At 40.1% G+C, this 55749-nt stretch overlaps 1 protein-coding gene across 2 annotated transcripts; it reads left to right on the top strand.

Annotated features, from left to right (window-relative positions):
- The first annotated feature begins 13180 nt into the window (after positions 1 to 13180).
- Positions 13181 to 45214, top strand: LOC116269434. 2 transcript variants are annotated; one of them, XM_031652190.1, is made up of 3 exons: positions 13181 to 14294; positions 38919 to 38975; positions 40949 to 45214. In XM_031652190.1, the coding sequence occupies exon 3, from the start codon at positions 41018 to 41020 to the stop codon at positions 41624 to 41626; it is 609 nt and encodes a 202-aa protein (XP_031508050.1). In that variant the 5' UTR covers positions 13181 to 14294; positions 38919 to 38975; positions 40949 to 41017; the 3' UTR covers positions 41627 to 45214. The 2 variants fall into 2 exon arrangements, with proteins under 2 accessions (XP_031508050.1, XP_031508051.1); XM_031652191.1 differs by lacking the exon at positions 13181 to 14294 and having other exon boundaries at positions 38804 to 38975.
- The last annotated feature ends 10535 nt before the right edge of the window (positions 45215 to 55749 follow it).

Raw genomic sequence — 55749 nt, 5'->3', positions numbered from 1 at the left:
TCAGCACTGTTTCAGAAAAATCTCTATTTCAGTCTATTCCTATATGTTAGTTATCGAAAAACAACAAACAATTGCAAAAACAAGCTGACCTTTTTGTGCTCCTTGAGCCAAGTCGCGAAGGGCCCTCGTGACTGGGCCTCATGCCAAACCACTCTTTACAAAAAGAGCTAGGGTCCCAGATCATGCTGAAGCTTCATGAGACCTCTACTTGTCTGTGCATGGATGAGTGGTTGACTCTGGAGCTCAAGCTGTTGCTTCCCGGTCTGGTGATGACTCCTCCATAGTCTGGTGAATGTGTATCTATATCTTTTCTCTTCTTCCCTTCCCATTGTAATTTGCTTATTATATCAATTTGCTTATTATATCTGCATTGCCATTTATGTGGGATAAAGTTTGTTTACCCTCAAAGGTATTGTGTGTGTGCCTTTTCTTCCCTCTTCACGCCTCTCACGCACAGAACAGCACATTACACTATATTTGTATATTTCACATTTGACTCTTTTTCTGAATGTGTGCACATTAAGGAGGGAGACCTTACTTTATGTCCAGCACTATGCTTGGCAAATGGAATTTGTAATGAATCCTATTACTGAATGGAATTGGAAGTGAAGAGATATTTTACTTGGAAAGAAAACTAGTTTGATGCCCACAACAAGAAAGCAATAGATGATTTAAAGTTTGATTGTCCGGTTGGCACCAAAAGTTAACAGCACAAATGTTACAACTTCCTTAAACAGATACATATTCTCATCAGCCCCAACAGGGCACATCTACCTGATCCACTAAATTGTGAACATGTGCAGAGTATTGTATTTAAGGTAACACTGATCAGTTATGCCTTCCAATTTGAAAAGGAAATCCCTCATTTTACCCTAACATGTGGTCAGGATTATTGTGGTAATGGCTGTTTGATCCTGAGTCAGTCCATGATAGCACACCTGAGAGTATGATTTATGGGCTGAGTTTTTGCAGTTCAAACTGAGAGTTGAGAAATAGTCTCTTGATAGCAATACACTGAAAGCATAGATGCTACAACTTCTAAGATGGAGTGTTTATGGACCCAGGTGTTTGGACAGTGGGATAAGTGCAGCTGTATTTGAGACATACCTATATGAAACATTTTTTGTTGTTTATCTGAAATTCAAATTTAATTGGACATCTGGTGTTTTATCTGGCAACTCTACATAGAATTGACTTGAGAAAACATATCCCAAATTAGGGGCTGCTTGATGTGCTAGGAATAAATACTGTTTTTTATACAGAAAAACTTTTTTAGTTACAGCAATGCATCTCTTAGCTATCGCTTTATGAACTGAGAGTTTCAGATTCAATCATTTTTAGATTTTGCTTAGCTTCACAAGCTTTGAGCAAATAAAATTTTACTAAAAAGACCAATATATAAAACAGATAAGAACTGAGTTACTTATTGAAGCTGAGTATAGGTCCTTCCCGACCCCAACATGGAATAATGGAGCACAACCTAAAAACTCCTAGATTTGATGATTTCTAAAATTCCTTCTACCTGCAACAGTCTGTGAGTCTAAATGCACTCATTTCATAGGGAGAAATAATCTAGTTTGTGGTTAGTCATAGCCTGTTCTTTCCTATTTATAGTAGAAAAGGCTGGAAAGATAAGGAAAGAAAAGTATTATCAATAAAAGTGGCATTTAGGAAGGATAAAATGGACTTATCATCTATCTTCATTTATTCCTCAACAGACATTTGTTGAGCAGTCTCTAAAGACAAGGTAATATACTATGTACTTTGAAGGGAGAATATCAATAGAAATTTTTAGAATGACCTCTTGATTTAGTCAGTGAGCTAAAATTTGTGCACAAGTAATTGTATCTGCTGTTTTGTGAGGTTTACTGTGTACTGGGTATTTTACTGCTTACAACTTTATAAAATATTTGCCTGAACATTGGTCCCACTCACAGTTCCTGTTCCTTTGCATTTGTTCTCATTGAAACCTTACTTCCTTTCAGATATTTTTCCTAAAACTTATAAGGAAACAATTCTTCTACTTCTTATTTTTATCTCTGAATCTGTCTTGGTGATATAGGACATTTCTCTTTATTAGAAGTCCTGTCTTTGTTCAATTTTAGGGTGATGAAGTCATAACAAGTTTTTCTCAAAAATGCATTACTGAGACTCAATCTCCTCCAACAGTGTGATGAGTCCTCAGGTCTGCAGTCCAAGAGGTAATTTTAAGCATCACCCTTATTTTCACCCATTCGCATGCTGAGGCTGTTTCCAGGCCTGCCATTTCTTGCTCTGCAGGAGTCCCCATATTTTCTCCTTTCTTCTTTTTCTACCATGCCTAATTTCTCATCTAAGTTCTGGTTGTTTAACACCTACCTTATTGCTATTTTCTTTTATCTTTCCTTTTAATATTTTACATGACTCAGCATAAGTTCTCTTTAGGAACCCCTAGGCTCACAGCAAAGCTGTTTGAAGCCACTGCTTTGTCTTTGTGTTCCTGCCACTGACAATTCTGAGGTGCACGTTTGAACACACCTCAACATTTTGACACAGCTTTAAAAGATCAGTTATTTTTCATTCTCTTTTGGTTTTTAAAAAACATTTTTCTGAAGATGTCAGACAGATGATGGCATAGGAAGCTGAGCTGCACATTCCTCCACAGAAACACTGATAAAAGAATGATGCTGATGCAAAAATACCTTGAAGAGAAATTCAGAGCCCAACTAAAAAGCAAAAGCACTCAACAGGAGCATAAACAGAGAACAGTAACATTTATCTGGGTAAGAAGAACAATTTCACTTTACCCACATCAGTTACTTCTGCAAACTGCCTCAGCTAAACACTGAGAAGATACCTCTGTCCAAGATTTCTCCTGTGGGGGCAAGAGATTTGTTTGGAGGGTGAGCTTGGCTGTTTGGCCTTCTGGCCTCTCAGAGCACCCTTTGAAAGGCCAGTTTTCATTTTGCATCAGAGTAAGCACTGGATGGTCTGTGGAGCCTGGTTCCCTGAGAGAGTGAGCCCTTTATACCTGCTACTGCTCTTTAAGATTAGGAATAGGCACAGAACTGGCATTTTTCTTCCACAAAGGAGGGAAGGAAGTGATGGGAGTCTATCTGCGGCATCTCAGGGTGCCCTCTGTGGAGTTGGTTTCCATCTCACCTCATAATAAGCCCTGAATCTGACAGATCTCAGCCTCCTGGGACAATTAGTAACTAAGAAAAGGGGCTGGCATCCCTTAAAGCCAGAGCTACTCTGTTTATTGGGAAAAGCCATAAACGAGGCTTTTTCTTTTAGTGGGAGAGAAGGGAGTAAAGAGACCCTTGCTTTAGTCTCACAATGCACTCCCTCAGTTGTCAGTCACTATGTTGCTTCAAATTAAGCACTGAACTGGTAAAGGTCTCTCCTGGTCAAAATTTGCCCATAAAGACTGAGAGAAGTATCTGCTTCTTCAAATACTTAGACAACAATGCAAACATATAAGAAATGTGAAAAATCAGCAAAATATGACACAATCAAAGGAACAAAGTGAATCTCTAGTAACCAACCCAAAAGAAATGGAGATCTGTGAATTACAAGATAAATAATTCAAAAATACTCATCTTACAGAAGGTCAGTGAATGACAAGAGAACACAGATAAACTACTAAATGAAGTCAGGAAAACAAGTAATGAACAAAAGAAGTTCAACAGAAAAGATAGAAACAATACAAAGAACCAAACAGAAATTCTGCAGCTGAAGAAAACAATGACTGAACTAAAAATTCACTAGTGAGGTGCAAAAGCAGACTTAATCAAGCAGAAGAAATAATCAGTGAACAAGACAGGTCATTTGAAATTACCCAGTCAGAGGAGCAAAAAGAAAAAAAGAGTGAAGAAAGTCAAAGAGACTTATGGGATACCATCAGGTGAACCAATATGAATATTAAGGGAGTCCTAGAAGGTGAAGAGGGAAAGGGGGAAAAAAAACCTGTCCAAAGTAATAATGGTTGAAAATCCTGAATTTTATTGTATATATGTGTATGCATACGTATATAAAAATACACACATACGGCCGGGCGCAGTGGCTCACCCCTGTAATCCCAGCACTTCGGGAGGCTGAGGCGGGCGGATCATGAGGTCAGGAGATCGAGACCATCCTGGCTAACATGGTGAAACCCCATCTCTACTAAAAATACAAAAAATTAGCCAGGCATGGTGGCGGGCACCTGTAGTCCCAGCTACTTGGGAGGCTGAGGCAGGAGAATGGCGTGAACCCGGGAGGCGGAGCTTGCAGTGAGCCGATTTTGCGCCACTGCACTCCAGCCTGGGTGACAGAGCGAGGCTCTGTCTAAAAAAAAAAAAAAAAAAAAAAAAAATACACATACACATAGGCATACGTTGGAGATATTGCAGGTTTGGTTCCAAACTATCATAAGAAGTGAATATTGTAATAAAAATAGTTATACAAATTTTTCATTTTCCCAGTGCATATAAAAGTTATGTTTATACTATACTGTAGTATGTTAAATATACAGCAGCATTATGTCAAAAAATATGTATACTGTAATTAAAAATAATTTATTGCTTAAAATTGCTAATGATTATCTGAGCCTTCAGTGAGTTGTCATTTCTTTGCTGGTGGAGGGTCTTGCCTGGATTTTGATGGTTGCTGATAGATCAGGGTGGTGATTGCTGAAGGTTGTGGTGACTGTGAAAATTTCTTAAAATAAGACATCGATGAATTCTACTGCATCGATTGACTCTTCCTTTCATGAAAGATTTCCCTGTAGCATGCAATACTGTTTAATAGCGTTTTACCTACAAAACTGCTTCCCAAATTGGAGTTAATCCTTTCCAAACCAGCTGCTTGCTTTATTGACTAAGTTTATGTAATATTCTAAATCCTGTGCTGTCACTTTAACAATGTTCCCAGCATCTTTACCAGGAGTAGATTTTGTCTTGATAAACCACTTTCTTTGCTTATTCATAAGAGGCAACTCTTTCTCTGTTTAAATTTTATCATGAGATTGTAGCAATTTAGTCACATCTTCAGGACCCACTTTTAATTCTAGTTCTCTTGCTATTTCTGCCACATCTGCAGTTACTTTCTCCACTGAAGTCTCGAACCTGTCAAGATGATCCATGAGGGTGGGAATTCACTTCTTTCAAACTCATTTATTTTGGTATTTTGACCTCCAATGAATCATGAAAATTATTATTATTATTATTTTGAGACAAGGTCTCACTCTGTTGCTGGTGCTGGAGTGCAGTGGCGTGATTTCAGCTCACTGCAACCTTGACCTCACAGGCTCAGGTGATCCTCCCATCTCAGCCTCCTGAGTAACTGTGACTACAAGCACACACGACCACACCCAGCTAATTTTTGTATCTTTTGTAGAGAAGGGGTTTCACCATGTTGCCCAGGCTGCTCTCAAACACCTAGGTGCAAGTGATCTGACCACCTCGGCCTTCCAAAGTGCTAGGATTGCAAATGTGAACTGCTGCACCCAGATGTGAATGTTCTTAATGTCATTTAGAATGGTGAATCCTTTCCAGAATGTTTTCAATTTACTTTGCCCAGACCCTTTAGAGGAATCACTATTTGGGGCAGCTGCAGTCTTACTAAATGTATTTCTTAAATAGTAAGACTTTAAAGTCAAAATTATTCCTTGATCCATGGGCTGCAGAATGGATGTTTCGCTAGCAGGCACAAAAACAACATTAGTCTTTTTGTACATCTCTGTCAGAACTCTTGGGTGACCACATGCATTGTCAATGAGCAGTAATATTTTGACATGAATCTTTTTTCTGAGAAGCAGGTCTCAATGGTTAGCTTAAAATATTCAGTAAGGCATGTGGTAAACAGGTTAGCCGTTATCCAGGCTTTGTTATCCCATCTATAGAGGCAGAGCAGGTTTACAACAATTTAGGTTTGAGGGCACTAGGATTTTCAGAATGATAAATGAGCTCTGGATTCAACTTAAAGTCACCAGCTGCATTAGCCTCTAGCAAGCGAGTCAGCCTTTCCTTTGAAGCTTTGAAGCCAGACTTCCCTCTCTAGCTATGAAAGTCCTAGATGGCATCTTCTTCCAATAGAAGGCTGTTTCATCTACATTGATAATATGTTGTTTAGTGTAGCCATCTTCAATTATCTTAACTAGATCTTCTGGATAACCTGCTGAGCTCCCATGTCAGGACTTGCTGCTTCACTTTTTATCTTTACGTTAGGGAGATAACTTTTTTCTTTAAGCCTCATGAACTAACTTCAGCTACCTTCAAACTTTTCTTCTGAAGCATCCTTACCTCTCTTGGCCTTCACAGAATTGAAGAGAGTTAAGTCCTTGCTCTGGATTAGGGTTTAGTTTAAGGGAATGTTGTGGATGGTTTGATCTTCTATCTAGAACACTAAAGCTTTCTTCATATGTGCAATAAGGCTGTTTCACTTTCTTATTTGTGTGTTCGTTAGAGTAGCACTTTTAATTTCCTTAAACTACTTTTCCTTTACATTCACAACTTAGCTAACTGTGTTGCCCAAGAGATCTATATTTTGACCTATATGGACTTTTGACATGCCTTCCTCACTAAGCTTAATCATTTCTACGTTTTGATTTAAAGTGAGAGATGTATGTCTCTCTCTTTCGCTTGAACACTTAGAGGCCATTGTAATTTTATTAACTGGACTAATTTCAATATTGATGTATCTCAGGGAATAGGGAGGTTTGAGGAGAGGGAGAGAGATGGAGTAATGGCCAGTTGGTGGAGCAGTCAGAATGCATACAACATTTATTGATTAACTTCACCGTCTTATGTGGATGTGGTTTGTGTCACCCCAAAAGAAAAGCAACAGTAACATCAAAGATCACTGATCATAGATTACCACAACAGATATTCTAATAATAATGAAAAAGTTTGAAATATCGTTAGAATTGCCAAAACATGACACAGAGACATGAAGTGGAGCATACGCTGCTTGGAAAATGTTGCCAATAAATTTTCTCAGCTCATGGTTGCCACAAATCTTCAATTTGTAAAAAATGCAGTATCTGTGAAGCACAATAAAGCAATGCACAATAAAAGATATACCTGTATATGTATACACACACACACAGACACTATTTATTAAGAACGTATTCATCCTTAATAAGGAAATCTTGTCATTTGTGATAGCATGGATGAACCTGAAGGACATTATACTAAGTGAAATAAGCCAGACATAAAAAGACAAATACCATATGATCTCACTTATAAGTGAAATATAAAAAAGTTGAACTCTCACAGTTACGGAGTAGAATGGTGGGTTACAAGGGCAGGGGATGGGGCAGAGGGGAATGGGGAAATGTTGGTCAAAGGATACAAAATTTCAGATATGCAGGATGAATAAGTTCTAAAGATCTATATACAGTGTGGTGACTATAGTTAATAATATTGTGTTGTGTCCTTGAAATTTCCTAAGAGAGTAGATAACTGTTTTCACTTAAAAAAAAGGAGAAAGGTAACTATGTGAGATGATGGATATGTTAATTAGCTTGGTTGTAGTAAACTTTTCACTATGTTTATGTGTATCAAAACATCATATTGCATACCTTAAATATGTACCATGTACAATTTTTATTTTCCAATTATACCTCAATAGAGCTGAAAAAAATGAAATTTTTAAATTTTTTCATGTATTAATATAATATGTTAATTATGGAAATTTAAATATATATCAATTTTTTAAAAAGTAAAAGAAAGTAATCTGTAATCCTACCTCACCGGGGGTGCAGAAGAGAAGTAAAACATTTAAGGTATATCCTCTTGAAAGTTTTCCCATATCTGAATATATATTTTTTCCTTCAACAAAAATAGAAGCAAATGTACGTACCAGTTTGCAGCTTATATTTTCATTTAACAATAAATAGTGACTATCTTTCCATTTTATTGAATGTATTCCCACATAGTCTTTAATGACTATGTACTCTGCCATCATAGAGATGTACTATAATTTATTTACCCTGCCACAGTTTTTGGCCATCTAGGTTTCCCAGGTTTACCCTATTAAAAACAACCCTCTACTGAACAGCATTGGAGCCACAGATTAAGACACATAAAGTACTGAGTTAATTCCCCTTAGATTAATTAATAGAGAAAATATTTACATTTATTTATAAACCCACTTTTATGGCCAGGCTTTACTCTGTGTTTTGTTCAATGTTTCTCACGCTAAAACTAATCAATTCCTTGTTCTCTCCCTGTTAACCATCTAAGACCTGCTTTATCTCCATGGCAGTCCCGCTTTTCTCACTTTTAAACCACAGCTGTGCAGCAGATTTTACTTGATGAATATGACTCATTTTTTAAATTCTATATGTTAAAGGAAAGAAGAGCTGTTCATTCCTTTCTCTTTCCTACGTTACTGTTACTTCAGTCTCTCTCTTAAGAGCATAGGAGGATGAAACTAACCTGAGCGCTTCATGGAGGTTGAAACCTCTGCAATTACTATGTAACTGATTACACACCCACAGAACCACACACACACCCACACACCCTACAGAGACTCACACAGAGTCACATACAGAATTAAAGGAAGGAGAAAAGACTGAGAAAATGTCTGTGTGATGATTGTTACTATTTACACAGCCTCAATCCCACTCACTCTCACACCTCAGCTCCACTCACACCCCAGCTCCATGTTGCCAATGATGCTCCCACATGGAGTTGAGTCTACCTCAAGCCCCACGAGGAGGCTACTTCCTGTCTCTGACTGTGAGAAGAAAGCTGGGCACTGAGCAGTGTCACTTCAGGAAGTCTCAAGGCTCATTTTATGTTATAATGTAAAAATTCTTTAGCAGAGGAAGAAGAAACTGTGGATTTTCAAAATGGACTGTACCTCTCTAGGGTTCTACCTCATTATCTCAGGGGTTATTCCTTGTGGAGAGCAGCAGGCAACGATGCCTGAGGGAAACTGAGCTGGATCATCTTTTCTGCTGGCTGGAAAAGTAGATATGAAGAGTGCCAGGAGGAAGCGAGGGGCCTTCTGAGTTGAGCACAGGACCCTAGTCTCTCTCTCCTTTTCCCTTTTCTGAGGGGGTCAGGGGACCTGGACCTGGGAGGCAGCCCACGGGAATCTGCCACGAGGTTGTGCACGAATTTGGAGGTTTGGGTTGATTCCGCCTGGCATCTGGAACCTCGTGAGTACTGAGCGTGGAGGACTGCAGAGGGGTGCACCTGAGAAGATGCAAGAGGGAGAAAGGGAGCAACTGCATCTCCACTGCAGCCCGTAGTGGAGACACATGAGCTTGCCTCAGTCCCTGAGGGAGCTGTAAAGTGAGTAGAGAGTGGGGACTGTCTTATCCCGTTACCACTGCCAGAGGCCTGTGCTGTCCGTGGGACAAGCTGGGCTACTTTGACTTTGATAGGGGAGGAACAGGACTGCCTCTGGAGGTCAGCTATGACAGCTCGTTGAGTGAGAGGCAATTAGCAGAGGAACAAACAAGAATCTGATGAATAATGCTCTATCACCTCCGTGCCTCCAGAGGTTTGGATTTTTCTCCACAACACTATAGACTTGTGGCACTGCAGTCAAGTATAAGGTTCCCTGGAAGTTTATAGACAAATGATTATGGCTCAGGTGGGTCAAGTGGGAAACTTAGGACTGCATGGTGACTCATAACAAGGATGACAATGCTGAAGAAAATGACATTTAAACCTGAAATGTTAGGAGAATTACTAGGCTAGGCAGTTTTCCACTTTGGCTTATATTTAGTTTTGTCATTGCTAAGAATGGATGAGTACTTGTAAAAGAGAAATCAAAATATTTATAAAAATAAAGTGAATGTTATGCTTGCATATAGACTATTTATGATTATCCAAGTCACATCTGCTATTCTATTTTTTGGATGATAAATGGTGCCCAAAAAAGGAGAGTGATTTCTTTTATAGAAGGTGGTTTATTCAAGGATTTAGTGTTACTGAGCAGCAGAGTTGTTTCTGGAACTTATTTACTCATTCACTCCATCAGTGGCCTCAGCGGGCAGCCACCAGGAACACACCTGCAGCCAAATGGAATTGGGTTTATTGACTTACAGTGAGGGAGAATGAACACCATGGAGAAACACGGCAGAGGAAAGATATGTTGTAGGGTGGACTTACAGGTATTGGGCTTGTGAGTGATTTGAGGCAGGTTCAAGGAAGTGGGGCTTGGCTCTTAATTGGATGCTATCTGAAATAAGACATTGCTGTCAAAGACAGCCGGTGATGTAGCTCAGGAAGCAACTTACAGGTCAAATATACTTTGGGGCATCTTCTGCTACCACAAGCAATCAGCTTGAGTAAAATACTCCCAAGTTAAAAAGAACAGCAGATAATTTACAGCAGACGTAATTTGATGCTGTGAGTTTTCCTCATTTTGGGAGGAGGAGGAGAAGCTGGGATGTATTTTAGAAATTTGAACAATGTTTAAGTCAAGAGTTAGATTAGGTTTGACATCTAGCCTCCAACCTTAATATGTCATCACAGAGAGTAAGCTATCCAAAACCAAGAGATCTAAATGACTTGTTTGTCCTCTATTTTGCTAATGGAGATGTTTTCTGCCTTTCTTCTCCATGGCTCTCAAAATGTAAAAATCTGAGAATCTCTGCTCCCTATCAGATTAGATTATAGAGTCCAGGACCTAGCCTGCACTGAAAAGCGACTGTTGAAATAAAGGGCTTGTACTTACATTTTATTTTTATTATAATTATGGTTATAATTAAGATCTAGGTTTTTTGGCCAGGCGCAGTGGCTGGTACCTGTAATCCCAGCACTTTGGGAGGTAGAGGTGGGTGTATCGCTTGAGCCCAGGAGTTTGAGTCCAGCCTGGGCAACATAGTCAGACCTTGTCTTGACCAAACATTTTAAAAGTTAGCCAGACTTGGTGTGTGCCTGTGGTTCCAGCTACTCAGGAGGCTGAGGTGGGAGTATCACCTGAACCTGAGGTGAAGGCTGCAGTGAGCCAGGATCACCTCACTGCACGCCAGCCTGGGTGACAGAGAGAGACACAATAAAAAAAAAAAAAAAAAAAGGTTTATGTTTACTGGGGATAGTAAGAGGGTACGCAGGGCTCCTCTTGGAAAGGTCATTTGCACTATACCTCAGCTCTTTGGGGAAGAGGAATATAAAACATCGCAAGTGGATATGGAGACTTTTTCCAGGTTCCCTAGTCGGTATTTGAGTTTGGCTGGAGGAGAATGGGCTCCTTAGAGGCAATGTGAGTAAACCCTAAGTTTCAGAGTTGGAGGACCAAAAGCCTGTCTTCCAGAAAAACTGGGGAAAGCTTGTGGATGTGGTGTTTTGTGGGTCGGTACAGGCTAATTCCTGGGTAAGCTCTAGGACCTCAGTGAACAATCTGTTCTCAAACAGTCTGCTTGAGAACCACAGGCAGACCAACCTACTTCTCCATACATCAGTCACTTTATAAAGAAGCACACTTTCTTTGTAAGCCTGATTTATCAAAAGCAGGGGAATAATGGGTAGGGGACTCTTTAAGGAAATAACCTCAAGTGCAGAGGAAATATTTCAGAACCCCCTGGAAATGCCCAGCAGCTGAAATAGCTAGGATGGCAGCTGGGACTGATGAGAGGAGCCTGGCATTGGCAAGAGGAAGATCACGCATGAGAAAGGCAATATTGAATCCCTACCAGAGTCAGAAACCAGCAGGATAAAAATGAGCTGCTTCTGGGAGACAAAGTGGAGAGAGTGCCTGCATGCTGTCCAGCTGTCTAAGAATCCAGATGCTGCTCAGAGGAAGTGAGAGATCCTGGGAGTTCCCCTGACTGAGACTGGGTTTTAAAAATATACCCCCTTTCCCGCTCCATGTTAATTAAACTGAACATGAGCAAGGTGCTGGAACCCTGTGGGGAGACCCAGAGCATGCCCAGTGAAGGAGAAGCTGTTGCTCAGACAGTGCAGACTGTTTCTGTAGGTTGGAACTCTGCTCCACATCTTCTAAGTGTGTAGCCTTGAATGCTCTGTGCATGGAGTTCCTCATTTGTAAAAGGAATTGTACATTCCTTCTTTCTAGGTTTGATTTGGGGGATGACAGGAGATTGGGTTTTTAAAATAGCTGTGACAGGTCCTAATACATAGATGGTTCTCAATGAATATTGGTTCCTTTCTTCTTGCCTGAGCAGAAAGTGACACTTTCTCACGAGGCAACCATCAAGAATGCAGAATTGGACTCAACTTGGAGGGAAAGGGATTTCACACATAACCTTTTAAAAAATACTTGCTGTAACACGGATTACAAGGAACAGAGCAGTTCTTTGCAGGAGACCCAACCATTTGGATCAGCTACAACCTTTCAACCCACAGGACTGAAGACACATTATTCTTAATTATCTAAAGCCAGAAAAAGAAAGATCTGATTGAGTTGATGGACAACACTTAGGAATGTGGACACTGGTTTATTAATTATTCTCTACCTCCAAACAGCATTAGGGTCATGTATATCTTAGCATTTCTAAGTCTCTGCAGGCAGTGAGTTAGATTGACAGGAGAGTTTCAAATTCTAGTTAATAACCTTGTTACTGCTCTTGTTTCCATAGGTCTGGGCGGAAGTTGGATGGATGAACACAAAGAAGGCTTAGAAATGATTGGGTAGAAGAAACCAGACCTCTAGGAAGGATTAACGATTTTTGTTTTTGGCCCTGATCCACCATTCTAACACTTCAAATACATAGTTGTTTATTGAAAGCCACGCGTCTTGCTAGGATGACGAGCTCATTCTGTTCCACCTGGAGTTTTCCTGGAGTTGGCATTGAAAGTCCCAAGTTGCAGTAAATCTCTGTTTCAGACCCACTGGGGTAGTTGGCTGCCCTACTGGAAAGGGCCAAGACAAATTATAGAGGAAGATACAACTTTGATGACCTCTGGAACTACAAACCAGGGACAAGGCCGAGGGAAGCCCAGGTAAGGGTTTAGATAGCAGAAGTGGATCCCTAGAGTCACAAAGTAGAAATCTTCACCGGGCACGGTGGCTCACGCCTGTAATCCCAGCACTTTGGGAGGCCAAGGTGGGCAGATCACGAGGTCAGGACATCGAGACCATCCTGGCTAACATGGTGAAACCCTGTCTCTACTAAAAATACAAAAAATTAGCTGAGCATGGTGGCAGGTGACTGTAGTCCCAGCTACTTGGGAGGCTGAGGCAGGAGAATGGCGTGAACCCGGAGGCGGAGCTTGCAGTGAGCCAAGATTGCACCACTGCTCTCCAGCCTGGGCAACAGAGCGAGACTCCATCTCAAACAAACAAACAAACAAACAAACCAAAGTAGAAATCTTCATTTATTGGAGAAATCCGGAAGATGGAGAGGTCACTTAGGCCACTTTCAATAACCAATAAGCAAAATATTCAAACGCCACAAAAACACATAAACAAACAAAATTCACTCCCTATCCTAAGTTTAAATGGGGACTAGGATCAAAGGCCTCCCTTGGGACTGGTGGCAGAGTAAATAAATTACCCTCTAAGGAACTGATCTGCAGAGCAGTACTCATCAAAATTACCTGAAGTGTTTATTAATTAATTTTCTGTAATTCACCCCAATCTACCAAACATGACTGCTAGAGGAGAGGACTGGGAATCTGTCCTTTTATAAAGCATCTTGGGTGACTCTAATGTGAAACATTTTTGCGCTAGGATGGTGATCCTCAAACGCTTTTGATTATTCACCTCTAGCAGTAAAAAATTTTAAAAAAAAGATCTTTAACATATGTATATGTACTTAATTATCTGTTATCTATCTATCTATCTATCCATCTATCTATCTATCTATCTATCTATCTATCTATCTATCTATCTATCTATCTACCTGTATTACTCTTGCTCATCCTTTAGGTTTTTCATTTAACACCTTTTAGGCATGGTAAAATCTGCTTGATTTATCTTATCATACTTTGAATCTTTCTTTTCAGAATACATTCCAATCTGCTAGACTGGAGTTTCCTGAGGACAAGAACTATGTCTGTTTCATTTACCCTTGTATTCATAACAGCAAAATGCTTGGCCCAATAAAATACTGGTTTGAATTGAATTTAGGATTCCTCTTTAAATGAGAGAGATAGCTTGTTGTCTGGGGCTGTCCTGGTTAGTTGCTGGCATTGTTTGTCCCAACTGTTTCACGTTTCCATGGAAACAGAACCAGCAGTTCATGCAGGCACCACTACCTGTCAGTGCCAGGTACCCAAAGAGAGTTTAAAATCCCATTTCTTCCAGTTGGTTTTCTCCTGCAGTGCCAGAACTTCTGCTGCAGGAGAAAGGACCCTCCATTGAAAGAGCAGCGGGAGCCGTCACTAAGAGGCTTTCAATCTAGACAAGTAAGGAGAAAAGGAGTGGAGCAGCTTCATGGATCAAACAATACCTCTCCTCAGGTGGCATGATCTTGGGGGAAGCCTCCTTGGACAGGGAGGGAGAGAACAAATCCACTTCATGCTCCCTGGGGCCTTTATTGTTGAGTTTCAATGATTGCTAACATCAATTATGCTGTAACTACTTCATAGCACCTTTGAAAACAGGGATTGCTGACTTTGGAAAAACCCTGGAGCTTTCTTTATCTCCTGTTGGTGGAAAAGATCAACACTAAAATGAAGATTGTAAGACCAGGAGCAGTTTCATGGTTATATAACTGCTTCCAGGCATGAGAGGTAGATGCAGTACACATTTTAGGTAAATTGAGAAACTGTGGAATGTTGTAGCTGAAGAGATCGTCAAGATTGTGACCTCCAATGTGCATCATGGAGGCAGGTGTTGTGAAATGGCCGAACTAATTTGCTCATGCACAACCATTGGGTCCTTTTTGGGAAATGTCTGTCGTCTCTAAGGATTAGAGGCTGATGGAGGTTATGGGCCTTCTGCTCACAACTTTCTACTAGATTATGATAGAAGTAAGTTTCAGGCCAAATTTTGCCATACATAGTGACATTTAGTAGCAAGCAGGTTACCAAATGATCAGATCAGATCTTTGAGGTTCTCTGACTATATTTGGTATGCAAGATACATGAGAGGAAAATGTGGCAATATGTAGCTAATGATATTTTTTTAAAAATTATTTTATTTTTTATTTGTAACTCACAGAATTATTTTTTGAAAAATAAAAATTGTATATATTTATTATGTGTAATATGATGTTTTGAAATATGAATATATAGTGGAATGGCTAAATCAGACTAATTAACATATGCATTACATCACAGACTTATTTTTTAACAGTAAGAGTACTGAAATCTACTCTCTTAGCAATTTTCAAGAATAGAATACATTAACTATAGTCACTATGTGTAAGATAGATCTCTTCAACTTATTCCTCCTAACTGAAATTTTGTACCTTTTGACCAACATATCCCCAATCAAACCCTCCCTTTCCTCAATAACCACCATTCTGTTCTCTGCTTCTTTTTTAGATTCCACTTGTGAGATAATGTATTTTTCTCTCTATTCCTAGCTTATTTCACTTAACATAATGTCCTCAGGTTCACCCATGTTGTTGCAAATGACTAGATTTCTTTCTTTTGAAAGGCTGAATAGTATTCCATTGTGTATATGTACCGCATATTCTTTATCCATTTATTCATTAAATGGGCATTTAGGTTGAATCCATATCTTGGCTATTATGAATAGTGCTGCAATGAACATGGGAGTACAGTTATCTCTCTGATATATTGATTTCATTTTCCACGGATATATACCCAGTAGTGGGATTGCTGGAGCATACTAGCAGTACTACTTTTAATTTTTTGAGGAACCTCCATACTAGTTTCCATAATTGCAGTATCAATTTACATTTCCACCAACAACACAAAGGGTTTCCTTTTCTCCACATCCTCACCAGCGCTTGTTATCTTTTGTCTTATTGGTATTAGCCATTCTAACAGGTGTGAGACCATATTTCATTGTGGTTTTTAACTTGTATTTTGCTGATGATTAGTGATGTTGAGCACTTTTTCATATACCATTGGCCACTGGACATTTGTATGTCTTTAAGAAATGTTTATTCAGTTCCTTTACCCACTTTTAGCCAGTTTGTTTCCTTGCTACTGAGTTGAGTTCCTTATATGTTTTGGATATTAACCCTTTATCAGACATATGGTTTGCAGTCTTTCCCCCCATAGGTTGTCTCTTCATGCTATTGATTGGCTGTGCAGAAGCATTTTACTTTGACGAAATTCCATTTGTCCATTTTCACTTTTGTGGGCTGTTTTTTGGGGGTCATATCCAAAAAAATCACTGCCAACACCAGTGCCTTGGAGGTTTGTGCCTGTGTTTTCTTCCAGTAGTTTTACAGTTTTAGGTCTTATGTTTGAGTCTGCAATCCATTTTGGGTTGATTTTTGTATATGGTGTGAAATAAGGGTCTAATTTTATTCTTCTGCATGTGGATATCCACTTGTCCCAACATCATTTATTGAAGAGATGGTCTTTTCCCCATTGTGTGTTCTTGGCACCTTTGTCAAAAATATATTGACTGTAAATGGGTGGATTCAGCTAACTCTATAGTTGGACAGAGACAGCAAGAATCCGCTGAATCAGTAGCTCTTCTGTCTGCAGTCAGGTGTGGGGCACATTCCAAAAGATACAGACTAGTGCTCGTGCTAGATTTTTGGTTTTATCCTACTTGTGCAAAGAACAGAAAGAGCCTTTAAATACCTTTAGCCAATGCACACATCTTGAAGACCATTGATTTCACTAGTGAAAAACCATTGCTGATGTAGGGTCTCAGAAAATGATACCCCAAAATGAAACCTCAGAAGCAGCTCTCTCTGACCTCCTGCCCACCTGTCTCTGGCCTCTCATTCTCCCTGGAGGCTAGCCATAGAAACTAGAATACCTCTTCCCTAAGGTGGGTCATAGAAACCAGAACCCTTTGCCCCCAAAGGCAGCCATAAAACGTAAAAATATTGCTCTAACTTCCTCCCTGTCTTTTTGTGTAAAAATTGGCATAGAGATATCACCTGACCTATCTTGTTTCCCTGTGGGTCATAAGACCCCCATTCCGGAAAGGGTCCTACCCCACACCTGGAAGGAAGGAACGCTGTACAGAGAGGCCACGGAGAATCTAAACAGACAGGTCTTGCTGGGTTTCCCCGCTCAGTTTTCTAGCATCAGATTATACTCTTTTTGTTCAATCATAATTTCTACATGCTGTATATACTTTATCGAACCTAAGCATAAAAATGGAAAGTTACTTCGTATCTTTGGGTTTTCTTCCTGAAGGCTATTGTGTCACATAAAATTATAATCAAATAATAGTGTGTCTTTTCTCCCATTAATCTCCATTTGTCAGTGATTTTCAGAGAAACTTCATAGGGCAAAGGGGAAGTTTTCTCTTGGCCCCTGCACTAACCTTCATGATGTTCTTTATCCCAGGCTATGGGAGAGTGAGGCAGGAGAGCGCGGCAAGCCAAAGCTGTCTGGTTATGCAGATAAAGATCTCTCTTGTAATCTTGGAGCTGCCCTCAGATGGAATAGACAGAGCCACTGTTTCTCTGTCAGACCTTTAAAAGTGCCAGACCTTCTGAGTTAATCTTCACTAGACCTAGATAAGGCAGATGAAAGGGGCCTAAGAGAAAGCCTGTTTGCATCTGCTGTTTGTTTCACTAATGTAGATTTTCTCTGCAGATCCTTTGAACAGGACAGCGATTCAAAAGCTATTCCTGTGGCCTGCAGCCTCTTTGACTAGCTATCTAAAAATATGCCAAAGAAGTATATTTTGAGGTGAAACAGTCTGATTGCCTTCACTGGGATACACTGGGAGAACCCCCTTATCAAAAATTTCGAGCCACGGACAAGCCATGGATGCTTGAAGTTCCACTGAAGGTAGCTCATTCTTGTGGTATAGCTTTCTCATCAAGTGCAGTCCACTTCAAAAACAAATCAGCGAATAAAACCGAGGCAAAGTGGGGAGAGAGCTCCACAAAGGTGGTCACCTCAAGGGAGGTGGAAGGGGAAATGTTTGAGGGGAGTAACAGATGATGGTTTTTAAACATTTTTGCAGTATTATCTTACTGAAAATTTAGCTTCAACCTAGAGAAATCTAAAACATCCCATTTTTGCTCACGCACTGGTGTATCCAGTCTACTTCTTTCCTCTCCTAGGAGTAACTCCCTTGTACTTACCTGTATACCTATAGGCCCGTGAATGATGCTCAGTACCTGGCGGTGGAAAGTCAGTGGCTTCTCCAAAGCTATTCTCAAGCTCCTTGAATCTGCTGATCAGGAGATTCAGCGTCTGGGTCACAGCACTTCTTGGGTAGGAGCCTATACCCGAGCTTTTCTGATATATGGAGGTAGTGAGCACTCCTCTGCAGGGCTGCTATGCTGCTCAACCCGAGAGGCCACGACCCCTGCAGTTCTCAAGGGCTCAAGGGGATGCTGTGCACTTAGAATACGCCTGGATGCTGCCCCTCCCTTCCCTGGGAGCTGTTCCTGGCCAGGTTGACACACTTCTCTTTCCTTTCAAAGGCTGCTTGAACTTTCCCCTCCTTTTTGGCCACTGGGTGTGTTTCCTGCATAGTCAGGAGTGTGTGGAGAGGCCTGTGCTGTCGTAGCTGTCTCTCTCTATCTATTTTTTTTCTCACCCAGGCTGGAGGGTAGTGGTGCAATCATAGTTCACTGTGCAGCCTTGAACTCAAGCGATCCTTCCACCTCAGCCTCAGGAGTAGCTAGTGCACCACCAGGCCTGGCTAATTTTTAATTTTTCTGTAGAGAAGGGGTCTCCCTATGTTGCCCAGGCTGGTCTCAAACTCCTGGCCTCAGGTGATCCTCCTGCCTTGGCCTCCTAAGAGTGCTAGGAGTATAGGCATGAGCCACTGTGCCCAGCCCTGTCCTAGCTCTCTTGATCCCTGAAGTGGGGGTTCTTTCTGAATCCCAGGGACAGCATCAGAAGCTGTTCGAGGGGCCAGACTGGGCAAGAATCAAAAAAGTAACATGCTTTATTCAGGAAAACCCTCTCTGGAGCATCTTGTTTTCCTCTACCCAGTAAACTTTTACTTATCCTTCATGACCCAGCTCAGATGTTACCTTCCTCATGACATTTTCGCCACTTCCACTGGCAGGGTTACAAGGCAAGGATCGGTCTCTTTTTTTTCCGGGCATCCTTAGTGCACTGCTCATTCTCTGTAGTAGGAATAGTCACACTTATTGGTCACATCCTGTGTCAGGCATCTTCCCGGTGCTTACATGCATAATCTCACTTCATCAACTCCAGAATGCTCTGAGGTGATGTGATTTTTCGGGTGAGGACACAGCCTCAGGAAGGTCAGTTTGTCTGAGGTTACCCAGCCAGTAGGCAGCAGATCTAGGATTCAAACCCAGGTTAATCTGTCTCCAGAAGACACAGATTTGTGTTTTTCTCTGTGCTGCATGGACTCACTGTGGCTTCTGCATCACTCTACATTGTAACCTAGTAGTTGCAGTTGACACGAGACCAGATCTCTGATGTTAGAAACCACGTTCACTATCTTTAAATCTCCAGAACTTAGCTTGCTGCTTGACTCACACAGAAGACACTGAGTAAATGCCCAAAGTGTCACTAATTAGGAATTCAACTGCATTAAGCAAATACCCAGGGAAGGATGTAGTCTGAGAGGGACTGTTAGTCTTCAGTGAGCGTGGGATGACTTCCATGTTGCTAAATCCAACGGCCAATGCTTCATCTCAACTTATTTGACCCATTTGCATTTGGAAACATTGATGGTTCCCTCCTCTTAATACTTTCTCTACTTGAAGCATCCATGCCTTTTTTTGCCTCCCTCATTGTCACTTCTTTGTCGACTTGCTGGCCCCATCTTCTCCCCTGTCTTATTGCTGGAGGGCCCTGGGCTTGGTTCTTGGTCCTCTCCTTGCTCGCTCACTCACTTGGGGATTTCAGTTTGCCTTATGCCTTGAATAAACACCATTTATCTGGCCAGGTGCGGTGGCTCACGCCTGTGATCCCAGCACTTTGGGAGGTCGAGGCAGGCGGATCACGAGGTCAGGAGATCGAGACCATCCTGGCTAACATGGTGAAACCCCGTCTCTACTAAAAATACAAAAAATTAGCCGGGTGTGGTGGCGGGTGCCTGTAGTCCCAGCTACTCAGGAGGCTGAGGCAGGAGAATGGCATGAACCCAGGAGGTGGAGCTTGCAGTGAGACGAGATTGTGCCACTGCACTCCAGCCTGGGTGACAGAGGGAGACTCCATGTTAAAAACTAACAAACAAAAAACAACAAAAACAAAACAAAACAAAACAAAAAACCCAACCATTTGTCTATAGAATTTATATTTCCAGCCCCAATGCCTTTCCTGAATCATGACACATATAACCAACTGCCTGGTACACATCTCCCCTCAGATGTCTAATAACTGTCTCAGTTACAATATGTTCAAAGCTGAATTTCTGATCCCATCTCCTGCTCCCCATCCCTAGCCCTGGATAAAGAAAAGCTGCTCCTTTGCTGACTCCCCAGTTCCCGCAGTCTTTCTCGACTCTACTCTTTCTTCCACACCTCTCATCTAATTCGCTAGGAAATGCTAAGGAATCTGATCACTTCCCATCATTTCTCCACTGCTAAGCTGCAATTATCTCTCACATGGGTTAGGAGACAATAGCTTTCTAAATGTTCTCCCCTTAGCTCACCAATCAAAACTCCATAACGTTTCTTGAACACAGTAGCAAGAGTGATCTTTTAAAATATAAATCATAGCATGTCGTTTCTCTGTTCAAAATCCGGTTACACTAAAAGTAAAAGCTAAAGGTCTTAAAATGGCCCACTGCCACCCATCCTCATTGTTCTTACCTCCCTGACCTCATCTTCTAGTGTCCCCATCTCTCTTCCAACTACACTGGCCTCTTGCTTCTTCCCCAGTGCCAGTAGTACCCTGGTCATGAGTCTTTACCCTCACCATATCCTTCGCATTTCTTTACACCCAACGTATATACTTAGCCCAATCTCCCACCTTCTTTATAACTTTTCTAGAATGTTACTTTCTCAATAAGGCTTACCGGGACCACCCACTTAATATTGCCAACTACCTTCACACCTGCATTCGTCCGTTTTCATGCTGCTGATAAAGACATACTCGAGATTGGGTAATATATAAAGAAAAAGAGGTTTGATGGACCCACAGTTTCACGTGGCTGGGGAGGCCTTACAATCATGGTAGAAGGTGAAAGGCACATCTTACATAGTGGCAGGGAAGAGAGAGAATATGTACAGGAGAACTCCCCTTTATAAAACCGTCAGATCTTGTAAGACTTATTTACTGTCACAAGAATAGCATGGGAAAGACTCACTCCTATGATTTAATTACCTCCCATAGGGTCCCTCACATGACACGTGGCAATTATCAGAGATACAATTCAAGATGAGATTTAGATGGGGACACAGCCAAACCATGTAATTCCTCCCTGGCCCCTCCCGAATCTCATGTCCTCACATTTCAAAACCAATTATGCCTTCCCAACAGTCCCCCAAAGTCTTAACACATTTCAGCATTAACTCAAAAGTTCACAGTTCAAAGTCTCATCTGAGACAAGGCAAGTCCCTTCCACCTATGAGCCTGCAGCATCAACAGCAAGTTAGTTACTTCCTAGATTCAAGGGGGTACAGGCATTGGGTAAATATAGCTGTTCCAAATGGGAGAAACTGGTGAAAACAAAGGGGCTACTGGACTCATGCACATTTGAAATACAGCAGGGCAGTCAAATCTTAAAGCTCCAAAATGATCTCCTTTGATTCCGTGTCTCACATCCAGGTCATGATGATGCAAGGGGTGGACTTCCATAGTTTTGGGCAGTTCTGCCCTTGTGGCTTTGCAGGGTATAGCCTCCCTCCTGGCTGCTTTCATGGGCTGGTGATGTCTGCAACTTTTCCTGGGGCACGGTGCAGGCTGCTGATGGATCTACCATTAATGGCTATGGAAGACCATGGACCTTTTCTCATAGCTCCACTAGGCAGTGCCCCGCTGGGGATTCTGTGTGGGCGCTCCAGCCCCACATTTCCTTTCTGTACTGCCCTAGCAAAGGTTCTCTGTGAGTGCCCCACCCTGCAGCAAATTTCTGCCCGGGCATCCAGGAATTTCCATACATCATCTGAAATCTAGGCAGAGGTTCCCAAACCTCAGTTCTTGACTTCCATGCACCCACAGGCTCAACACCACATGGAAGATGCCCAAGGCTTGGGGTTTTCACCCTCTGAAGGCCATGGTCCAAGCTGTATCTTGGCCCCTTTTGGCCATGGCAAGAGCAGCTTGGATGCAGGGCACCAAGTTCCCAGGCTGCACACAGCAGGGGGTTCCTGGGTCTGGCCCACGAAACCATTTTTTCCCCCTAGGCCTCTGGACCTGTGATGGAAGGGACTGCCACAAAAGTGTCTGACATGCTGTGGAGACATTTTCCCCATTGCCTTTGTCTCCTTGTTACTTATGCAACTTTCTGCAGCCAGCTTGAATTTCTCCTCAGAAAATTTTCTTTTCTATCACATCATCAGGCTGCAAATTTTCCAAACTTTTATGCTCTGTTTTTCTTTTAAAACTGAATGCTTTAAGTAGCACCCAAGTCACCTCTTGAATTCTTTGCTGCTTAGAAATTTCTTCCACCAGATACCCTAAATTATCTCTCTTAAGTTCAAAGTTCCACAGATCTCTAGGGCAGGGGCAAACTTTCACCAGTCTCTTTGCTAAAACATAGCAAGAGTACATTTACTCCAGTTCCCAACAAGTTCCTTACCTCCATCTGAGACCATCTCAGCCTGGATTTCATTGTCTATATCATTATTAGCATTTTGATCAAAGCCATTCAATAAATCTCTAGGAAGTTTCCAACTTTCCCACATTTTCCTGTCTTCTTCTGAGCCCTCCAAACTGTTCCAACCTCTGCCTGTTACCCAGTTCCAAAGTCACTTCCACATTTTGGGGTGTCTTTACAGCAATACCCCACTACCAGGTACCAATTTACTCTATTAGTTTGTTCTCATGCTGCTAATAAAGACATACCAGAGGCTGGGTAATTTATAAAGGGGAGAGGCTTAATTGGCTCACAGTTCCATGTGCCTGGGGAGGCCTCACAATCATGGCAGAAGGTGAAAGGCACATCTTACATGGTGGCAGGGAAGAGAGAGAATATGTGCAGGAGAACTCCTCTTTACAAAATCATCAGATCTCATGAGACTTATTCACTGTCATGAGAACAGCAAGGGAAAGACCTGACCCCATGATTCAGTTACCTCCTACTGGGTCCCTCCCACAACATGTGGACATTATGGAAGCTACAACTGAAGATGAGATTTGAGTGGGGACATAGCCAAGCCATATCAACACCCTACCTTCTATCTCCCTTACTTTTTGTTTTTCCTTTTTTCCAGAATACTTAAATCTTTTTAACATATGTCATTTCATGTCTCCTATTTCAAGTGGGGTGGTTACTGGTGATATTCATGCATTTATACATTCATTCATTCCCATATTTTTCAAATATGTGGTAGGTACCTACTAGTCAGGCTCTAGTGATATAGAGATGAATATATTGTGATTCCTATCATAAAAAAAGTTATATTCTGGTTGTTAAGAAGTATATAAACAGGTCATGGGTAGTGGCTCATTCCTGTAATCCTAGCACTTTGGGAGGCTGAGGCAGGAGGATAACTTGAGCCCAGGAGTTCGAGATCAGCCTTGGCAACATTGTGAGACTCCATCTCTACAAAAACTAGTGAAAGAATCAGCCAGGCATGGTGGCCTATGCCTATAATCCAGCTACTTGGTAGGCTGAGGTGGAAGGATCACTTGACCCTAGGAGGTCAAGGCTGCAATGAGCCGTGATCACACCACTGTACTCCAACCTGGCAGCCAGGTTGACAGATCTTGTCTCTAAAAAAAAAAAAAAAAAGAAAAAAAAAGAAAGAAAAGAAAGAAAGAAAGAAAGAAAAAGAGAAAGAAAACTGCGTGGTCTGGGTGCAGTGGCTCACGCCTGTAATCCCAGCACTTTGGGAGACTGAGGCAGGCGATGACATGAGGCCAGGAGTTCAAGACCAGCCTGGTCAACGTGGCAAAACCTCATCTCTAGTAAAAACAAAAAAATTAAGCCAGGTGTGGTGGTGCGTGCCTGTAGTCCCAGCTACTTGGGAAGATGAGGCAGGAGAATCACTTGAACCTGGGAGGCGGAGGTAGCAGTGAGCTGAGATCACATCGCTGTACATCAGCCTGGGCGACAGAGTGAGACCTTGTTTCAGGAAAAAAAAGAAAATGTCTGAACAGGTAATTACAGTCTGAGAAGTTTCCATTGTAGTGGAGGCAGCAGAAAAGGAACTGCACAAGAGTAACTCTTGCGTATTCGTTAGTGAATACTGAAGAATTAACAAATGCCAAACTTAGCACAGGAATAAACTGAGCCAAAGAGTGTTTGTTTCCATTCATGTCTATTAAAAGTCTTAAGTTCATGTAGAGCCCCTCAAAGTTTCTATAAAACAATGCTTGAAACCTCACTGCAGAAGAGGCAACATTCTTAAACAGACATATCTTCATGCTGAAATCTTCAGAATTCTGAAACCTCATCTACTAAACTAAAAGCTGACATTATTTGAAATAAATACTCTTGTTGAAACTTGGGTTTGAAATATTCTGTTGCATCCCAGATCTGTTGATCATCTGTTGTGACTGAATTTCTATGGGGACAATATTTAACCTTTGTGTTAAGTGGTTCTTAAATGGCACTGTGAGGAGGGTAGTGTCACATCAGCACACTACAAAGTGCCTCTGTCTCCCCAGTGACATTTTGTTCTTTGTGAGACCTCTGAAGTATTGCTTAATGGCAATTGTTGTCACCATAGGGCGGGTAAAGGTATTTTGTCACAGATTTAGAACTGGCTTAGAGACAGGAAACAAAGTGAATCAGTAGAAATGCACATTTGTTTGGAAGGAAAAGGGTAAACACAGTGGGGTTCCTCAGGGATTGGTCTGGCTCAGTCTTATTTAAAACATTTATAAATGATCCAGAGAAGGGGTCACACAGTGAAATCTCCAAAGTCTGCAGCTAATGCTGAACTACTCTGGATACAGAAAAGCTAAGTGGATGAGTACCAATGCAGGAAAAATTTAGGAGGCTGTTCTAATACGTAGGAAAGCAGTAGACATAGCCTTTTTTTCTTTTTCTTTTGTTTTTTTTTTTTGAGAGGAGTTTCACTCTGTCCCCCAGGCTGGAGTGCAATGGCACAGTCTTGACTCACTGCCACCTCTACCTCCCAGGTTCAAGTGATTCTCCTGCCTCAGCCTCCTGAGTAGCTGGAAATACAGGTGCATGCCACCACGCCTGGCTAATTTTTGTGTTTTTAGTAGAGACGGGGTTTTACCGTGTTGGCCAGGCTGATCTCAAACTCCCGACCTCAGGTGATCTGGCCGCCTGGGCATCCCAAAGTGCTGGAATTAAAGGCATGAGCCACTGTGCCTGGCCAACACGGACCTCTTAAGTGTGGACATGTGCAATGTAATGCATTTAGAACAGAAAAATTCAAAATATTTTAAAAGGATGATTCTAAAATATAACACAGGAAAAAGACTCCAGGGTGGAGCAAATCTGCAGTTATAGAGATTCACAAATATAATTATTTTCTCTGTGAAGACAGAAAACCATGATAATCAGTATGACATTAGATTTTCCAAAACTTCAGCTCTTGGCCACGCATTCATTAAATTCATATAAATTAAATTAAATTAAATTCATATAATTTATATGTTTATTAAATTAAACTCATGTAATTAAAATTTATATGACTAAATAAATATATAATATAAGTAAATTCATATAATTTATATGTTTGGAGAACACCCACTGTGCAGGACACCTTGGGCGCTGTGCTAGATACTGAAGAAGGCTCCGAGGGACATGACCTGAGAAGTAGGCAGTGAGAGTGATGGGAGGAGACAAGTGAGGGTCTTTGACATTTGGGAACCTAGCGGTCAGCCTGGAGTGAGAAGCGGGCAAGGATCTCAGACATTCCTGGGAGCAGCTGCTACCAGGAAACTTCTAGTCGTGTCCAGGGAAAGGTTGCCTTTTCTGTTTATTCTAAACCGTTTTTGCCAGTTAGAAGTGCCTCTCATGTTATTGTGTGCTCTTAGTCTCTGTGTTGTATGCTTTGCATATTTCATCTGGATAATGTTCAACTTTATCTGAGCCTTGTGTTTCTGGAAAGCAGCACCTGTTGAGAATTTTGCCCATTCTTTCGTATCCTGGGAAATGGTTAACTGCAGAAGAACACCTTGTCCTTACATCTTGCCAAGGTAGGAACTGTCTCCATCCCTTAAGCTGCAAAGGTAACTGCTCTCTCTTGTGTTCCAGGACTCGGTGAAACAGTCTCTATTGATAGCCAGATCAGAATATGAATGAATGACCTTTTAGAACAGCTAGGTGTTTATCTCCCAGTGCATCCTCCCCTCTTTTCAGGATCCCTCCCACGTCATTTTTTCCTGAAAAATTCCGCTTGGCCTTTGAGAAGTGACTCGCAACCATCTAAGGAAAAAGATACTCCAAAACAGAGCTCCAACTGGGTGGGCCTAGGGCATCTTAATGTCTCTGGTCCAGATCAACAGGGAACAGAAATACTGAGGGGTGGAAGAAATAATGAAGAAGCAGGGAGGAGGTTGGTAAGCAGTAGGCAGGTGAGGGAATCCACATCCACTGGATTGATAAGAAAGTTCGATTCCATAGCAAAGACAGCAGTCTAGAGTGTTCACGAAAACCCTTCAGACATTTTAGTTATGGGCATTGTCAAAGTTTGTTACAATCTTGCTTCAAGGACAAAGGCCTCTAGTAAGTCAATCGGAAATATTAAAACATTCTTCATAAGAACATTTGATACGAAATACAAAAAGAAAAGAATGTTTGTTAAAAGTCACTAGATTGTTGAATGTCAATCAGTGGGGTGGATAGGCGACTGGTTTCCTAGAACAAGACTTTGGTCCATTAATGTTTTCCAGAATGTTACTTAAGCATTTTGCCAGGAATGTTAATTTCTTCCCAGAATGAGGTTGCAAATTACATCACGTAAAAAGATTCCTTCCCATACCAGGTTTGGGGCAACTTCTCTTTTATAGTAGTCAATTTCAAGGTAATGACCAGAATTCATATGACAGTCAAGAATTGGAAACAGCATAGCAGAGTGTGAGTTTTGCAGTCGAAGGGACCTGAGTGGTGAACTTTAGTCTTAGCTGATTCATGTGTAAAATGAGGGTAAAATAATAACGACCTTGTTAGGGAGGAGATATTAATTAATACTATCTTCTTCTTGTTATTCATTTTCTCTGAATTTTTACAATTGATCACTTTTATATTAATCATTTTTATTCATCGTCTTAATAATGAACAATATTTGTTATTTTAAAGCATTATTATTTAAATATATTTATTATTTTTAAATGCTTATAGCAGCCAGGACCTGTATCTCCACTTATCATTGCCTATTTCAAGGTCCTGAGGTAAGTTTTTAAAATTTAGAAAACATTTGAACACCAGAATCTTAGGCAATGTTATTGAAACACTGAGTTCCCCACACTATGGAAGTCAGGCAAAGTCCTAGACCAAATACTATTCTGAGCAAAATTTTCACATACAAAATAATGTGTTAGTAGCACTAACTGTCTCTTCCCAATAGCCCATTGCCATGGTAATCCACCAGACAAAATAAGATCGAAGAAAATATTTCTAATGCTTTCTTGTTCTAAGGCCTTGGCTTGCCATTTTGTCTTCTCAATAGACCATTAGCAAGTTCTTAGTGCCCTGTGCCAAACATCAAAAATTCATATAAACTCAGGTTTATGTGTCAGTCATATTCTTCCCTTTTCCACCTTCAACCAGGGAATCCATGTGGCCATTTTCCAGCCATTCTGGGAGTCCTGTGAGCAGCCAGAACAGAAGCATGGCCCAGCCTCCCTACAGCTAAGTCAGGCCCTATATGATGAGTCTTATTGTTCCTCCATAAAAGCAATTTCTGTATTTCAAGATGTAAGTCAAAGAGGCATTTAATGGCAATGCAAACACTGCATTTTTCAATACTGGGTTAAATTCTTTTTTGTTTTACAATCGGAAATTCATTTACTTCACCTATATACCTATCATAACACTCAATCCACTGTCTCATAATTCCTTGTTTGATAATCTCATGCTACTACTAGCCTGTGAGCTGGGGGGCCAGGAGAGGGTCTGCCTTGCTCAGTGCTTTACATCTGCAGCCCAGCACAGTGCCTGATGGCAAAAGCACAAAGCATAAGTGATGAAGTAAATATTCTATTAAAATTGATTACTTGAAATTGTGAAAAACAAAATTCACCAGACAATTAAGGAGATGATTTTATTTAGGCTGTTGCAATGAGGAGAATGTTCATGTTGTGAAAGAAAGGGAAGGTGTTCTGGGCTTTTATAGAGTTGGGTAAACAAAGAAGCTATCCCCACCCTTGTGACCTCATTTAACCTTAATCACCTCATAACTATCCCATCTCCAAACACAGTGATATTGTGGGTGAGGGATTTAACGTATGAATTTTTGGAGGACACAATTCAGCCCATAGTAGCTTGTTATGTTGATAGAATGAATGTAGAATATAAGTATGGAGCTAACAGCATTCATCTCTTAATAACATAGGGATAGCCTAAGAATAAAGCAACTTAGAAGGAAATAGATCTGAGAGAAAAGCAATGTCTTAATGACACTGTCAAAGCTGAGAATTCAGCCGTGTCTTTAGCCAACTGTACCCCAAGACTTCCAGGCACATAAGCCTATTATACAATTTTTGAGCTGGATGTTTCCCACTTGAAACCAAAAATTCTTGACTAATAGTGGGTTATTGAGAAGATAAAATGAGATTACATATATAAAATGCTTAACACAGCACTTGGAGGAGAATAAGTGCCTGATAAATAATAGTAGCCATTGTTATTATTATCAGTGATTGCATCAAGGATACAGTCAAATGGTTTTGGATTTTCTGAGACATCTAATGGAAACACAGAACATCTTATCATCTGAAAACCATTGTGAGAGTAATTTAAAGAACTTGGAGTTTGTGGAAATTCAGTTTTGAAGGGTACAGGGTTGTTAGAGAGATTACTCTCAGCAAAAAAGAAACAACCATGACCACACATAATTCATAACTTTTAGACGATGTGATTCATATTTCCAATGAGTTGAAGGAAAAGCCAGTGGAGATATTTTAAAGGAGAGAGCTGAAGTTACAGAAGTTGATTGCTTTCATTCTACAAATCAATTCAACAAAGTATGATGAGTAGAAAAGAGAGGAAGAAAAATACATAATGTTGCACCAAACAATTTGGTTATTTGAACAAACAGAAAAAAACTAGTGGTCTGACATTTTGGTTTTGTACTTGGTAAATAGTATATTGGTAGAAAAACAACAACAACCCTGACATCAGTTCTGTCAAATTTATGATTAACTTTAATCAACATTAGTAGGTTTACTGGTTTAATGTCAGTAAATGAAAATTCTTACTGTTTTGCTTAAGGAAACATTTTTCATCCAGGTGTTTTTAAAAAGAACCTATGTGTAGTCCATTTTAAATTTAAGCTGATCTCTCTCTCTCTCTCTCTCTCTCTCTCTCTCTCAGTACAGGTGAGGTGAAAATTTTAGAAAAGATTGTCGAATTTTCATCTAGAATTTGGGTAACTCTAAAATGCTTCAGAGGTATTTACAATATTGCAATCTTCACCAAGTGAGAAAAACCTACAAAAAATGTGTGTTTAGGTGCAATGAGAAATTTTCAAGTCAATGTAAACGTGTTATGAGTATAAGAGTGGAGAACCTGGAATTTTTAGAAGTAACTCAGTCCTAATACTCTCTGTTAAAATATAGAAGGCCAACAGTTTTAGAAAATAAATACAAAACCTCAAACTTCTGTCACTTTGAAGGATAAGAAAATGTGAAACATAAAAATAAAATATCTGGAAAACACAGAGACATTTTGTTTTGCATCTTCATTTTTTTTATTATTGACAAATTAAAATTTCCTGTTTTGTATTAAGCACCATGTTTGCTGTCATGAAACTTTTAAGCAGTGCGATCTGGGTTTGTTTTTTGGAGTTGCCATCAGGGAGGACAGATTCTCTTTTTAAAAGTTACATTTCACTTTTTAAACCTTAAGCTAAAAAGCCTTTGGAGAATTGGGGGCACTGTCAGTGAGGTGCCTAACTCCTAGGGAATAGAAATAGAATGGCCTGGATGAAATATTTTTGTAACCTTCTCAAAATTCAAAAGTGTAACTATATGAATTTACTTTCTATTTAGTCCAGCAGAAAAAAAAGTGAAAGTTTGCCTTAAGTTTCAGAGTTTTGTGCTAAATTTGTTCCAAATTTGATGTGAAATAGTTACCAAATGGATACTTCCCCCACACTTATCTACTTATGGTATCCGGTATTAAAAATAAAACCAAAGGAAGAAAAAGGCTGCTAATAATGGCAATGAAAGTAGCTCATTCATTGGCTTTACTCCTTAGGCAAGGATTTCCAGAGTACCTTGATAGGTCTTAAGGATGTTAGATAGTGGGCATAGAGTGATGAGGAAGACAGGCACCATCCTTACCCTCATGGAGCGTCTAGTTTAGTAGGGGAGGCAGGCCAAAGGTTCAAAGGCCTGCAGGAGACAGGAAAGGGACCTAAATTTGTGAAATGTGTGAATTGATGGGAAGTGTGACAAACCAAAAAGAGAATGCACTGTTTAAAGTTTTTCAAAAGAAATACTGTGTGGACCATGGAATGCATCTGTAAGTAGATTAGTCCTACATACCATTTGAAACCTCTACATTAAAGGAATAATTGCACAAATAGCCATGCAGGAAATAAGGACTACAAGGCATAGTCTAAGATGTCATGAGAGAGTACAGTCATGGTTCCTGACTATAATTCCTGAGGAAGTTACATTTTACCAGAGACCCGAAAGATTTGATTAGTAGACTTAGGCAGTAGAGACTGGGGACAGAAGATTTAAGGTGAATCTAACAGTAGAGGGCACAGGATATCTGAAACTTCCATGTGATTGGAGCCCAGTGAGTGAGAGGGGAAAGTAGCAAGGGATGAGCTGAAGTTTCAGGAGCCAGACAATGTAAGATTGAATAGGCTATGTTGAGAATTTAAACTTACTCTAAAACTAATAGGAATTTCATAAAGGATTGTAAAAAAAGGAAGGATTTGGTCATATATATATATGACACACATACTTATATATATTATAAGCATGTTCTTATTGAGGTGTGGAGAATTCAACAGAGGGAGAGGTCAAAGTGGGAGGTGGAGAGAACAGTTAGGAAGCTGTTGCAGCAGTTCAGGTGAAATGGGCTGGACTTGGGTCAGGTGTTGGCCATTGAAATACAAAGACATTTTATCATTTGGGATTTGGAGTAGCTGTAACTGAAACTCCAAATTATAGCGGCTTGGACAGGTATTTATTCCTCTCTCGTATAATTGAAATCTGTACATAGTCTAGAATTTGATTGGTGGCTCCACCATTCTTCGGGACCAGATTCCTTCCATTTTGTCAATACGTGACTTCCACCTCCTCGTTGAACGTTGCTGTTTTAATTCCAGACATGTTGTTTTCATCTCAGACAACATGAATGAGAAGGGAGGAAAAAAGATACATCCCTTTCCTGTAAGATAATTTCTAGAAATTATACGTGACACTTGCAGTTACAGCTCATTGGAAAGCACTCAGTCTCATGGCCCCATGCGATTGCAATGGAAGATAGACAATAAAATGGTTACTCTGGGTTACTACAGGTCTAGTTGAAAATCAGGAATTCTATAACTAAGGTGGAAAGGAACAAAAAAGGTTGAGAAATAGCCAACATCTGTAATAAAAGTAGACAAATTTGAGACATGTTTTGGAAATAAAGTTAGCAGGATTTGATAATTGATTTAATGGGCGTTGGGTGAGGACAAGAGAAGGAACAAATCCCATTTCTACTTTTCTGAGACAATCAATGGTAGTACCTTTTTGGAAATGAAAAAAATGAAAGAAGGGGCAGGTTTAGGGCAAAGAACAAAAATTAATTAGCTGTTGGGAGCTTCCTCAAAATTATAGAGGAAGCAATTTATCAATTTTTTTTGTTGTACTATTCCAGAGATGTTCTATGCCCATATAGGAATGTGGGTGTGCATACCTGATATGTGTGTATACACATATATTTTATTTTTACAAAAATGGTAGGGTTTAATTATACTATTACATACCTAAAATCCTTTACTTACTATATATTGGGGATCTTTCCATATGATTGCATGAAGAAGTGCCTTACTATTTTTAATCATCACAGAGTATTTCATTGTATGGCTTTGCCACAATTTATTTAACCAGCTCTCATCTGTACATTTGTTTCTGTTTCATTTCAGATTATAAAGAATGCTGCAATGAATGTCTATACTTTTAAGTAAAATTGTTGGGTTTAGGGGCACATCATTAAAAATTTTGGTTTGTGTACTTTTTTCATAGAGGTGTCAGCAATTTATACTCCCACTGGTATTATATCAGGTGCCTGTTTCCCTTCAGTCTTGTCAATTCAACGTGTCAGGCTTTCTGATGGTTAAAATAATATTAGATTTTTGTTTTAATTTGCTTTCTCTTAGTATTAATGAAGTAAAACACTTCACATGTTTAAAATGTTTTATTTCTTTTCCCAAACATGTCCTCATTTTAGCTATTAGATTCTAAATTATTTTTCTATTTATTTGAAGGAATTGGTTATACATTAGATTATCTGTTTTGCAAATATTTTCCTGTTTATCCTTTTATTTTTTCCTTATAATAAATTTCTTTCTATAAATTCAACTTATTATTAATAGTTTCTTGTTTATTAAGTAGGTTTAATACAGTTACCATGTTGGTGTACATACTTTAAACTTTATTCTCCTCTGCAAAATTCATCATTTTACAGAAATGAGCTCATACTGAATGTATCTTTTAGGTTTCTGCTTTTATTCCCACTTAATAATAAAAATCTTTCTAAGTCATTCATTGTTTAAACAAATTATTTTTAATAGTTTCATGCATTTTTCTGTTATTTGGAGTTAACAATAATTTACTCAACCAACCCTCCCACTGTTGCATAATTAGGGTATTTTCATGAAAAACAAAAAACAAAAAAAGATATAAGCTGCACAGCCATGGTAATTTCACTGTGGTAAAGTCCTCAAAGTAAAATTTGGAGGTCATTGTGCAAAAGTCTCTCCTTGTGCTTCAATGCTTCCCGCAGCTAGACCAAGCTCCGCGGCCCAGAGCCCAGGTCACAAGCTGGGGTCACAAGGACCTTCCGGGCCCATGAGACGAGAGGAAAAGAGGGCGCCTCGGCAGCTCCGCGCTTGCGCGCCAATCACGGCAGTTAGGGATTTCCATACGTTACCAAACGGTCGCCTACCCAGGCAGAAACCCGTTTAAGTATTTCAGAAGGATTGATTTTTATTTTGGGTACCCGCCTTGCAGATATAATACTGATTCATTTTCTTTCTCTTCCTCCATCCATGCTGCTATTGAATATAAAATGTGTCAATAGTATTGTAGTTCACCATGTATCTCAGGATATTAAAAGGGCAGTGTGACTCAGCTAGAAAAAGGATGAACTTTCCCCAAAGATAAAGTGACCTATGCGGTAGGTCCTACAGGACTTCAGATCCTCATTGGAGAGAGGTTTAGGGTGTTTCTAGTTGTAGCAGGGTTAGTTGCACCTTAGGTTGAAGCAAGATTTTGCTGCTGGAAATTAAATATGGGTAAAAGAGGTGCTCTCGGCTGCCAATTTGACAAGGGATGGACCGTGCTGGTTTTGTGTCAACTGGCCTAAGCTAGAACTTCATTTCCATTATGGCTCCTTATTAGAGTTGGCCAAAAGATTTATCTATGCCAGGTTTGGCAAGCAGAAGTGAAAGAGTAACCCTTACTCTGTGTAGCTGGTGCAAAAGGAGAGAAGTGCAGATGTACTCATTGTGGACTCTAGCTTGTCCTTGCCTGCCTCTATCTTGACTCCAGCTGGTGTCCTTCTCCGCCTGCCCTGCGGACTAACAGCAGCCTCAAGCCCACAGTTAACGCAGAGGCAACAGCTTTCCATGCACTTCTTCACCAGCTCCTGTTGTGGTCTCACTCTTGCAACTGGATGTTCCCAGTTCTCTACATGTGAGCTGTGACTTTTCCTTCACTTGACTACTTCAGGAGAGGTGAGTAGAGACTTTCCTCTGATTCTCTACCTTCCAACCGGGGCCTTACTTCCCTGTATCCTCCTGCTATTGTGCAAGGTCTAATTTTTTAATCCTTAGACTATAAACTCTGTGGAGGTAGCCATCTGTTTAGTTTACAGCTATAGTCTCAGTGCCCGGCACCCAGAAGGCACTCATTAAATGTTTGAAGAATTATTAAAGCCCCCAATAATTGACAGCCCTTACTATTTATCCAGTACTTAGATTCTCAAGTATGAGGGTGTGGTTTGAGAAAGAGGGCACATGAATAACTTGGTTTCATTATCCGGCTTAAAAAGCTTATCAGGGAAAAAGTTTTTAAAAATATATTTTGGGCAGCATTTGAGTCATTTCCTGCACCCCCAAGCCTATGCCAATCCATAGGAAGTCTGAAATTGCCTTGAGTTCTGTAGGCAGGACACTTCAGTGGGCTGCAAAGTGTTGGGCTTATGCCTCACTGCTCACTGCTCATCATAGCTCTTCCCCGCTTTGCTTGGATTTTTTTTCTTAAATATGCCATGGTCAGCAAAATTTTATTTCCTTTCTTCTGTAAAGTGACTTCTTTAAAAACCCTAATTATCTTATACTACCTAAGTTTTAAATTGTCTGAGAGAAATACTTTCTTTTTGTTTTACCTAAGAATATCTTTTCCATTTTCGTTTATTCTCTTTTCAAAACCATATAGCTCAACTATCTACAGCTTAGTGTACAGCATTGTGGTATGAATATGTGGCTGGAAAGTCGTTAGGGTTTTAAAAGAACTATGAAATATATATTTTGTCTTTTTGGGATAATTTTCTGGGAACATATTTTTAAATACCTTAAGGCTTTTTTATATACTAATATCCTACCAAATATATGCCATTTTAGCAGCTCATAATAGTTATTAATAAAATATTATGGTTTTTATTCTGTTGTTTAACTCTTCCCTCATGTCTTCTCATGAAGAGCTCATGTATATAGCATATAGTATATTCTTCCATACTGACTATAACATATTGACTGTTCCTGACCCTTCTGTTTAACCAGTTTTAGCATTTTTCACTTTCCTCATTTTCTTTTTTTTTTTGAGACAGAGTCTCGCTCTGTCGCCCAGGCTGGAGTGCAGTGGCCAGATCTCAGCTCACTGCAAGCTCCGCCTCCCGGGTTCACGCCATTCTCCTGCCTCAGCCTCCCGAGTAGCTGGGACTACAGGCGCCCGCCACCTCGCCCGGCTAGGTTTTTTTTTGTATTTTTTTAGTAGAGACGGGGTTTCACCGTGTTAGCCAGGATGGTCTCGATCTCCTGACCTCGTGATCCACCCGTCTCGACCTCCCAAAGTGCTGGGATTACAGGCTTGAGCCACCGCGCCCGGCCTCACTTTCCTCATTTTCAGTCATTCTTCTCTTTTTGAAGTATTCCCTGTTCACTTCCATCAGGTTAGAGTTTCACTTTGGCTTCACAGTCTACTCAATCTCTTTAATGTCCCATGAGCACATCTTTCATGGTATCTAAGTAGGCTACCATGCAAGTCAATCATTTTTCACACTTACTAAATGTTAAAAAATTTAATACATAAACACTTACAAAAGTAGAAAATTCTTCATTTAATTATATTAACTCTCAACAATCCTTAAAGTTCTTTAATTGTAAATTTCATTAAGGTAACTTAGGTTCTTGTTCATGAAGTCAAAAAGTTATATGTCACATCATGCAAATTACACCATTACCCACTCTTCTCCATCCCTGATTCTCACTCTCCAAAGGCAACAACTTTCATCTCTTTTAACTGTTTTTCTTTCTGTTATTTACCTTCACAAACCTATAATATATCTCTCATACTATTTCTTGATTTTTCAGTTTGGTTCTTATCTATTGCCTTTCTTCTACAAAAGATGAGGAGTTGGCTGTCTTACAACTAGCCATGTAGCTTCTTTTATTTTCTTAATCTTGCAATATCATATTTTTAAAAACCTTATCAGTGTTTAGGATTTATTTTGACAATGTAAATATTATTAACAGATGAACTTGTAGTGTATTAAGTTTACTTCTTTTTCATAGACTTTTGCTTTTGTTTTTCCTTGACTATGCATTGCCTTGATTTTTCTTCAGTTTTCTGAGTAGTTATTATCAATTCATCCTTTTGATACATTCAGGTGAAACTATCCAGTTTATTTTCCTTTTTTTCCTGGAGGCCATGGTCCTAGGTACATTGCCTTCATGAGCTCCTTCCTCCATAAAAAATATAAATTATTTTACAGCCGCATTGGTATAAAGGTTAATATAATCAGGGTGGATTTATTATCACGTAGTCACTGTTATTATATTAATTTTATCTCCTAATTTTAAAGGAAATTAAAATGACAACATTTTTGTAAGTTCCTAAGAGTGTCATGGGCCCTCAGCACTATGTCTACTCAGCCTAATGGATGAGTCGGCCCTGCCGAAGGCATTCTTTGCTTCTGAACCCCTCTTTTCTCTTGTTCCAATCTGGACTACTTATTCTGTAGGCCCTGAGATGTTTTATTACTGTTATCTTGACAATTCAATTTTTTTCTCTTATATATTGGATCCCCTATTTCTGTGAATATGTGGTTGGTTGTCTTCTGGTTGTATTCCTTCATTTTGATAGAGTGCATCTTTCGGAAGGCTCTGATATAGGGTGTCTGGAGGTAAATATGAGGCCTTGCATGTGAGATAAATGTTTCAATCTCCTCTCATAATTTGTTGTATAGAGAAAGAGTAATCATTATTTTCTTCAACAGTAAGTTCTTAGTTGAAACAAACTGCTGTAATACAAGACAGATCAACAAGAGAAAAACAGTTTATTAACGTGTGTATTTCATACATACAAGGGAGACACCCAGGGAATGAGTAGTTCTCAGAATTGGTTTTGAATTCTGGCTGACACAGCATCTTCAGTAATGAAAGCAAATTTCTGGAGAGGTAAAGGAAAAGAACTTTAGGAGTGGCAACTTGTAGGAAGGCAAATGCATAGCAAATAAAGGCTAGCTAGTAATGTTTGTTAATGGAGACTTCCCTGGTATCATCTCCAGATGATAAAGGTTTAAAGTTTTCTTCTGTGGTTACCTTTTGGTCTCCCTGGTAGAAGGGACGCAGAATACTTTCAGTTTTTGTATGTCCTGCTTTTAGGCAAATAGAGGGATGGCAGAGAGCTTCTCCGCGTCTGCTTCTTCTTAATTACCTGCAGCTCAATAATCCTTTATATTTTGGAGTAGCACAACAGATAGTTTGGCTGGATATAGAATTATGGATTGAAAATTATTCACCTCCTGGATTTTTAATTGCGTGCATAATATATGTTCATTGTAAAGAATGAAAAACGTATAGAAAGAAGAAAGTAAACTAAGCCTGAATGCTGCACCCTAAATTAACCATCAATACTCTGGGATCCTAGTTGATAAAGGGGCCAAAGAGTCTCACTGTTTGGAATGTATCCTGTCACTTGTTCCCTGGTTTTCAGAACAGTCTTACTGCCTTTAGGGCGACTCTGGTCCTAAAGTCCAGAGCTTTGCTGAATTGACATCTCTGGAGAGCAAACCAGTTTACTGCCAGTGGGGAGTGGATATGCACTGCTAAGTATTGAGACTTCCAGTTACTTCCCCTATTTTTCATCCTATCTGCTCCACCATCGGGCACATGCCACCTCCAGTTCAGGGCTTTTGAGGGATTTGCAGCAAAAACTACTCTGTTTATACTTCTGCCACTGTTGACTTAGGTTCTGGCTTTCTCATGTTTGCTAAAAACTACTACTAAAACATCTGCATTGTTGCTTCCAAAATTGTATTGCTGTTATCTCTTTGCCACTTCTATTCATTCTGTGGTTTGACCTTTTAAATGAATATCTTTAGGATACTTATAGTGAGCTATAGGAGGGAATAAAGGTATATGTCCATGTTCGTTTTTTGATGATTAGTGGGAAGTGTCTCATAACATTCTTGTACACATTTATTTTTTATTTTTTTGAGATGGAGTCTGTCACCCAGGCTGGAGTACAGAGAATCTCTGCTCACTGCAACATCTGCCTCCCAGGTGCAGGCAATTCTCATCCCTCAGTCTCCTGAGTAGCTAGAATTACACAGACACCACCCTGCCCAGCTAATTTTTGTATCTTTAGTAGAGATGTGTTTCTCTGGGTTGGCCAGGCTGGTCTCAAACTCCTGACCTCAAGTGATCCATATGCCTTGGCCTCCCAAAGTGCTGGGATTACAGGCATGAGTCACCATGCCTGCCGATTCATGACTGTAATCCCAGCACTTAGGGAGGCCTAGGCGGGCAGATCACTTGAGGCCAGGAGTTCAAGATCCACCTGACCAGTATGATGAAACCCCATCTCCACCAAAAATACAAAAATTAGGTGGGTGTGGTGGCACATGCCTGTAATCCTAGCTACTTGGGAGGCTGCGGCATGAGAATCACTTGAATCTGGGAGGTGGAGGTTGCAGTGAGCCAAGATCATGCCATTGTACTCTAGCCTGGGTGATAGAGCAAGATTGTGTCTCAAAAACAAAAAAAAAACAAAAAAAACAAAAAAAACACACAAAAAACTGTATATATAGAATATTTACAATATAAAACTTTATCATAGCAGTAGACATAAAAGTTATAATAATAAATCTATAACCATTTCAGTTTTTATTAACTCATTTACTTCTGATACTAATTAAAAAACTCTCATATAAGTCCATTTATAAGTCCAAATAAACAAATGTTAAGTATTAATAATATTTAAACATATGTATTTTTATTCCAGACTCTGTTGGGTACAAGTGACAAGGGATGTCATCTCAAACTAGCTGAAGCACAAAAGGTAATTTATTTGTTTCAATATCTGGAAATTCCAAGAGTTTTTTTTTTTTTTTTTTTTTTAGCTCTAGTTACAGCTGGATCAAGATGAATGTCAAATGACATAATGATATTGTCAGTGTTTGAGTGTCTTATCTGTCATGTATCTATCCATACATATCGATACCTATATATACACAAATATCACACACGTTTTATAAAAATTTTATCATGTTGACAATAATATTTAAACAAATACCCAAATATTAATCATTGATTTTTTTCAGAAGGCTAAATCACTCACAAGCAAAATGGAACATTTTAATATTTTTGTCATTTCCTTTTGGTACTGTGGATCACAGCCCCAGAAAGAGATCAGTCTAATAATGTTATAGGACATTCACTGGTTCCAATCTGATTTACATTTTCTTATGAATATTTGTGAATTTTTAGGTCTGCTTAGCATCTGAAATCCAGTGTACGTTTGGAATCTTTTTCAACGTTATTAGCCATAGTGTGGAGGAGAGACTGCCTCACCCAATGGGAGATGAAAATGCCAAACTCTTGCTTGCCTAGACTCCCTTGGAGCTAGGACATGGCCAAGTGAGGTACATTCCACTAATCAGATTCAGTCATGGAAGCAGGAACCAGTGAGTCAAAGAAGCAGGGACTGGGAGCCTCCATTCAGACTGAATTTCTAGTGCAGCTGTGGCAGCAGAGCTAGGGGCAGTGTCAGAGTGCAGTAGTGGAGGGGTTGGTGGTGCAGGCTGTAGAGTCTTTTGCTTGTTAGTGTTGGTAGGGATGTCCACATTAGGTGAGTTGTGTCTTGTCTTGGTGAGTCTGTGTTTCATAGAACCTGGCTCTTCATACATGCTGGCCATGTAATCCACCCAATATCATTATCATAAACTCCTTTTCCATTGAAATTAACCTGAACTGGTTTCTGTTGCTTGCAGCTGAGATCCATGAATGGTTGGCCTTCTCTTCCACTGTGTCATCTCTTCTTTAGTTATGTATTAACTTAAATCTCATATTACTCTCTTTGGCCTCTGCTACCTGAATCTTCTGGTATCAGCTGAAGAGAGGGTCTGGGAGGCAGAGAACAGGAAGTAAGGCCATATGGGCCTGGGAGGCAGAGAGAGTCCTACTGGAGGGCCCTCAGAAACTGAATTCAGCAGGCACCAGCCTCCAGCCACAGGGTCCTATGCCCACACTTGCTTCCTCAAGCCTAGTCCAGGCCATCATGTCACCTGGACCATGGCCGTATTTCCTAGTGTCTGCCTACTCCTGTCCTTGTCCCTGTAAATACTTTATTAAACACAGGGATATTGTTAAAACATAATCAGATTGTGTCAATTCTCTGTGAAAATCTCATTCTCTCAGAGTAAAAGTCCTTACAGAAGCCTGAGGGCCATACGTGGTACCCGCTTCCTCCAAAAAAACCCCCCATTCTCTTTATTACGCCTTCGATCCCTAGGAGAACCTAAGTTCAAGAGGGGATGCTGGGCAGGGAGGGGCCACTTGCTAGGGCCCCTGTCCGCTTTAAGAGCCAAGCCATTTTCTCCTGGATCCCTCTGAGCTGAAGACAGGAGGAGCCGGGGGAGGGGGATCCCTTGGTCTGCACCTTAGTTTCTCAAGAACAGCCACAGAGAAATAAATTGAGAGATGCAGGGGCTACCACCATCCAGTGACCACCACCATCCAGTGACCACAACCATCCACTCCCATGCCGGCGTGGGGTTAGCAGACGGGCGCCACTTTGTTCTACTTTTCCTCCGCCCATGGAGGAGGACACCGCCAGGAAGGGAAGGCCAGGAAGACAGAGGGAAGAGACAGCGGGGTGGAGTGGGAGCAGTCGCTGCCGTGAACTCACTGGAGCCCAGACGCACGCAACTAAGGGGCTGCAGTGGGAAGAGAAACGGAGGGGTGGTGGGGAGCGGGCGCTCTGAACGCCTGTTCCTGCTCTTCAGACTAGTCTTTGTTTATTTTGCAACGCAGGAAGGCCGAAGCGAAGGCGGAGACCCGCAAGCGAGGGGAGAAGGCCCCGGGAAGACGCGTGGGGCCAGGATGCGGGGCCCCGGTGCGAACGGCGGACCCTCTCGGTCCCCAGGCGGTGGTGACCTGGGTGGCGACACTCGTGGAGACCAAGGAGCTTCTGGACCTGCTTCGGGGGACCAAGTGGAGAGGCTGCTGGAGTTGTCGCCGGAGTCCTCCCCTAGTTCTTCGCGCCGGCCTCGCCCGCGGCTCAGGGTCCCGGCCGCCACTGCAGTCCTCGCAGCACCGAGCGGGGCTCCACGGACTTGCGACCTCCAGCCTCCGCCTCAAGGGCAGGGAGCGCGGCTGGGTCTCTGGAAAGCCATTTTAAAATCACTGCCTCTGCTGCCCCCATGTGAGGTCGGAGTGTCCTCCCGGTCTTTGCTTTCAGGTTCTTTCAGGTTCCTTCGGGCAAACCTGCAGCTAAGAGTCCAGCCTGTGAACTTAAATCTAAACTTGCTGAAGAAGCTCCCGGCGGCCCCCTGCTGGCGGCGGCCTTTGTCTGAAGGAGAGGCTGGGGTCACTCGGTTGGGCCGCATTTCCGGGGCCGGCACCGGTCCAGCTGCCAGGCCGCGCGTACCTGGTCCCGTCGGGGGTTCTGCTCTGTCCCCTGCGCTGATGACGCGGGTGGAAGGGAGGTAGCAGGGACACTCTGGGGAGCTGTGCCGGGCAGCCACCCCCCAGCTGCTCACTGTGGGGTGCGGCACCGAGACCTGGTGGGGCTGCAAGGAGACCGACTGGGATTTCCGGGATGGTGGCCGGGAGGCGAAGGCGCGGGGCGGCGGGGTGAGAGGCAAGAGCCCAGGAAGCCGCAGGCCCAGCGCTCTGGGGCTGGCGTTGTCGTTCTGGATGGAGGTCTGGTCAAACTGGCTTTTGCCCCGAGTGAGGAATTCCTGCTCTTTTTTGGTGTAGGTGAAAGGTCGCTGTTCACAGAGGGGGTGGGGTTTGTCCCCTCCAGGCGACTACGGGGCTGGCGGGCTCAGTGCTGCCTTTCTGCTCCGTCTCCTGATCCTGCTCAGAATCTTTGTGGCTCCTCTGAGTCTTCTTAGGGAGGCGGTGAAAGATGGGAAAGGCAGGTTGTTGAAACGCTGCTGCTTGGGGCCGGCAGAGACCCTGAGCTATACCTCCTAGTATGGGGAAGGTGCACCACTGTGGGTCAGATCAGCTGACAGTACGGGTTTCAGGTGATTGGGGTAACCTTGCAGTTCGGATCTCTTAGAACCCAGGAGCAGGTAGGCGATCGCTGCTTCATCATACTTAGCAGGGAGTCCTGGATCTTCCTGTCTGTAACCCATGGACACCATGATTCAGTATGGCAGAGGTCCGGGGCTTAAGTTCCTGGTGTTCGTGCTTCCTAATCATTAATGGATCCATCACAATGTGCTCTGAAGGGCCTGTCTTGCTGGGTTTGAGAAGGATACATTTTTTGAGCAGGTTTTTATACTCAATGGACTTGTAGAAGGGAATATATTCTACTCAGTACCCCTCCTGCAGCTCCTTGAAATTCTGTCCATCAAAGGCAGGGATCTGCTGACCAGAGGTGACTGCCACAGAAGGTATCTAGTTTGTAAAAGCTGAATTTGTTGTTGAAGCCAGAATTTGCAATCTTGATGTTTGTGTTAACATCCAAGAGCGTGTTTTCTGCCTTTAAATCTCTGTGGACAATACGTTTCTGGTGACAGCTTGCACAGCAGACACTTTTGGTAGAATTTGCTTTACTCCTTTTTTTCTTTCCTGCTGCCATGAGCAGGTGTTCACAAACTTCTCCTCCTGGCTAGTGTGCTTCCTGACAAGGCAGAGAGATTCCTCAATATCGATCACAGCAAATATTTCACTATGTTGGGGTGATCCGAGCCTTCATGGTTCCTACTTTGTGGATGGTGTCTGGAGGAGATCTGCTTGAGTCTCATTAATGAATTTCACAGCTGCTGCTTTCCCAGTCAGGAGGTCCCAGGCCAACCTTACCTTAGCCAGGTTGTCCTTGAGGATGGATTCAAGGATCCCAGCTGCCAGTAAGGGTCCCTTCTCAGCAGAGTTGGCTGAGAGGCCCTGTGGCATGTGGGACTTACTGCTGGGCTTGGAGTCAAGGTGTCCCAGGTCGGCTTAATTTTGGGAAAAGCTGGTGAGAAGCTTGGTTCAAATCACTTGAAAAAAAATCACTTGCATAGTTCATCTGAAGAACTGATCTCCATAATGGAATTAAAGCACAATGCTGGACAAAAAGTAAGAAAAAGCAACAAACTGAAAAGGAAAAATTGAGTAAAAAGAATAAAGAAGAACTAGGACTGACAGCCTCAGCCAAGCCAGGGACTTACATACATCTTGGAATTCCAAAGCAATTGTTCCTTATGAGGTCATAGAAAGAAATAAATCTAATAACAAGGCTGGGATTAATTCACGTGGTTTTCTCACATTTTGATCTTAAGAACTTTTTACTCTAAAAAAATTATTGAGGACTCCAAAGAGCTTTTTATGTGGGTTATAATGATGAGTATTTACCTTATTAGAAATTAAAACCTGTAGGATGTTTCAGTGACCTTTTCTAGTTTGAAGGGTTTAATAATTTTTGGCTTTTAAAGAGCCCATAATATCTTCAATTAAAATATTTTATTTTCCTTTAAATTGTAAATGATTGGTCTCATAATGATGCTACAACTTAACTGGCATTACAATACTGTACAAATGTGTTCTATTGTATAAGTCACAATAAGGTACATTATTAACTCTATAGCATTGAGGGGAAGATTGCTTTTATCATATTTTTAAAGTTTTGCCTAGTTTCTTTGTAGTAGACTTATCTTTTCCACCAGCCAGAGAACCCGCTATGTCAGTTTCGGTATCTTTAAATGTACAGATTGCAGCTGTGAGTTGAGAAAGCACGTTTCACTTAGCACGGGATGGGGACTTCGAGGTACTGGATATGTCACTGGCACCTCAGGGGAGGAAACCAAGATGCTCCTATATGATTTTAAACACGCCTTATTGAAGTATAGATACAGAAAAGTGCACAAATTGTCAGCCTACAGCTTGGTGACTGTTCACAAATTGAACTAATCTAACTAGCCTCCAGAATAAGAAACAGGCCTTTACACACCCCCACAAGCCTCCCAATCCCCTTTTCAGTCAACTTCTCTGCACTGATAACCACTATTCTATATTCTGACAGCATAGTTTCACTTGTTTTTGAACTTCACATAAATGGAATCAGTATTGAATCCTTTGTGTCTGCTTCCTTCACTCAGTATTTTCCTGAGATTTTTCTATATTGTTTATTCTAAATGCTCATTGTATGACTAACACAATTTGTTTATCCATTTTACTGTTATTGGGCATTTGGGTAGTTCTCAGTGAGGATGCTAAGAAGAGTGTTGCTGTAAACATCCTTATTCAGGTCTTTTGGTAAGCATATATCTGGCTTTCTGTTGGCTATTTATACCTAGAAATAGAGTTGCCGGCTTATAAGGTATGCATATTTTTAGTTTTAGTAGACATTGCAGTTTGTACCAATTTATCCACCCACCAATGTGAATATCTAATATTGCCTGCCTGTCTGTAGGTGTGTACTGGTATAGCACTGTGGTTTTAATTTGCATTTTCCAGTGCCTAATGAAATAAAGCAGCTTTTAATATGCTTATTGGACATATTATTTTTCTGTGTTGTGTCTGTTCAGTATTTTGCCCATTTTTCTGTTGGGTTGCTGGTATTTTTCTTATTGGTTTATGGATATTCTTTAAATATTTTAAGTGTTCTTTATTTGATATGTCCCTGTATTTCCTCTCTCCTCACACATCCCTGTTAACTCTCTGATGTCACTTCCTGCTGTTTTACCCATGGATCATCCCTTTCTAGCCACAAGAGGTCTTATTCCTTGAACATGCCAACCATATTCCTACTCCAGGGCTCTGCACTAGCTCCAACTTATGCCTGGAATGTTCTTTTCCAGTGGTCCACATACACAAAATTAGAAATATAAATACATAGGATATTAGTATAAAGGCCCTTCTTTGGGTGTCTATCGTCTGACACCAATAATTACCAACATTTTGCAATCATCTATAAATACTTCAGTATTCATCTTTAATAGATAAATACATTTTTTAAACACAGACACCATGCCGTCATCAAATCTAACAATAGTACTATATAAGACCAGTCCATATTCAAATTTCCCAGTTATCTCAAAGATGTCTTGTTACAGTTAATATGTTTGAATAAAGGTATAAACAAGTTGTACATGTTACTTTTTTTGTATCGCCTCCTAGGTTCACGCGATTCTCCTGCCTTAGCCTCCTGAGTAGCTGGGATTACAGGCACGTGCCACCACACCCGACTAATTTTGTATTTTTTAGTAGAGACGGGGTTTCTCCATGTTGGTCAGGCTGATCTCGAACTCCCGACCTCAGGTGATCCACCTGCCTCAGTCTCCCAAAGTGCTGGGATTACAGGTGTGAGCCCCCATGCCTGGCGACAGTTATCTTTTTATGTAATGATTTCTTTTGGTTGGATACTGAGTAGTGGAATTGCTGGGTCAAATGGTAGTTATATGTTTAGTTCTTTGAGAAATCTTCATACTGTTTTCCATAGAGGTTATACTAATTTACATTCTCAACCAGAGTGTATAAGTGTTCTCTTTTCTCCACATCCACACCAACATCTACTATTTTTTGACTTTTCAATAATAGCCATTTTGACTCGTATAAGATGATGTCTCATTGTGATTTTAATCTGCATTTCTCTGATGATTAGTGATGTTGAACATTTTTTCACATATTTGTTGGTTGCTTGTATGTCTTCAGAAATGTCTGTCCTTGTTCTTTGGCCACTTTTTAATAGGGTCATTTGTTTTTTTCTTGTTGAGGGGTCTGAGTTTCTTGTAGAGTCCATCCATATACTAGTCCTTTGTTGGAGCCATAATTTGCAAATATTTTCTCCTGTTCTGTGGGTTACCTGTTTAATGTTTCTTTTTTTTTTTTTTTTTTCTGTGCAGAAGCTTTTTAGTTTAATTAAGCCCCATTTATCTGTTTTTGTTTTGTTGCATTTGCTTTTGAGGACTTAGTCATACATTCTTTGCCTGGGCCAATGTCTAGAAGAGTATTTTCTAGGCTTTCTAGGATTTTTATAGTTCCAAGTCTTACATTTAAGTCTTTAGTTCATTTTGAGTAATTTTTGTACATAATGAGAGACAGGAGTCCAATTTCATTCTTTTGCATATGGCTAGCCAGTTTTCCCAGCACCATTTATCGAATAGAGTGTCCTTTTCCCATTGCTTATTTTTATTTACTTTGTCAAAGGTCAGTTGGTTGTGGGTATATGGCTTTATTTCTGGTTCTCTATTTTGTTCCATTGATCTATGTGTCTATTTTTATACTAGTACCATGCTGTTTTGGTTACTATAGCCTTGTATGATTCAAAGTCAGGTAATGTGATACCTTCAGCTTTTTTCTTTCGCTTAGGATTGCTTTGCTAATCTGGCTTTTTCCTGGTTCTGTACGAGTGTTAGAATTGTTTTTCTTTTTCTGTGAAAAATGACATTGGTAATCTGATAGGAGCTGTACTGAACCACAGGTTGCTTTGTGCAATAAATTATTGCCATATTAATGAAAATGATTCTTCCCAATCCGTGAGCATGGAATATTTTACTTTACTTTTTCTTTTTTCTGAAATAGGTCTCACTTTGTTAACCAGACTGGAGTGCAGTGAGTCATAGCTCACTGCAGCCTCAACCTCCCAAACTCAAGCAATCCTCCTGCCTCAGCCTCCTAGGTAGCTGAGATTACAAGTGTAAGCCACCATGGCTGGCTAATTTTTAGTTGTTTTTTTTTTTTTTGTAGAAACAAGGTCTCTCTATGTTGCCCAGGCTGGTCTCAACCTCCTGGGCTCAATGGATCCTCCTGTCTTGGCCTCCCAAGGTTTTGGGATTACTGGCATGAGCCACTGTGCCCAGATGGGATGTTTTTCTCTTTGTATCATCTATGATTTCTTTTATTGGTGTTTTGTATTTCTCCTTGTAGGGATCTTTAACCTCTCTGGTTAAATATATTTCTAGGTATTTAATTTTAATTTTATTATATGTAGCTGTTGTAAATAGAATTGAGTTCTTGATTTGGTTTTCAGCTTGAGTGTTATCGGGGTATAGAAATGCTACTGATTTTTGTACGTTGGTTTTGTATTCTGAAACTTTATTGAACTTTACTGAAGTCATTTATTATGTCTGGGAGTATTTTCAAGGAATCTTTAGGGTTTTCTGGGTATAGGATCATGTCATCAGTGAAAAGAGATAATCTTTTTTTTTTTTTTTTTTTCCAGTTTGGATGTCTTTTATTTCTTTCTCTTGCCTGGTTGTTCTGGCTGGGTCTTCCAGTACTATGTTGAAAAGGTGAGGTGAGAGTAGACAAACTTGTTCAGTTTCAGTTCGTAGGGAAATACTTTTGGCTTTTCTCCTTTCAATGTGATGTTGGCCATGGGTTTGTAATGTGTGGCTTTCATTATTTGGTGGTATGTTCCTTCAATGTCTAGTTATAACATGAAGGGATGTTGGATTTTTATCAGATGCTTGTTCTGCATTTATTGAGACAATATATGTTTTTTGTTCTTAATTCTCTTTACATGATCAATCACATTTACTGATTTACATATGTTGAACTATCCTTGCATTCCTGGAATAAAACCCACTGATCGTGCCATATTATCTTTTTGATGTGCTGTGGATTCAGTTTGCTGGTATTTTGTTAAGGATTTTTGTATTTATATTAATCGGGGCCTTGACCTATAGTTTTCTTTTTTTGTTGCAGCCTTGTCTAATTTTGGTATCAGAGTGATACTGTCTTTGTAAAATGAGTTAGGGAGGATTCTTTCTTCCTTGATTTTTTTTGAAATAGTTTCAGTAAGATTGGTACCAGCTATTGGCATGTCTGGAAAATCTGACTGCAAATCCATCTGGTCCTGGGCTTTTTTTTTTTGTTGGAAGATTTTTTTTTTTTTTTTATTACTGATCCAATTTTATTACTTGCTATTGGTCTGTTCAGGCTTTCCATTCTTCCCAGTTCAATCCTGGGAGGTTGTATATTTCCAGGAATTTATCCATTTTCTCTAGGTTTTCTAGTTTGTGTGCAGAGATGTTTATAGTAGTCTCTGATGATCTTTTGTATTTCTGTGGTATCAGATGTAATCCCACCTTTATTATTTCTGATTGTGCTTATTTGATTTTTTTCTCTTTTTTTCTTGGTTAAATGTAGCTAGCAGTCTATCAGTATTTTTAGCCTTTCAAAGAACCAACTTTTTGTTTTGTTGATCCTTTGCATCATTTTTTTTTGGTGGGGGGATCTCAATCTCTTTTAGTTCTGCTCTAATTTTTATTATTTCTTTTCTTCTGTTAGCTTTGGGTTTTGCTTTGTTCTTGTTGTTTTAGTTCCTTAAAGTGCAATGTTAGGTTGTTCATTTGAGATCTTTCTATCCTTTTGATGTAGACATTTAGCACTATAAATTTTCCTTTTAGTTCTGCTGCTTCTGGTGTACCCCAGAGGTTTTGCTGTATTGTGTCTGTATTTTCACTCATTTCAAAAATTATTTGATTTCTGTCTTAATTTTATTGTTTATCCAAATGTCATTTGGGAGCAAATTATTTAGTTTCCATGTACTTGGTGTGTTTTGAGAGATTCCCTTGGTATTTATTTCTAATTTTATTCTGCTGTGGTCTGAGAAGATACTTGATATATTTTGATGTGATTGCAATTTATTTGAATTTATGGAGACCTGCTTTATGGCCAAGCATATGGTCAATTTTGGAGAATGTTCCATATGCAGTTGAGAAAAATGAATATTTTGTAGTTATTGGGTAGAAGGTTCTGTAAATGTTTATCATATCCATTTGGTCTAGAGTCCAATTTAAGTCCAGAATTACTTTTTTGATTTTCTGCTATGATGATCTGTCTAGTGCTGTCAGTAATAGGATGTTGAAGTCTCCCACTATTAATGTACTGATATCAGTCTCTTTTCTTAGGTCTAATAGTATTTGTCTTATGAATCTGGGTGCATATACATTTGGGATAGTTAAGTCTTCTTGTTGAATTAAACCCTTTATAAATATAATGCCCTTTGTCTCTTTTAACTGTTGTTGGTTTAAAGTCTGTTTCATTTGATATAAGAATAGCTACACCTGCTCATTTTTGTTTTCCATTTATGTGACATATTTTTCCACCCCTTTACTTTGAGTCTGTAGTTGTCTTTACCAGTTATGTGGTTCTTTTTTAGGCAGCAGATATTTTGTCTTATTTTTAAATCCAATTTACCAGCCTATATCTTTTTTTTTTGAAGCAGAGTTTTGCTCTTGTCATCCAGGCTGGAGTGCAGTGGTGCAATCTTGGCTCGTTGCAACCTCTGCCTCCCGGGTTCAAGTGATTCTCCTGCCTCAGCCTGCTGAGTAGCTGGAATTACAGGCACATGACACCATGCCCAGCTAATTTTTGTATTTTTAATAGAGATGGGGTTTCACCACGTTGGCCAAGCTGGTCTCGAACTATTGACCTCAGGTGATCTGCCCGCCGCAGCCTCCCAAAGTGCTGATTACAGGCATGAACCACCATGCTCAGCCTACCCATATTTTTTAACTGGAGCATTTAGGCCATTTACACTCAAGGTTAATGTTGACATGCAAGATTTTGTTCCTGTTATAGTATTGTTAGCTATAGCTGCTTTGTAGTCTCATTTATGTAATTGCTTTTTAAGATCTATGAGCATTGTACTTAGATGTGCTTTTATGATGGTGAGTATTGTCCTTTCATTCCCATGTTTAGAACTTTGAGCATTTCTTGTAGAACTGGCCTAGTGGTGACAAATTCCCTTGATGTTTGCTTATCTGGAAAAGATTTTATTTCTCCTTCATTTATGAAGCTTAGTTTGGCAAAATATAAAATTCTTGACTGGAAATATTTTTTCTTTATGAAGGCTAATAAGAAGGCCCCCAATCTCTTCTGGTTTGTAAGGTTTCTGCCGAGAAGTTCCCTGTGAATTTGATGGGATTTCCTTTATAGGTGATTTGGTGTTTCTCTCTATCTGCCTTTAAGATTTTTCTTTCACTTTTACCTTGGATAGTCTGATGACTATATGCCTTGGTGATATTTTTCTTGTATAGTATCTTCTAGGTATTTTCTGAATTTCTTGTATCTGAATGTCTACATCTCTAGTAAGATGATGGAAATTTTCCTGGTTTATTCCCTCAAATATATATTCCAAATTTCTTACTTTTTCTCTTTCTTTTTCAGAATGCCTATAAGTCATAGGTTTGGTTGCTTTATGTATTCCCATATTTTTCAAAGATCTTGTCCATTAATATTTAATAAATTTTTGTCTTACTGAGTTAATTTGAAAGACAAGTCTTCAAGTTCTGAAATTCTTTCTTCTGCTTGTTCTCATCTATTGTTAAAATTTTCATCTCTATTTTGAAATTCCTTCAGCAAATTTTTTATTTCCAGAAGTTTTGTTTCTTTTTAAAAACATATCATCTTAACATTCGTATTCTGAATTGTTTTTCTGGTTTCCTTGTGTTGGTTTTCAAATTTCTCTTGGATTTCTTTGAGCTTCCTTATAATTCGTATTTTGAATTATTTTTCTTTCATTGCATATTTTCATTTTGGTTAGGATCTATTGCTGGAGAGCTTGTATGATCCTTTAGGGGTGGTCAAAACACTCACTCTTTTTGTACAGCCAGAGTCTTTGCATTGATTGGTGCTCCACTGAAGGAACTGTCACTTATTTTTTTTTGAATTTGATATCATTTGAATAAGACTTCTAAATGTTTTATTATTTTCTTCCTTGAGGACGTGACTGTAGTGCATGTTGTGTATGATAGCTTGGCTTCATTTATGGGTGATTTCAAGGAGCCAAAGCTCTGTATAGGCTCCTTGGTTACAGATATCTTTTATGTGGTGGCTTTCTCAAATGCTGCTTGTTGTATCAATGTATTGACCATGTGAGCTGACTCACTATCTCCTGTGAGTCTGAGTGTGGAAGTCTCAGAAGCTTATCTTGTACCCTAGCACTGTGCCCTTTTGTTAGCATGTTTTTTATTTTTATTTTTAATTAATTAATTAATTAATTAATTTTTTTTTTTTTTTTTGAGACGGAGTCTCGCTGTGTCTCCCAGGCTGGAGTGCAGTGGCGCGATCTCGGCTCACCGCAAGCTCCGCCGCCTGGGTTCACGCCATTCTCCCGCCTCAGCCTCCCAAGTAGCTGGGACTACAGGCGCCCGCTACCACGCCCGGCTAATTTTTTGTATTTTTAGTAGAGACGGGGTTTCACCGTGTTAGCCAGGATAGTCTCGATCTCCTGACCTCGTGATCCACCCGCCTTGGCCTCCCAAAGTGCTGAGATTACAGGCTTGAGCCACCGCGCCCGGCCAATTAATTTTTTATTATACTTTAAGTTCTGGGATACATGTGCAGAATGTGCAGGTTTGTTACATAGGTATACAAGTGCCATGGTGGTTTGCTGCACTCATCAACCTGTCTTCTACATTAGGTATTTCTGCTAATGCTATGCCTCCCCTGACCCCCCACTGCCTGACAGGTCCCCCAAAACCCGACAAGCCTTTCCTGTGTCCATGTGTTCTCATTGTTTAACTCTCAACTATGAGCGAGAACACGTGGTATTTGGTTTTCTGTTCTTGTGTTAGTTTGCTGAGAATGATGGTTTCCAGCTTCATCCATGTCCCTGCAAAGGACATAAACTCATCCTTTTCTATGGCTACATAGTATTCTGTGGTGTATATATGCCACATTTTCTTTATCCAGTCTATCATTGATGGGCATTTGGGTTGGTTCCAAGTCTTTGCTATTGTGAACAGTACTGTAATAAACATATGTGTGCATTTGTCTTTATAGTAGAATGATTTATAATCCAATCCTTTGGGTATATACTCAGTAATGGGACTGCTGGGTCAAATGATATTTCTATTTTTAGATCCTTGAGAAATTGCCAGACTGTCTTCCACAGTGGATGGACTAATTTACACTCCCATCAACAGTGTAAAAGCGTTCCTGTTCCTCCACATCCTCTCCAGCATCTGTTGTTTCCTGACTTGTTAATGATTGCCATTCTAACTGGCGTGAGATGGTATCTCATTGTGGTTTTGATTTGCGTTTCTCTAATGACCAGTGATGATGAGCATTTTTTCGTATGTCTGTTGGCTGCATGAATGTCTTCTTTTGAGAAGTGTCTGTTCATATCCTTTGCCCACTTTTTGATGGGGTTGTTTGCTTTTTTCTTGTAAACTTGTTTAAGTTCTTTGTAGATTCTGGATATTAACCCTTTGTCAGATGGATAGATTGCAAAATTTTTTCTCCTATTCTGTAGGTTGCCTGTTCGCTCTGATGATAGTTTCTTTTGTTTTGCAGAAGCTCTTTAGTTTAATTAGATCCCATTTGTCGATTCTGGGTTTTGTTGCCATTGCTTTTGGTGTTTTAGACATGAAGTCTTTGCCCATGCCTATGTCCTGAATGGTATTGCCCAGGTTTTCCTCTAGGATTTTATGGTCGTAGGTCTAACATTTAAATCTTTGGTCCATCTTGAGTTGATTTTTGTATAAAGTGTAAGGAAGGGGTCCAGTTTCATTTTTCTGCATATAGCTAGCCAGCTTTCCCAACACCATTTATTAAATACGGATTCTTTTCCCCGTCGCTTGTTTTTCTTAGGTTTGTCAAAGACCAGATGGTTGTAGATGTGTCATGTTATTTCTGAGACCTCTGTTCTGTTCCATTGGGCTTTATATCTGTTTTAGTACCAGTACCATGCTGTTTTGGTTACTGTGTAGCATATACTATACTATATATAACTATACTGTGTAGTATAGTTAAAGTCAGGTAGCATGATACCTCCAGCTTTGTTCATCTTGCCCAGGATTTTCTTGGCTATGTAGGCTCTTTTTTGGTTCCATATGAGGATTAAAGTAGTTTTTTCCAATTCTGTGAAGAAAGTCAGTGGTAGCTTGATGGGGATAGCATTGAATGTATAAATTACTTTGGGCAGTATGGCCTTTTTCACAGTATTGATTCTTCCTATCCATGAGCATGGAATGTTTTTCCATTTGTTCATGTCCTCTATTATTTCCTTGAGCAGTGGTTTATAGTTCTTCTTGAAGAGGTCCTCCACATCCCTTATAAGTTGTATTCCTAGGTATTTTATTCTCTTTGTGGCAATTGTGAACAGGAGTTCACTCATGATATGGCACTCTGTTTGTCTATTATTGATGTATAGGAATGCTTGTGATATTTGCACATTGATTTTTTATTCTGAGACTTCCCTGAATTTGCTTATCAGCTTAAGGAGTTTCTGGACTGAGAGATGGGGTTTCCTAAATATACAATCATGTCATTTGCAAACAGAGACAATCTGACTTCCTCTTTTCCTATTTGAATACCCTTTATTTCTTTCTCTTGCCTGATTGCCCTGGGCAGAACTTCCAATACTATGTTGAATAGGAGTGGTGAGAGACGGCATCCTTTTCTTGTGCTGGTTTTCAAAGGGAATGCTTCCAGTTTTTGCCCATTCACTATGATATTGAGTGTGGATTTGTCATAAATAGCTCTTATTATTTTGAGATAGGTTCCATCAATATCCAGTTTATTGAGAGTTTTCAGCGAGAAGGAGTGTTGATTTTTGTCAAAGGCCGTTTCTGCATCTATGGAGATAATCATGTGGTTTTTGTGATTGGTTCTGTGTATGTGATGGATTAAGTTTATTGATTTGCATATATTGAACCAGCCTTGCATCCCAGGAATGAAGCTGACTTGATCATGTTGGATAAGCTTTTTGATGTGCTACTGGATTCGGTTTGTCAGTATTTTATTTTTTCCATTGATGTTCAACAGGGATATTGGCCTGAAATTTTCTTTTTTTTGTTGTGTCTCTGCCAGGTTTCGGTATCAGGATGACGCTGGCCTCATAAAATGAGTTAGGGAGGAGGTCCTCTTTTTCTATTGTTTTGAATATTTTACGAAGGAATGGTACCAGCTCCTTTTTGTACCTCTGGTGGAATTTGACTGTGCATCTGTCTGGTCCTGGAATTTTTTTGATTGGTAGGCTATTTATTACTGCCTCAATTTCAGAACTTGTTATTGGTTTACTCAGGGATTCAACTTCTTCCTGGTTTAGACTTAGGAGGGTGTATGTATGTATCCATTTCTTCCTGATTTTCTAGTTTATTTGCTTAGAGGTTTTATAGTATTCTCTGATAGTAGTTTATATTTTTGTAGGATCAGTGGTGATATCCCCTTTATCATTTTTTATTGTGTCTACTTGACTCTTCTATGTTTTCTTCTTTATTAGTCTGGCTAGTGGTCTATTTTGTTAACCTTTTCAAAAATCAGCTCCTGGATTCATTGATTTTTTGAAGGATTTTTCACATCTCTATCTCCTTCAGTTCTGCTCTGATCTTAGTTATTTATTGTCTTCTGCTAGATTTTGAATTTGTTTGCTGTTGCCTCTCTAGTTCTTTTAATTTTAATGTTAGGGTGTCAATTTATATATTCCCTGCTTTCTCTTGTGGGCATCTAGTGCCATAAATTTTCTCTACACACTGCTAGCTCTGTCCCAAAGAGGCTGGTTCATTGTGTCTTTGTTCTCATTGGTTTTAAAGAACATCTTTATTTCTGCCTTCGTTTTGTTATTTACCCAGTAGTAATTTAGGAGCAGGTTGTTCAGTTTCCGTGTAGTTGTGTGGTTTTGAGTGAATTTCTTAATCCTGAGTTCTAGTTTGATTGCACTGTGGTCTGAGAGACTGTTTGTTATGATTTCCATTCATTTGCATTTGCCGAGGAGTGTTTTACTTCCAATTATGTGGTCGATTTTAGAATAAGTGTGATGTGGTGTTGAGAAGAATATATAATCTATTGATTTGTGGTGGAGAGTTCTGTAGATGTCTGTTAGGTCCACTTGGCCTAGAGCTGATTTCAAGTCCTAAATATCCTTGCTAATTTTCTGTATCATAGATCTGGCTAATATTGACAGTTGGGTGTAAAAGTCTCCCACTATTATTGTGTGGGAGTCTAAGTCTCTTTGTAAGTCTCTAAGAACTTGCTTTATGAATATTGGTGCTCCTATATTGGGTGCATATATATTTAGATAGTTAGCTCTTCTTGTCGCATTGATCCCTTTACCATTATGTAATGGCCTTCTTTGTGTTTTTTGATCTTTGTTGGTTTAAAGTCTGTTTTATCAGAGATTAGGGTTGCAACTCCTGCTTTTTTTTGCTTTCCATTTGCTTGGTAAATATTCCTCCATCCCTTTATTTTGAGCCTATGTGTGTGTCTGCACATGAGATGGATTTCCTGAATACATCACACTGATGGGTCTTAGCTCTTTATCCAATTTGCCAATCTGTTTCTTTTAATTGGGGCATTTAGCCCATTTACATTTAAGGTTAATATTGTTATGTGTGAATTTGATCCTGTCTTGATGATGCTAGCTGTTTATTTTGCCCATTAGTTGATGCAGTTTCTTCATAGTGTCATTGGTCTATATATTTTTGTATGTTTTTTGCAGTGGCTGGTACTGGTTTTTCCTTTTCATATTTAGTGCTTCCTTCAGGAGGAAGGCAGGCATGGTGGTGACAAAATCCCTCAGTACTTGCTGGCCTGTAAAGGATTTTATTTCTCCTTTGCTTATGAAACTTAGTTTGGCTTGATATGAAATTCTCTGTTGAAAATTCTTTTTTTTAAGGAAGTTGAATATTGGCCCACATTCTGTTCTGGCTTTTAGGGTTTCTGCAGAG

Source organism: Papio anubis, chromosome 11 (assembly GCF_008728515.1).
Source record: "Papio anubis isolate 15944 chromosome 11, Panubis1.0, whole genome shotgun sequence".
NCBI lineage: Eukaryota > Metazoa > Chordata > Mammalia > Primates > Cercopithecidae > Papio > Papio anubis.
The sequence above is the reverse complement of the archived record's forward strand: the minus strand, read 5'-3'. Positions and strand labels throughout refer to the sequence as shown.

Bases quoted from the DNA above. Each gene is read 5' to 3' on its own strand.
- LOC116269434 (XM_031652190.1), top strand. From the start codon at position 41,018: ATGCGGGGCCCCGGTGCGAACGGCGGACCCTCTCGGTCCCCAGGCGGT.